This window comes from Zosterops lateralis, assembly GCF_965231275.1.
Source record: "Zosterops lateralis genome assembly, chromosome: Z".
NCBI classification, from domain to species: Eukaryota; Metazoa; Chordata; class Aves; order Passeriformes; family Zosteropidae; genus Zosterops; species Zosterops lateralis.
In genome coordinates, this window is record NC_139800.1 from 27,883,448 (window position 1) to 27,952,177 (window position 68,730).

General features: G+C 42.5%; 1 protein-coding gene across 3 annotated transcripts; it reads left to right on the forward strand.

Moving 5' to 3' along the window:
* Positions 1 to 361: 361 nt before the first annotated feature.
* SLC1A1 (solute carrier family 1 member 1) lies at positions 362 to 50,854 on the forward strand. 3 transcript variants are annotated; one of them, XM_083883325.1, is made up of 12 exons: positions 362 to 479; positions 13,984 to 14,124; positions 30,993 to 31,085; positions 32,682 to 32,796; positions 33,161 to 33,203; positions 34,928 to 35,035; positions 36,342 to 36,526; positions 38,520 to 38,627; positions 43,397 to 43,519; positions 44,064 to 44,258; positions 44,781 to 44,915; positions 48,435 to 50,854. In XM_083883325.1, the coding sequence occupies exons 1-12, from the start codon at positions 389 to 391 to the stop codon at positions 48,679 to 48,681; spliced, it is 1,584 nt and encodes a 527-aa protein (XP_083739451.1). In that variant the 5' UTR covers positions 362 to 388; the 3' UTR covers positions 48,682 to 50,854. The 3 variants fall into 3 exon arrangements, with proteins under 3 accessions (XP_083739451.1, XP_083739452.1, XP_083739453.1); XM_083883326.1 differs by lacking the exon at positions 362 to 479 and adding an exon at positions 1,003 to 1,110; XM_083883327.1 differs by lacking the exons at positions 362 to 479; positions 13,984 to 14,124 and adding an exon at positions 29,975 to 30,046.
* The last annotated feature ends 17,876 nt before the right edge of the window (positions 50,855 to 68,730 follow it).

The window sequence follows — 68,730 nt, forward strand, 5'->3', positions numbered from 1 at the left end:
AGAGAACTGGGTCCAAATATTATATATATACTTTAATCAAGCTTATGGTGGGGAGGGAGGAGGAGACCATTGCCAGTCAGTTGCGCAAGAAACAAACGCTTCTTCGCTATTTTGGTACTTAAGCCTCTCAGGGTCCAGTCCTGGGGGAAATGTGACAGGACATTGGTGTACCTGCAGCCCTGGGCGCCCGGGGCAGGGGCGGGGCGGGCGGGGCCGGGCTCTGCGGTTGCCAGGTGGAGCGCCACGGCCCCGCCTCCGCAGCGCGCAGCCCCGCCGAGCGCAGACCGCGGCCCGCACGGCCCGCACCGCACCGCACCGCACCGCACCGCACCGCCTCGGCCGGCTCCGCGCACCGCCCCGGCCCCGCCGATCCCCGCCGATCCCCGCCATGGCGAGGGCGATCAAGAAGGGACAGCTCTGCCCGAGCGTCGTGAGGAAGAACTGGCTGCTGCTGAGCACGGTGGCCGCCGTGCTGGCGGGTGAGCAGGGGGCAGGCAGAGGCAGGGAGCGCGGCGCCGCCGCCCCCCGCCCGGCCTCGGCGGCACGGTCCGGCCTTGCCGGGCGCCAGGGCGGTGCCGCGGGGCCGGGGGCGCTGCGCGGCCGCGGGGCCGGGCTGGGCGGCGCGGGGCCGTGCTGGCCACCCACCTGAGGGGCTGTCGCCCGGCGGGGCCGGTGTCGCGGCCGCGGAGGGCAGTCCCGCGGTGTGGCGGTGTGGCGGCGCTGGCAGCCCCGGGCGGCCGGGCCGGCCCCTGCGCGCGTCCCGCCGGCCCGTGTGGCAAAGGTCGGTGATCGGCGGGCCGAGACCGCCCTGTGGGCGCGGAGGGGGCCGTGAGCCCCCCGTGCTGCGGGTCCCCACGGCGCGCCCCGCCCCGGGCGGCCTCTGGCGCTCTGGGGGGCCCGGGCCCTGCCGTGGGCGCCGTGGCGGTGGCAGCCCCGCCGGGGGCCGGGGGCGCTGGGGGCGGCTCCGCGCGGCTCCCGCTGGCCCAGGAGCGCTGCGGCGGGAAGAGTCCGGCACTGCCGCCCGGCTCTCGGAGGGGCCTCAGGGGATGGAACGTCTGGCTGTGCCGCCCGGCTCTCGGAGGGGTTTTCAGGGCCATCCTTGTAAAGGTGGTACGTTTCCCCGTACGTCAACAAGTTTCTGAAGGGGAGAAGAGTTGATCGCCATCTTACTAAGGATAAATGGGCACAGAGGGCAAAGAAAGTGCAGGTGACTTAGATGAAGAGGCTTTTCCGTAGGGCATAATTTTGGCGCTATTTGCACACCTTGATTCATTTTCTCCTGCTTGCTATTTGGAGAGCCTTGTTTCATTGTTTCTCTTGTGGAGAAGCGGTGCTATAAACACTCCCTTAACCTGCTGTTCGGGTCGTTTTCAGATGACTTTTCTGCTAATTTGCACTTTGGCTGGACCATGCCTGTTTTGGTGCAGATTTATTCAGAAGAGAATTATTATTTTGGAATTCCACTCAGTTATTTACAAGCTGTAGTCAGAACTGGGCTTACATATACATGTGTGTTTTCCTCGATGCATTCAGTATTTGAATGATCTCTGGATTTTTCTCACCTCGTTCAATAGGGAAAGATTGTTGTGAATGTTCACACCAAGTGCTAGGGGCCTTGCTTTGAAAATCCGACTGTACAGCTGGAGGAGTGTGATTATGTGTCTGTGTTTGCATGTGTACAGTTGTTTTTTGCATACTTCTGTCAAGTACTCTTCCAGGATTTGACATACTTGCTTCCAATTTACAGAAGAAATATTAGTTACAATATTAGTTTTATATAGTTATATAATATTAATTATAATATATAATTAGTTATACTATAAGAAATATTAGTTAAATATTAGTAGTTAAGAAATATTCCCCTCTCATTGTCTTCAGTGACTGTCGTTAGAACTGAAGAGTGTGATGTGATTCTACAGCTGCAACATTCTGAAATTAAATTTCTCTGAGAGCCACAAAGTATGACAATGCTGGAGCTGTGGGGATAATTGACCCCAATTCCCCTAATTCCCAGTAGGAATTCCCAGTGAGAGAACAGGCTCCCAATACCTGCTGTGTTGTTCTTCCACTTCTCTGTCTGCTACACTGTAATTTAAGAGTCCCTAACTCAGGGGAGCTCTACAGTGCTGTCAAAGAGAGTCGTCATAGTAATTCTGTGAGCCTTGGACCAAATTACCTTTTGCAAGGAACTGTGTATCTGCAGCATTTCCAGTATTTCTCAAAGGTAAAGTAAGAAGGACAGTGATACTGTTGTAAAGATGAAGTTAAATGATAGATTATTGTTTTATTACAGCCTGAGGAAAGTTTGTAATATACCTAGAGTTGACAAGCCCTTCATAATTAAATTTAGATATTCATTATTTTTTAATATACCCTGGGAAACTGGTCTGAGGTTTGTTAATCTAGTTAGTTTGAAAGAAAAATCTAGCGTTTACGAGCGGAAGAGTGGCACATCATTTTGAAGGAAGAAAATAGGCTTTTCAGAAATGTGTGGAAGTAATAAATGCATCAAGCTGTGAAAATATGCTGTGAAAGCTGCCCAGCTGTCTTGCAGAGTACCTGATATTCCTGCGCTATCATACGGAATTGTGCTTTTTGCTCATCATTATGAGAGCCATCTTCAGCATCCATTTGAAATATGCTTTTCTTTGCTAGTACCCTTACTGAGCTGAAAAGTTTTCCTGATTATTTGTGTGCGTCTCTGAAAAGAGACAGAAACAGACAGAAACCTCTCAGAATTCCAAACACTTCTTCCTTCAAGAGTAATTATTTTATGCTGTATCTTAAGCATTCAACCTTTTGCCTGTCCTTTCTGTTTTCAAAAATACCAGGATTTCTTTCATAGCAGTGTGTATTAAAATCTGTACACAAAATATCTTGAGTGTCTTTTGGGTGAAAACACCTGAATGTATATTGAAAGAAAACAAAATTTGAGGCTCGAGTGGTCATTTTCCTTGTCTTAGGAAAGAGTCAACTTTAGGCCACCAAGTTGATGTGGAGAGATGTGTAACCAGTAGAGCAGCAGCCTCACACGAATACTTGCAAAAGGAAGCGTATCTTGCATCTTTTTGTTCTGCTGGCCTTTCTGAGCCCAGGGCAACTGAGCTAAAAAAAGCAGTTTAAAAGTGAACTGGCTTCAAGGGCTTCTTCAGCCCTTTGTATAGAAGGTTACATTGTTACCAGATTATACAATCAAGCAAAAGAAACAAGAAATATCCCTGAAAATTACTCGCCCTGAAACAAGTGTCCAAAGGGCAATTGCATACGGAGAGTTTAAGTCACACTTGACGGGTTTCTCATAGAGTATTTATTTTTTGTCATCACTTTGCTTCCAAAAGGTCACTTCTACAATGCAGACAAACCAGTCATGAAAGTAAAAGGCTCATTATGTGTAAATGCTTGCTCATTAGTCCATGTGTCATAGCCTGATAGCCTGTAATAATGTGCAGTTCTTCAGCAGAACCGTGGAAAGTTCTTTTTTCTTACCATGGAAATTAAAGTGTAGATGATTTGTGTACATATGGTCCAAGGCACCGAGTTGCAGTAGCATGCTATACTACAGTCAAGATCGTTTTACAGTATCAGAAATTATACACAAAGAAGTTGAATTTTTTTATATACTGTTAATTTTGAAATCTATCAGGCTTTTTTTTTTCTTTTCTTTTCTTTTTTTTCCCTAACTGTTGAATGGAGTGTCTCTCACTTCCTGAACAGACTCAAGAACTTCAGATACCTCTGAGCCTGTGTGTGACTTGGGATTGGGCTTTTCTCAAAAGCACATGTGTAGGATGCTGAAATTGTTCAGGTATTCGTGGGGAAGTGTGAGAAATGCAATATTGAGATTGCTAAAGAAGGAGGAAGCTAATGGCACGGGAGACTGAATGGCAGGTGTCCCTTCCTCAGCCCTTTGTTCATCAGGAGTGTGTTCACATTGGCATGTGCCAGTGCAGGCTCACTGTGAGGCAGCGATAAATACTTTTGTGCTCTGCCATTACCTTCCTCCATCGTTCTCCTCTTCACATATGTACATCTCTTAGCCTGTACATCTCAGACCCCACGGGAAGGGAGCCGTGGTGCCGTCCTGGGGGCCGGGCTGGGCGGCGCAGGGGCTGCGGGAGCTGTCCGAGGTGGCTCGGGGAGCGCCGGGACCGGCGGCGGGAGAAAAGGCGGAAAAACTCGAGCTGCGGCAGGCGGTGATGTAAGGCAGGGATAGAGTAACGGAGAGGGCGGGGTTCAGGTACTGAGCCTGGAGCATGCCTGAATACCTGACTTTTCCACCTCTGAAGTGAATTTATTTACTGACATCAGACCTCCTTTTCTCCCTGGGTTTCAGAGTGAGATCAAAGTATGCACAGTTCCTGCTGTAACACCAGCAGTGTAGAAACTCTGAGTGTTGTGACTATAATGATTAGCCAGGATTTGGTGAGTCCAGTAGCTGCTGAATCTTCTGTTGTGTGTTTTATTATATCCCTAGCATTTTATATGCCTTTATTCTCTATAATGTTAATGGAAGTTATTATTTTATATTATAACATTAAGTAGTAGTATTACAAGTAATTATAAGAATATTTCTTTATTTCTAGACAAGTCAGGTGTATTCACCCATGCTAATTGAAAGGTTATGCTCCCACTGTAATCAGACACAAGGGGATTTGACAGCTGGTTTTCATAGTAGTAGTTCTATATTACTGGAAGCCCACCAGTGCATTCTTACAAGAATCAATGTCTCATAGGGTGAAGACAACAACAGAACAATTAGTAACCTATCACTCTGTTGATGACTTTTCTCTTTGCAGAAGGCCACCTGAATCCAAGTAGCTCACCATATTCCTGAGTTTCTTTTGCAAATGCAGACTTCAACTTCTAAACCCCAAAGACTATAAGTCTTTCTGACAGTGAGTTTTTACTGTCTCTGGCAAGTGCAATTTAAATAACAAAAGCCCATTCTTGATATGAAGTAAGATTTCACCATTTTCTGTTTCTCCCTTCTCATACCTTTATCAAAAAGTGGCCCATTAGCTTAGTTTAGGCTGACTTCAGTACCATTTCTTACTTGCAAAATACAGTGGTAAGGTTCCAAGCAATGAAGCAGGTTTATAGTCTCTTGAAATACACTAGCAAAACCAGCAGGGAGGAAGTTAAGGGGAATATAATCAAACAAAAGAATTACTGCTTTGTTTCTGACAAGTATAGTAGTAAGCATTCAGTTCTTTTCTTGAATTCTGAAGCATAGCATTTCATTAATTTGGAATTTATAAAAAATGAAGACCAGATATCTTGAATCAACTGTGGTAACATGGAAATTTAAAAGAAGACTGTTTTCTTCTTGCTGTGCCTCAGAACAGCATACATGATACTTGTGACTTTTTATGCCTCTCTAGACAGTGATGATTCTTATACCTGTATTTCTCTCTTAACACTTTCCAACAGTTTGATACAGTCTCTTCAGAAATTCATGAAACAGCAGATTCTGAGAAAACATCTGAATTTAATTTTAACAATGGAAAGTAAAATGCAGAATGACAAATAATTTCATTTGAGAATTTCACATATCACTGAGGATCAAAAATGCTCTAAGCCAGGAAGTCAACCAATGAAAGAATTCAAAGGTAGTTGGAAGATAAGCACGATGCCTCTTTTGGTCTTGAACTGTTTTGAAGCAAAGAAAACCCATCTTTTATTTCTTCTTTTGGCATATAAAGTTTTCCCGTTTTATTATTTGTTTTACACAGTGTCTAGGTTTCACGTCATGTGAGTGAAGTGAAACTATCACTAGAGCTGAATTTTTAAATTTTTGGAAAGGGTGAGTGTAATGTCAATTTACACTCTGCAAAGTCTCCAAACTACCAAACTCTAGTAGTATTATTTTTACATTTGAAGCAAGAACATAAATACTAGTATCAGCAAAATATTTAATTTGCCCAATTTCACAATATTATTTAAGGGAAGATACAGCAATATAATTGCAAAACTTGTTATATATTTTAGAAATAAAGCATACAGACACTTTCGTCTTGTATAGCCCATTCAAAAAAGATAATGTCCAGGTTGACACTACTCAGAAACAAAAGCTGCGCTGTTTGGATTATTTTTTATTTTTATTTTTTTCCCAAAAATGCCCCATAGAATTCATGCAAGGCATTTGTACTTACAGTCCCACAACATTATCTTGTGCAGCGAGAACACATCTGTATCACATCTGAAGATTGGGGCTGTATTGGAGTTAGCGTTTCAAATTTTATGGTCCTTTCATGCTTTTGGAATGGCAAGCAACCAGCGTTGCTTAATCTGAGCTAATTTTCTGGGTCATATCTGATTTCTCAATCCTTTGATGTCTTCATTTGTTTTAGAATAACAATGTTTCTGCATGTTACTATCTGTCTATCTTTAGTGTCCACTAAATTGCCTTTCCAGCGCCTTATCTCAGTCACAATCATTCCATTGCCTTCCAGCAAGGGGAGCTGAGCTAGAGCAGACTGTGCTGTTTGCTGTCCTTTTCTCTCATCAAAGAAGCAATAACAAGGGTCAGAATCTGGGAGATATTTCCAGTTACTAGCCTTTCACCTTTCTTATACCATTGTCAACCATTTAGTTTCTTGTGTGTTTTAGGGGTCTTAAATGAAGATGCATTTTTCCTGATGTGCTTAGTATCTCTTGAGCTATCCATATACACAGCTTTGGGATAGCATGCAAGCACTGTGGAAAGAGAACAGAAGATCTGTGGGCTTTCACAAGGAAGAGTAAAATTCTTAGTTTTGTGTGTGGCATTGTAATGGTGCAATGGTGCTGTAGTGTGTTAGGCCAAATAAGCAAAACATTAAAAGCTACAACTGGAGGACATGAATTTCTGAAACGACTGAGAAAAAGGGTCTAAAGAAAAGCACTGCTTTATAAAATGTAGTGCGTTTGGAGACATTATGGAAGCAGTAAGACGTATACATGTATATGTGTCAGGATGATTGCATAATTAAAGAAGGCTCACACATCATAGATGAATGGGATGAAGGAGAAGTGATATTTTAGAAGTTTTAGAAGTGATATTTAAAAGGGCTCATAAAGAAGGTCTATAAAAGAAGTCAGACAAGTTACTGTTGTCAGCTAGCCTTTCAATTTTACTGTAAAATACAGGAATATGAGATAGAAGGATACCCCCTGGGTTATCATATCTTGCCTCTGCTGCTTCGGGTTACACCACTGTAGATAAATTTCTGTTACATATCATGCTCCATCTTAAAGCTGGATAGGCTATTTAATGCTGTATATCCTCCTAGGAAGCTATATTCTTCAATCTGGTGGTTAAAAGCCTTATAATTTTCACTATAAATGTATTCAGTTTCACTCTCCATCCAATAATTAAAATATCACTCCATCACTAATATTCAACCATTTTTTACATTTCTACCTGACTCATCCCTGGTGGACAAACTAAGTTCTTTCATCTCCTTTCAAAAGATAGGCTCTTCATTCTTTTAATTACCCTATCGTTCTCTTTTGTGTGTGTTCAACACTGAATTAGCTTTTCCTGAACCTTAATGAGTTTCAGACAGTATTTCCCAGTGGAACAGGTGCTTTCACCAGGACATATCCAAATTCACAAAGAAATGTAAGTTGCATATCTGCTGGGAAAGAATTGTCATTTTCTCCAGATTGTTTAATTTATGGCACAGCCTTGTTTATCAGATAGATAATTTTTTTTATCTTAAGGTTGTAAGCACAGTACTTCACAAACACAGTAAGTCAACAAGTTTGTTGAAAAACTGTGAAAGAAAAAAACTTTATCTCTGGTACAACTAACTTTATTTTTAGAGTGGTAGATTCTGTACAAGAGTTCTAGCTAGATGAAGAACAATTGTAAGGTTTTTCTTCTTCCTTCAGCTGTATATTTTTTTCTTGGCTTTCTCTGAAAGAAGTTGCATCTGCACAGGGAAAATATTTGGAAGACATATACAGGTGGAATTCATCTACAGTCTGTTTGGATAAAGGAGTGGAAAGCCAAAGTTCAGTAGGAGACATTGTTAAATAATCAAACCGGGTAGCCCTCTGCATGTTTGGAGGGAGTACTGGTTCACCTTCAGCAGAATTGTGGTCATAAAGTCACAGGAAAATAGCCACTGTTTCCCATTTCCTGGCTGTGTGAACTAACTGGCCTTAGTTTGACTGAGGGTTAGGTGTGCCTTGTGCAGGGCTGCATAGCAGAGAGGCTGCCTTATGTTAGTGGTGACTGCTACAGGCTGCCCCATGTTATTAGCCCTGTTCCAGGCTCCCACAGCACAGAAAAATAGCAGGAGTTACGTGGGTTTGCTGTTTGCAGTAGCCTTCAAACCTACTGTGAGTAAAGGGAGTACACCCACACTGGAGAAGCTGATTTTTGCCCCTCTGGCCAGCATTCCACCTTGCCTTCATAGCCTTCATTCCTGAAGGTCCATCACAGGGAGTCACTGTCTACCTGAACTTCCCTCACACTGCAGTCAGATGAAAATGTGTTATTTTGTGTGAAGGAATTTACAATCACTGCATCCTCAACAGGATAATCAGAGAGTATCAGGGATCTCACCACAGCAGAGAACAAGCACATATTCTCTTATATATTGCTACTAAATATTCCTTAGTAAACCAAGAGGTGATATGGGAACTTTCTTCTGGAAGATTTCTGAGAGAACTTTTCTTCACACGTCTTTGTAAGCAAGCTAGTAGTTTGGCTAACACAAGCAACCAGAGAATTAATATTAGTTGCCATGTAATTATACCCCTGAAACTATATACCTTAGTGATTGCCTGCAGGTTTCTAAGAATCCTCTTTTTTCAGTCAACATCAGTATGGTTATTGGAAGGTACATTGTCAAGAAGAGTGTAAAACAGTAAAATGTGTAACATTAGAAAATATTAAAAATAATGCAAAAAGAGCTGAAGTAATGCATTTATAAGCATTGGTAATATATTCTTCCACACCCTCTCTTTTAGTGTTCTATAGCTGGCACTGTATTTCTTTGCACTAACAGCTAGCCAGTAGTAATAGAAACTCTATGGAGAGATCAGACAAAATTTATTTATAAAATAATACTAAGGTACTGCAAATGTATCACACTGCAAAAATCTTTCCTGTCTGTGCTGCAATTTGACATGTTTATATTGAATATTTTGTATTGTGTTTGAAATCAAGTCAGTGAACTTTGTTTGCTAGCCTTTTCCATGAATCATCTGCTGTGAAGTTAATCCAGTTAAGACCCACCAAAATGGTAGAATTAGTCTGCCACATGTGTGCAGTATATAATGTGAAATTATGAACAGCTTAATCACTTTGTTAATAGCACAATGGATATTGCTACAGTACAATTAAATACCAGGTTTGAAGAATGTGACTTCTTTTTTTCTTCTTTCAGTGCTGTGTCAAAGCAAAATTTCTGTAATTCCCACACTGCTTATCAGCATCAGCCAGGGTCACTAACTCTGCTTCAGTGAAAAGGAGTTTCCATATTATTAAATTTTAAGAGAACAGGAAAAATAATTTTTTTTAGAGCACTACATGTACTACAGAACAGATCATTTTACAAAATAGATTATTAGTTCTATAAAAATATACGCTGGATTCCTTTTCTCATTGTCTTGATGGTTCATTTCTAGGGATCATTCACATAATAAAGTCAGTGGGAGTTGAAGGTGGTACGCTGTTTTTTCAGTGTCGTGCACCCTACCCTGATGGTGAACTTGCTGTCAATTAGAACGGCGTGTCCCAAACCACTGTTCTCATCTATGAGTGTAAATAACATGAGGGAGTCCTACCTGTTAGATCACATTTTTTTCTGCTTTATATTATCTTTCAGTAAGAAATAGAAGCAGGCATGTCTATGTGTGGACTTTGGTTATCTGTTTCTAAATTGTGAGTTGTTCTACCTGTGAAGGTAAAGAAAGTAAAGGGGCATACTATCATGCCATCTTCTTACCAGGGATGTAACCAGGTCCTGAAGTGCAACTGACCCACAATAGTAATGATGTAAAGCAAATAAGTACAGTAATGTCATACTGCGTGTCCTGAACAGATTCAGATACTCGGGGTTTATGAGTTTTTAAATTCAAAATCTGTGTTTTGTTGACCTCACATAATTATAAAAAAAGGCTTCAGGGTTTAGCTATCACTTCTTGAAAAACTGTAAATCATATCCACAGTGGGTTGTTTAGGGGGCTGCTAAATGGCCAGCACGTTTTTACAAGTTTACAACGGCTGTAGGACAATCTATGACACACACCATGTATGCTAGTATAATGAGCCCAGAGATAATGGGAATTTTTTGAACAGAGTGCGGCAAGGCTTTTTTACTCATTTCTAAATCTGTGTCATGAACTGCAGCAAGGTACTTGAAGAAAAATGTACTAGCCCTATAACTGTTCCCATACAAAGAATTTACCTTTTTCCTTAGACAACATTTCAGAAAGAATAACAAATAGCAAAAATAGAATAGCAAACTCCAGATGAAGATCAGATGGCAATAAATTACCATTTACCGGATACCCAGATGTCACTGAAGTCGTTTTGCTGATAGACAGAAACCTTAACATAACAGACTCCCAAGACACATTTTGCCTAATTTCTGTGGTGGACTCATTGAACATACATACACAGGCCAGACTGATTCTGCCACCTTATTACACATAGCCATCATCTCCTAGGTTCTGTAAAGCCTCAGGCTTGGTAGATGTGATGAATGTAGTGCTACATACAGTGGAGCCAGTTGCAGGTACTAGCTAAGCCCTTGCAGCACTTTCTGCTCCTCTTTTTCTAGGTAACACATTGAAAAATGGCTCATCCTATAGAGAGGAAACATATATTCCCTCTAGCTTTTTAAGCTGGGATTCCCTGAAATATGGGTGCCAATGGGTTTCACTTGGCGTGCTTACATTCAGTTATTTTCTTCTGCTCTATTTCTCTTCTCTTGTTTCTTCTCATCCTCATCTGTATTTATAGCCTTTCTTTGAAGGATTTTCTGTGTTTCCAAGCTTATAAAAAGCCTTATGTGCTACCTGGGAGAATAGTAACAAGGAGTTAGGGCATGTGTTGTTTCATATGGGTTCAGACAGGAGAATTGTGCATCACAATCCCAGGGACCCAGACTGCACCTTTGACTTGCTATCTTGGTGGCTGCTAGGAGAAGAGACATAGACACTGTTCTATACAGCATGGGCTGTACTATGCACAGTTATGAGGATATTTTCCTTAAAAAAATTAAAGATGGGGGATTGTACAGTTTATTCCACCATTGTTCTTCACATCTGCCCAGTATTGCAGAAATCTGGAGCCTAAGCAGTATGTATCATTGAGTTATAAGTAAGGGATTGCTCTTGTGCTAAAAATCATAACCTAATCATAACCTAATTTAGCTATATGGACAAGAAAGAAAAGCAAAGAGAAGAGATGGAAAAGAAATAAAACCAATTTAGCATGGACAGGAAGAAAGGTCCAGTGGTTGAAACAGGAAAGATGAAGAGGGCAAGTAGGAAAAGTGAAGTTTTGATGTTTTGCTCTTCAAAAATAGAAGAAAATTATTCCATTAAAAAAAGAAAAAAAAAAAAAAGAAAAAATAGAAAGAGGAATGCCAATATATAGGCTTTGCAGACTATACTGATTTTTAAGGTTGTTGAAAGTAATTGTCCACTTTAATTTCAGAAATAATGGAGTTATCAATACCATTCATCTAGAGAAACTGAGATTTTTATAAGACTTTGTCTCTGCTTAGGGCTGCTATAATCAATGTGATGTTGAAAGCAGTGATTCCCATGTGAAATATGTTTGTGCTGGACCACACCTCTTTTTGTGTGTTATAATTCCCAGAAGAAATTTCCAAGTTGAACTTGGTTATTGAGAGGATCAAAAGTTCTTATATATGTCTATTTCCAGTACAAAAGCAAGTTCATTCTGCTAAATTTCTAGTCTTCTCCCATTACTGTTACAAAATAAAAATTCTTGTATTCCTATGATATATTCAAGCAGCATATGCTAGATGCTAACTGCAGTTAAAAGGTAGGTGCATTTTACTGTAGTTTGGCATACTACACAAGTTAATGCAAATATTAACTTGTGGTATATTCAAATATTATCTTCTGGTAAAGAAATTACATGAGTAAGAAATTGAGAGAAATAATTAATTTCAAGTGATTGTTGGAGCTTTATTCTCAGCTATTGTCATTAGATAAATATTATCCTTAAAAAAAAAAAAAAAAAAAAAAAAAAAAAAAAAAAAAAAAAAGAGAGAGAGAGAACAGGTATAAGTATATAGATGGAAAATCTTAATGAAACTCTGCTATAATTTTGAGAGCATGTGGGAAGTTTTTGTAGTGAAATCTAAAGGAGAGGAAAATAGAACCCTCAAGAGTGAAAACAAGAGTGAATTTTCTACCAGCTAGCAATCCTGCTGAATATTCAATGGCAGAATTCCATCTGGTCAAATATGATAGTCACCATGTAGAATGAAAGGCAGATGGTTAGAACATGTCCTGGTCATAACTGCTGAAAGTAAAGTGGCATGACACAACTTGCCGTAAACATGCAGTTAAGTCTTGCTAGGCTGAGTTGTGTGAATTGTCTGAAGACATGGAGGTTATCTGTATGGTTAGATTCAGCTGTTTACTCTAGAGCTTTCAGGATCAAAGCCTTAGCAACTAACTTCAGTTCATGTAACCATTTTACAAATGGAATTTTATCTTGCTTGGGCTTATCTAGAAGTGCAGAGTAAATATTTTCAACCCATCTAATTCAGTCCCTAGATCAGCAATAGAGATCATTGTGTCTTATCATTCATTAATCAAGGTCATTTGCATAATATTGCAAATATCTTCAAGGCTGTTAAGATTCAAGATTGCTCCAAGGAATTTAAACTAACTGTATTCACTGGCAGATATTACACCTTGATCAGAAATCTTAATTGTTGACTGGAGCAGCCAATTTTCTTGGAAGGTTACCTGGTTCATTTTCCATCTCTATTAACAGGAACGACTTGTTTTTTAACCTGCCTTAATTTTCATTTAGCTTGATTTTGGTGATGAAGAGTTCTGACTTGTTCGTTCATTGGATCCAGTTAGAAACTGGATCTCTTCAGTTGTTCAGTTCATTCAGGACTGAAGCATTACAAAGCTCCTGTGTGAAAAAAAAGTTCTAATTCTTTTTAGACACTGATGAACACATTTCATATTACAGTAATTTTAATTTGAAAATCATGTTGGAATGGAAAATAAATGTATTGCCTGTCAAACTGAAGAATTTTGTCTTTTGGCCTATGATTTTTTCCCTTTTTGGTAGAACTCTTATCCTTGATTTGTCACAGAAGTGGGAATTATCTGATAATTCATGTAATCCAAAAACAAGAGGATGTATACAGGTGCCTTGTGCCATGGCACAATCACTGATTGAATTTATAGTCTGGTATTTATAGGACATTTGTGTTGTGAAATAAGTGTGAAATGAGCAGAGTGTATTTTTGTTGATCTGTTTCCTGAAAGTTATTAAATTAATTTAGTGATTACAGTCATGCTCTTTCCTAATTATGTAGAGCAGCAATTACTGAAAGTGTTGCTGCTGGGTATGCTTATTTTCTCCAGTAGAAATCATCTGAAGTATTTATGTCACCATCTCACTTTAGTGTTTGGTAGTGTTTATATAGTCTATTGATATTTTTAATGCCAGCTATGAGTCTTCTAGAACTAGTGAAGGTGGGTAAAAACTCAGTACTGAACTGGACTGATAATCAGAGCATCTAATCAGATTTTTCCAAAGACATACCTAAAGACATCCTGCAACTTCAGAATTATTTTGCTCATCATCAGAAAAGGAAATATCTCTCATCTGATTTGCTTTAGAAGTTCTTCCATAGCTGTGAAAATATGTTTATTGCTTGGTCTTTTTGTTCTTCTGCTATTTTTTTTTTCTTCTCTTTGTCTCACATGTCTCTATAAATTACATCTAATTTGTGTAACATATTTTTATGTCCTTTTTAGGTATTGGACTTGGCGTGCTGGTACGGGAATATGGCAAACTGTCTAACTTGGATAAGTTCTACTTTGCATTTCCCGGGGAACTGCTGATGAGAATGCTCAAACTTATCATTCTGCCATTAATCATATCAAGTATGATCACAGGTATGACTGAAAATGTACTGTTAGCTTACGGTATTATTGTGGGTTAGATTTCTTTTATAAAGTGTAGCCCTGGTTTGTGCCTGACATGTTTTGGTTTCTGAAATTCCTTTCCCAGGGAATTTTCTGTAAACAAGAGACATGTTTTGGTAATGGCAAAATTGTTTACATTCTTTCCCTAGGAGGGACTTCTGGATGTCCCTCTGGTTTGACCAATGTGATTGAAGAGGTTTATCTTCTTATCACCAATCAAATTGAACTATGTAAAATAGTATAAAAGGGGAAACACTTCCCAAGAATAAAGGAGTAATTTCCAGCCTTCTGAAGTTGGAGTCTTTGTGTTGTGGCGTAGTACAGCGTCACTAAAGGAAAGAAAAAACTTGATGGAACTCTATCCTGAGAAATACAGATTTCCTACCTTTATATTAAATTATTTCTTTATATTATGAGAAGGAGAAAGGATTTGCTAGGATTAATACTATTATCTGTGACATTATATAGAGCTGTGAGCTAATAACTTTGCAAATCTATAGATTCTTGTATCTTTCTCTCCCTATTTTTAGAAGTGGGTTAAGCAGTTGCAAATTGTAAGCCCAAAGCTGCAACTGCATATTCTGAATTACAGAATTAACTGTTATAAGTAGTCTCATGATGCCATTTCACAAGCAAGGGAGAGCTGATCTCATAGCCTACTGTCACACAAAGAGGACATTCCTGACCTGTACTTCTTGGTCTCAGCAAGCTTCCATGAGGTACCTTGCATGAGTTCTAGCATTCACTAAATCCTTTTATGAGTCCACTTGTACTTCCTCAAAACTGAAGACTCCTTTGAGCCAAGCAAGTGCTTGGGAGACCGTGTGGCCAAGAAGGTGTAATGGAAGGAAAAGCAAAGCTTCCATCTTCTGGGAAAAGCAAGCAAGCTGTTGGCTGGAACTCTGTGCTGAATGCTAGAATTTGCTAACAGTTCACCCACAGGGAAAACTTTAGAAAGATTTGGTGGAGAAAGCCCAAAGCAAAGAGACAGAACTGAACATCGAATAGCCTTTCCTTAGAAATAACTTTTTTCAAAAAAGGGAAAGCCAAACAAACTTCTCTTTATGCTTTAAGTCTTTACTGAGGATGCTAGGATTGTGACTATTTTATTTCAGCTTCTTGCAGTCAATCAAGACACATTGGTCACTATACTGTTCTTTTTCATCTTCACGAAACGTCTCTTTTGACAACATATTCATGTCCAGGTGTTTGTTGATTGGTTATATGTTAATGAAAATGCATCAGGCATTTGACTAAAGAAAAGGAGAGCATATTGTGATCAGTAAATGAAAGGGGAATTTCGATCATGTTATGAAAGTGCATTCAAGAATAGGACATTAAATACAAACTTTCAAGTTCCCCAGAAGTCATAGCCAAAAATATCACTAATTTCACAGCAGCATATCCTAAAATGAGTCTATGAATGAAAGTTCTTAAAGGAAGCTGTCAAGGCCTTTTGAGCATATCTTTAGTGTAGGGTGAGAGGAAGCTGATGTTAGAATTGAAAAAGAGAATATCAAGAGCTGCAAGATCCAGAATGGAAAGCTGCCAATGGAGAGTGAAAAATCATGACACAAAATAGTCAGGGGTTGTGTCCGAAGGAATGAAGGGACGTTGAATAATTGTTGGTGTGTAAAGGAGAGAAGAGGATATCCAGGAAAAGCTTCCAAGATAAAGACTAAGACATTTCTTTTTTTTGAACAAGCTTTTATTTGTGAGTGAAGTTGGGCCCATGTCTTCAGAAATAAATTAGATCATTAGAAAAATTATTAAATGAATTATTTATTAAATCAGTCCTTGTCTGATGTGCAGGGGAAGCAAGAATCATCCTGTTAAAAAATACTGTTCTTACTTAATGTATAATGTTCCAGTATGAGTAAACTGCATTTGTAACTAACACAAGCTTGGATTTTACAGATTGCAGATTACAGTCAAATACAGAAATGACTGTGTAATTGGATATGCCAAGGTCGGAATCAGAGCATCTTATGGTGAGAATGAGATGCTCTGATTCTGACCTTGGTATATCCAATTTCTGTAGAAAGTAAGGGTGTATTTTTTCTATGCTTCTATAATAGGGTTTTAGGCAAGGGAAAGGAAACAAGACAGATAAAAACAGAAGCTACTTTGATGGAGTTTGTAGGGCTTTGCAAATGAACCACAAATGTCTGTGCATGATGGTTTTCTCTATTTACCTGTATCTATCCTCAGGGTGTTGATGAGATATTGCCTTCTTTAAAATAGATATGTTAATCTTCCAAGCATCAGAAATGCACATTTGAATTGAATAAGTAAACCTGTGAATGATTATGAAGCATACTAGTAATTTTTCATCTTTTACACAGAATCATACAGAACGAGTGAGGTTGGAAGAGGTCTCTTGGAACTGTCTAATCCAATGCCTATGCAGGGTGTCATGGTTTGATACTGACAAAATACCAGGCAGCCATGAAAGTTGTTCACTCACCCTCTTCTATTATAGTTGGGCAAAGGAGAGGGGAAAAAGAAATTAACAAAGTTGAGATAAGGACTGGGAGAAAAATACTCTACGCACAAACCAGGTTCAAATTTAAAGGTATAGGATAAATTTGCCATTAACAGTCAGAGGAGGCTAATGAGAAGTAAAATAAACCTTTAAAACACCTTTTTCTCTGCCAGCCCCTTCCTCCTTCCCAACAACACAGGAAGACAGGGTGTGGGGTTTTGGTCAGTTCATCATTTGAGATCTTCCTTTGCTCAGGGAGCGGAATCTTTCCTCTGCCTTGCCATGGGGTCCCTCCCACAAACAGTCTTCCCAAAACTGCTGTGGCATGGGTCACTTGTCCACAGAGTGCGGTCCTCTAAGGATAGGCTGCTTTAGTTTGGGAGCAGGGGTCTTCTCTCTCTATTCAGGTCACTCAGTGGATCACAGCCCCCTCCAGCATCCACCTGCTCCAGCATGAGTCCTTTTCCCACAGGAAAAGAGTGGATCTCTGTGTCCCCCATGGACTTCATGCATTACCCAGGGAAAGTTTGTTTTACCATAATCCTCATCATGGCTCTGATGCTTGAAGCACCTCCTCCCACTCTTCCTTTTCCTCTGACCTTGGTGCTGCCATGCTGTTTTCTCTCACATGTCTTCACTACTTCTTCCTCTGACTAGAAGAAAAACTGCTCTTTGTAGGTATCATTGTCAACAGGTTCTACCAATTCAAAGGTTCCTGCAGGATCCCACAGTGCCAAGAGGTTGATCTTGTCTAGGTTCTGTGTTGGGGAATTGCTCATCATGTTTCCACTGCTGGCCAGGTGACCCCACAGCCATTGCACAGCCAGCGGCAGCCACTCTGGTGCTGGTGCTATTTAATGTCTCCCTTCACACGGGGTGCTGGGACGGAGGAGCCACCATCACCGCCACCTCTGTCCTTCTGCCCATGGCACAGCTGGCTGGGGGCAGCCAGGCAGGCAAGGCTCACTGCAGGCCCCATCCAGACGGCAGCAGCTATGGCTCATCACCACCCCAGAAAAAAACCTGTACTTGCGCTGTTTTGATTTTCTTCTTAAATATGTCATCACAGAGGCATTACTGACCTCTCTAATAGAGTCAGCAGCATGTCCATGCTCAGAGCTATCAGAGATTGGCTCTGTTGGACATGGTGGAAGTTTCTAGCAGCTTCTCACAGAAGCTACTTCTGTGGCCCTCCCCCACTACCAGAAAACCTAGGCTGTGTCAAATCAACACACAGGGTCAATTGAAACAGCTTCTCCATGTTCAGATTAAATCTCATGAGTTTTTTAATTTTTGACTATTGTCTCATATCTTGTTCATGGGCACCACTGCTAAGAGCCTGACTTTGTACTCATTCCCACCCATCAGCCATTTATACACATGACTGAGGTCACTCGGGGCATTCTCTCCTCCAGACTGTACAGTCCCTGCTCTCCCACCTGTCCTAACGTGAGAGATGCTCCAAAACCCTCATCAAAGTTGTGGCCCTTTGCTGGACTAAGTCCAGTAAAGTCCATCCCTTTCTTGTACTGGGGAACCCAGAACTAGACCCAGTACTCCAGGTGAGACCTCACAGGTGTTGAGTTTAGAGAGAGCATCTCCCCGCCACATCCTGACAGTACTTGTCATAGTGCCCAGGAGTCTATTGGCCGCCTTTGCTGTGAGATCTTACTGTCTCATGGTCAGCTTACTGTCTGCCAGGACTCTCAGATCCTTCTCTGCTGAGCTGTTGCAGCCAATCAACCTCCAGCACATACTGGTGGCCTGCATTATTCTTGCCCAAATGTAGAGCTCTGCGTTTCTTCTTGTTGTACTCCACAAGATTTCTCTCAGACTAATTCTCCAACCCATCCAGGTACCTTTGAGTGACCATATAACCATCTCATACATCAGCCACTCCTCCCAATTTTGTCTTGGTGATTCATGCACAAAACTGTTACCTGTAACCAAAATCTAGTATTTTGACATGACATAAATTTACAAAAGGTATCAAAACTTCCTAGACACCTTTGGACTCAACACCACAGTATGGTTACAGTTATGTACAAGTTGAGCCATTGCAGTTGTCTCTGGTGAACACACTTCACCTGCAGAAAAGGCACAATAACACAACAGTGTTTTTCTCTTCACAGTGAGCTAATTGCCATCCCCTTAATTTGTAAACTAAAAAGGCATTCATTCTGGACCAGCTGAAGTGTTGTTGCTACTTTTACTGCAGTGACTTTGAATGTATTGTGGCCCCAAGTGTCTGCCACTGAGCATGTGAACACATATGCAGGTTCAACAGCTGTGATCACCAGATACAGGCCCTGTAGGGGTCTGCATAATACATATATTCCAAGGAGGTGCACATCCTCAGAACATATCTGGTCCCACCAAAGACAAGCAGCCAGCATGCAGATTGTGGTTCTTTCCTTGCATGTTCTTCATTTAATCAAGAATGATGATGTTTCTTTGGAAGAAAATACTTTTGGGTCTCATTCTAGAAAAGATACTGCCAAATGCAGAAATACGTGGCCTTGCCACTATCAGTAAGGCAAACAGTGAGCTGTCTTGTTTACAGTCATACTGATCCTGGATCTTCCATAAATTTTGAATTCCCCAATTTGTTCACTTCTTTACAGTAATTTTGGAGAGTGTTAATTTTGCTTTTGATCTGAAAATTCAGAATTTTGAAGAGGTCATGTGGTCTAACTTGACTTTAGTAAGGTTTTGGACAGTCTCCCATAATGTCCCTACCAAACAACTGGTACAATACAGATTAGATAATGGTACAGTGAGGCAAACTGAAAGTTGTCTGAATGGGCAGACCCAGAAGGTTGCAATCACCAGCACAAGTCTGGTTGGAGACAAGTCAGCAGTGATTCAATAGGGGGACCAATCCTGTTTAATGTTTTATCAATGATTGATGGTGGAGCTGAGTGCTTCTTCAGCAAGTTCATAGGCTTGTTCAGTATGCAGAAGAGAAGGTTACGGAGAGACCTTGTTCCAGCTTTCCAGCACCTGAAGTGGCCTACAAGAGAGCTGGAGAGGGTCTTTTTAGATGGGCATCTAGGGCTGAGGCAAGGGATGATGGCTTTAAACTGCAAACAAGTAGGTTTAGGTTATATATTTACTGTGAGGTTTGTGAGGCACTGGAACAGGTTAACACATGAACCTGTGTTTGCCCCATCTCCAGAAATGTCCAAGGTCTTGTTGGATGGAGATCTGAGCAACCTCTCTTGTGAAAGGTATCCCTGCTGTTGGCAGATATGTTGGAACTGGAGAATCTTTAAGGTCCCTTCCAACCCAAACCATTCTATGATTCTATGATACAAAATATGTCACCAAGACATTTTCGAACATGCAGTCTGTGGTTTTCTTTTTTAGGATTATAATGTCTTAAAATTCTTTTAGAGCATTACTTTTTTTGAAGTAATGCTCTAAAAGAGGAAACATTAGACAAATACAAAAAATGTTATTTTTACATGCTCTGTAGGAGAATTGAGAGGAACCTCTTGTATACCTCATGGGAGTTTTGAGACTTAAATCTAGTAATTTTTTGGAGTACTTACAACATATAAAATCTTTGAAAGTCTTGGAAATTCACAACTCTAATTTCATTCTGAGAATGAAAATTCCCTGGACTTGTGCAGTGTATTTCATCAAGGGTGCATACTGAGCAGATTAGTCCCCTTTAATCACTTTTAGCTTTTTTTTCATGAAGTGAGATTCACACAGTATGCAACAGCAGGAAATGTTTGCAAATCTGTTTTCTGTCAGGATCACAGGAGAACTTAGGTTGGAGACAACTGTCAAGTTTCCTGAACAGTTGTTCCCTTGTGCTTGGTTACAAGCTGAGAAAACTTACATGCCCAGTTTGAAGCTTACCAATCCACATGAAGTGTCTAGCCTTATTTCCTCCATCTAAGTTCCTTGTTAGTAGCTAGTGTCAGGAGATCTGGATCTTAATGCAGCACCCCCCGACACTGAGATACTACGAGAATGCCGTGAGTCTTCTTCCCATCTCTCTTCAGTTGGTCCTCTCAGATGGGGTTATATCATGCTGCCTGCCACATTGATTTTCAAACTATAAGCCATGGATCTTGATATATTTCTTCTTCAGGGCTAGAATGTATTCTGTCAAAAAATTCACGTCACATATGTAATAAATGATCTTTCTTTGATGATGTTTCCAGAGTTACCCATAATTGCCAGAAATTTTGGCTTTGTGTTAAAAGATGCTACGCATAGCACAGCAGGTCCGTATCTCAGATCTCAATATTAATTATGTGATTTTATCAGCTATTCAACATCTGTTTCAAGTTCTGCAACAATCTCTCCCTCATTTCTTACCTTTCCTCCCTGACAAAATACTAATACAGCTTTTTCTTATGTTTCTGACCATTCCTGCACTTTCAGCCTTCACAGACAACTTCAAAGAAACTAGAAGAGCTACATAAGAGTTTCCTGCATTGTAAATTTGTGCAGACTCAGCTATGGGCAACACCAAATTTTCTTAAAGCAATTGATGAGGCATTTGCAGGTACTCATAGCATACTTCAGGAACAGTGGGAGAAAAAGACATTATCAATTACCTCTCTCAGGACAGCTTTATGTGAGCTATAAATACATCTCCTGAGCTTCTGGGTCTGGCAAAACTGTTAAGTTCTATGACTATAGAAATAAACTCTTGCTTTACTCCAGGGCCTGCTTTGACTACTGGTCCACTGCAGTCTGAAGCATCATGCCCATTCCAGTTTTCCCAGTGCCAAATATACACTCTTACTTGCACTTTCTACTAGTAGTACTAAAAGTAATGATTTCACCACAAATGTGGCTTCTTCTGACAACTGCTTGAGAGAGAAAAATACCCCAGTGAATTACCAAAGCCATGTGACTTTCTGCATTTGCAGGGTCTGATATTTTTCCTGTGTAAAGAGTACGTTAGATTGTGACTGATGAATGGATGTGTTGACCAGGTTATTTGTCCTTTTCAATTGTTCAAAATTAAAGGGTGAGTTTCCTGCCTTGGATCTGTGTTGGATCTGTGCCTGGAAGAATACTAGTTTGTTTTACCACAGTGCCAGAGGATTTGGAGAATGAAAACAAAGTATACAAAATGAGATACAAAAGAGCTAGAATGCAATAAAAAAATGTTTGAATTAATCAGTTTGTTCTTATTTCTTGTGTTTATTTTTGAAAATCAGAACAGTTCAGATTTTAAGCAACCATTTATTTATTTATTTTGCCCCCTCTATTGGTAATTTAAGTTAAAATATACTAAGACTGTGGTGATGCCCAGGAATAGACCTGCTAGTTCCATTTCATATATACATTGTATATATATATATATATATACACATATATGTACATATATTTACAGTCCTGTAAAGGAGTACAAATAAGGAAATGGCAGGAGAACAAATATTTTTTTTCCTACAAAAACAACATTTGTCCAACATTTGGGCATCCAAATCCATTTTTCTCAAGTGTCATCATTCTTGGGATGACAGCTGCCTCAGCAGTTTCCATTTCTGCAAGTCCAAGAAATCCAGCTATTGGGAGATGCTCCATTGCTGCAGCATCCTTAGTAGCCCATGTGCATCACCAGCACAGTCCTTGGGAAATTACTGGTCTAGCTTAACATACTCAGGGACTGTCTTCTGAAGTACCTGCATGTTCTTTGTATACCTTGCTGTTTCTTAAGCCAAAAGAACTTCCAAGAAAATCAGATCCATTATATAGTATTGGTAAAGTAGTTATCTGGGCTCAGACAGGAGATTCACCTCTTATCTCTGTATCATTAATTGTGTGAAGGTCAGAAAACATTACAGTACTGTTAATGAGTTCTGCCTTCAGTTGTACTTAGGGATGCTGGAAGTTCTGTCCCTGCTGTCCATGTGCATTCATTGAAGCAGGCAGGATGGCAGAGTCATGGGTTATTAATGGACAAGACTTTGTGCCCATCTTCTTCACATTACTTTTATCATAGTCATCTACTCCTTTCTCATCCATATCAGTTGACCTTATACAACTGAGACAGCTCCTACATTATTTAAGGTTTTGAATTATAGTAATAAGACTTTGAAGTGCACTTCTGGTTCATGGAGCATGACTACCACCAGCTCTCAAGGGCAAAGAGCTCCAACACAACAGCCATTTTGTGGTACCAGCTGTTTCTGCCTCCTGTCCTAGCCATAGCACTGTGGGTACTGCTGGTGGTACCACTGTAGATGGGTCTGAAGACACTTAGTGTCTTCTGCTGTTCTCTTATAGAGTTCAGGACATAAACAACTGTTCCACTAGATAAACCAGATTTCATTCACCTTTTTCACTCCATCTCCCTGTGAGTAGATATCACAATCAATTAGAAATGCAGTGCCATGTTGAAGGGCTTTTCTTAATAGCTTGGAAGTTAAACCTTGTCCATCTATACATTTTGCCACCAATAATTTCAAAGGAATTCAAGTACTTTCAATGCTACAGGTTTTCTGTGTACATTCCATACATGTACCAGCAACAGTGGAGGGGCTGTATTTCTGCCACATCCTTGAACTGAGTCTGATTTCTGTAGTGAATCTTGTTTGCCTGTCCACCTTGGCAGATAGATATGTCATCTTCCTTCCCTTTAAGTTTTTCTTATATTCCAACCAAGGAACATTATCTCTTCTGAAAAGGCATTAAGATTATATAACCTCTAAGAGCTTTCTAGAGAAAATTGTTCCTAGGAGTGATGAATAGAAGGCAGTAGTAATACCCTCTTTCTTTGCGGGTCTCCAATAAGCTTTGCAGGAAAAGATCATAATACAATGATTGTGCCAACTGCCAAGAATACAGCACAACAGCACCTTAGCAAACTGATATCCAGGGTCATAAATTTTTCTTTAAATTTTATCTGAAATTCCCTCTGTTTTATAATGATCTTAACCCTTTCATTGCTATAAATGGTTCATCTCCCATTCCACCTTATCTAGCGTTTAGAAAGGTTCATTACAACTACTTTTCCAACCCCATCCTAAATGATGCTAGACATCTCATTATTTGGACTGTTGTGACTATGGTTGCATTCCACACTTTAGTGTGTTTGTTCGGTTTTTTCCAAATATTTTTTTTTCAATGCCTCTCCAAAGTTAAAAGACCAATATTTAACATGCTAATCCAAATCTCATTAGATCAAGTAATTAGAAACAGAATTTTCTGACTTGAATTTTTGGTGATATTTAAATAGCACAAACAGATGCTTAGGCATTGCCTGCATACATCTATCTCTCTTTTCCATTCTTTCTCTCACATTGTCCTCCTGTCATGTGGTCGTTTTTTTCATTTCATTTATAAACCATTCTTCTGTTGCATTTACACAATATACTAGTGGAATAACAATCATTGGTTCCAAAGAAGAGCAATTGATGAAATTTTTATCAAGTCTATTGAAAAGGTAATTGCTACAAGCTGCCATAGAAATCCTTTTCCTTTACAGTAAGTAACAATGACATTTGAAAAGACAGGATAACTGCTGTTATAGAAGAACTGACAGAATAGGAACAGAAGACTTCTGGTAAAAACATTAAAGACAGTAGATAATGAAAAATCTCATTTGAGAGACTGGATATTACTGTGCATTTGGAGCTTCCATTTGCCATAGCTTTTTCATTACCTGATCTTCTCAGCCAACATCTGACTTGGAACTGACCTCCTAATGAGAGGCTAAAGAGGTCATCCAGTTAGCTGGGGAAAGCCTAGTTGCAAAAAATCATTCCAAGCCTCATGATACAGTAAACACGAGGAAAAAATAAAATCATGAGATGCATATCAAGTGAAAGAGTTTGAGAATGATCTACAGGCAATAGTAATGAGTCCTTTGTCTCAGATGAGCAGTGGACTTGTACATGACATCATGCTGTCTGAAGTCCTGCATGTGAGTGGTATTTCAGTAGACAGTTGTGAATTACTTATTTGGTCCTGATAGTCTTGTTCACGCACAAGGAACATGGTATTGCATTTCCCAGAGAATTCACAGAGCACCAGAAAAAAAAAAAGATTGACCATTCAGTTTTTGAAAGAAGCAACACAAATTGCTGTTGGACCTAGTTTGGAAACTGAAATTTCAGGGAAAATATGAAGAAACGTACCTTTCAGGAGATTAATGACAATCAGGGCAAACTTGTGCTACTAAATGATGAAAATAAAAGGGCAAAATGGGAGAGAAAGGGCTCAGATTCTGAAACAGGAAGAGGAGAAAGATGACTCAAAAATGTCTTCAGTAAAGCATAGGCTCTGAATTCACCACAGTGATTCACTCATTGCACTTATTTTCTGAATTGTATACAGAAGGATTTTCCCTTCAAAAAGTGAGCATAGATGAAGGACAAAAGGAAATATTGGACCAAAAACAAAAAGACAGAGGACAACTGGCTTTGGAATCTTTTCAGAAGCCCTGAGAAAAACATTCTTCTGAACTTATGCTTGAACTATCCCAAGTCACAGAACAGCAGAAAGGGCCTTTCCCTGGAGTGTAAAGGAAATTTTCTTGTTTGTGTCTACAACCCAACTATTAAATAATGACAAAATTTACATGGAAATATGGTGAACTCTAGTCTTACATGTGTGAGATGCCTTCCTTTCCTAGCAGTAACTGATTAGAGTTGGTATAGCTCATGGAACAAGAATACAGATTTGGATTCTCTTAGATACATAGAGGAATAAGAAAATAAGCAATAAGCTTGCTACACACTGCTTGTGCAAGCAGTAAGCTTGCTCAGCACTGGAACTAGAATTTGGTGTTCACTCCTCAGATAAAAAGCATGTCTGTCTTCTGAAGGTACAGGCCAAACACCGTTTTAGTATTGGTAGTGTTTCCTTTTGCAAGTAGAAGAAAGGTATGGCAACTAATTCAAAACTTTCACTTGCATCTAAGAAAGATTGTTCTTATGGCTTGACCACCAGCTCTGTGATGACCAGTGCATTAATGAGAACTCTCAGTACTAGGTAAATGACATTTCAAAACCACTTTGGAACAGAGAGGTCATACCACAGTCAGATGCAGCTGAAATTTTAATACTGCTCGTTTCTTAAATTAGAAACAATCCTAGCTCCATCTTTTAAAGCCAGGAAACTTCATGCATTTCAGGCCACCATTTATCAAAGGCAGAGTGTCAGCACTGTTTCGGGGAGCTTTTTCTTAGTATTTTTTAAAGAATAAATACTACCTTTTTGCAACAACACATAATATAGTTCACCCCAGACATAAAATAACATTACTTCTTTCATCTAAGATGTTGTGGTCCCATTAGAAGGACTGCCTACTGAAATCTTCTGTATGCATCTTAAGAGCCAGCTATGGTTTCTATTTTTATGTCTTGCACAACATTCTGTAAAAAAATTTTCTTCTCCTAGATGTTCACCAATCATATAATTTCTACGGTGTAGTGACTGCATATTGCAGCCAGAAGAGCCAAAATGGACATGAAGAAATAAAGTGCGAACATCTGAGAGAAGCTGAGAATTATTTTGTGATTTGCCTAGTGACCACAGAAATTCCTCAACTAAATCAATAAGGCTGCTGACAGTTTGCGGCAGTTTCAGAACTGCGTTTTGCCTTTGAATCAGCATTGTGGTAATAGCTGAGAAGATCTAAAAGCCATACAGTTCTATTCTTTAGGAACTTTTCTTGTTATATTTTTGTTAAAATTGGGAATTAGATAGGGAATTAGATATCAGAATGCTGAGAGAATTGTGTACAGTTGATGTGCACCATACTTGAGTTGTTTTTCATCAGAATTTAATTAGCTTCTAAAACTAATAGAGAAATATACCATGTAGCTGGCAGTAGTGTGAACTTGGAAGGACCTTGAGCCAGACTCTTTCTTTGGACCCTGGGTCACTTAAGGAGAACGACTGTCAGTGCTAGGAGCCAGCTAAGCGGCATCAAGAAAACTCACATCTTCATCCTCAAGTGTAGCTGTGTTGGAAAAGGAGTTAAACATCCTGGTCTTTCATGGATTATACATAATGATCAATGTGTCATGCAGATAAAGTGGTGATCCTCTCAGCTCCCACCAGTCTTCGGGAGTTTGAGAACAACTAAGAAGTACTGGAGGAGATGGAGTTGATGATGACACTGGAATTTGTAAAGCAGCAATAAAAAATTCCATGGGGTCTGGGTGTGATCGTTGCTGTTGAACAGAGTCAACCACTGGACCAAACTGTAGATTAAGTCTCTGATAATGTAGTGAAAAAGAGTGCCTGGAAGCTTAGATCTGAGTGCACAGTTGCATGTATTCCAATCTGTAGAACGGTGTAACAAATTCTAAGGATGTAGGTGTTACCCCTAGGGAACTAAGAAGATGATAAGTACTGGAAGTCAGAAGATCTCTGAGATTGTTTCCAGTCTTTCATGCAACCCTTTTAACTCCCAGATCTCACAGGAACATAGCACTAGTCTCACAAGAGCATAGTGAACAACTCTGGAATTACACTACTATACCTCAAGCCAAAGCCATTTGGCCATTTGTACATACGCATTTTTACAGGCCTCTAAAGTGAACAAATTTTATGTTCAGTGGCTGCTAGTAAAAAGTTCTGGAACACAAGGTTTCATTTTTAAGGTTAGTTTTGTTTAATTCAGACTATTCCCTTAGGTAGCTTTATCCAGTAGTATTTCAGGGAAGTAGTTTTAAATTTGAACAATAAAAAAAAAAAATTGCTGCAGTGCAGCATTTCACTTTGGTAGAGTTTTGAGGTCTTTGTGCAAAAAAAGAGTAGAAGAGAGAGACTTGATTTCACTGATTGTTTCGGGTTTTATTCTTCTGCAAGTGTATGTGACACAAAATAGAGAAAACTGGGCAAAAAAAAGAGAAGAGTACAAAGAGCTTCAAAATGGAGACTTATATAGAAAACATAGAAGGTGAATTGCAGATGACTAGACAATTGATTCCAAAATTTGACTTCAGTTATTAAAACCTTAACTCTATTCTGCTAAAATGATTTGGGCAGAGAGGTAGATAAATTAACAGATTTTAACATCAGTTGGTGTCTTTCATGATGATGTCACTTAAGCCTTTTTGTATCATAGCCACAGAATTGCATTTTATGCTACAGCTGAATTAGGAAATATTTCATAGGAAAATTTAAGGGACTAATCAGAAATACTGCAGTTTTTAAATGCCCAGGGATGGAGGAGAATCCATCATGGCTGTTCAAACTCTATACAGTAAATTGTATTGCCAGTTTATCTGTTCAAACATTTTTAAACTTGGGGATAGATTGAGGGAAGAAAGAACAAATAAATTACTTGTAAAAGTTTAGTGGTAATCTCAAGTAGATAACCAAACCTAATTACACTGCTTTTGTGATCTAATTTTGGATGACACTGCAGGTTTTCCTTTTGGAGCAGCATGTGAGCCATCTTAGTTTGAGAAATTAGTTTTCTTCTCAACTGAAATCGGTGTTGTGTAGTAGTTTAGTACTACTAACTTTGTAGTTAGTAGTTGTGTTAGTGCTTTGTTCAATACGTCTTTCATTAACTCTTTCAGTTATGTCCAAAAATCTGTAAAGCCATGACGTAACTACAAAGGGAATCTTAATTTTCAGTTATCTTGAGAAAAAGGCTAGTAGCTATCAATTATGTTATCAATTGCTCAGTCATGACAGTAGGACATATCTGGATAGAAGTCTATTATTATATATCATATTTTCCTGTGTGTAACAAAATAACATGGAATACTTAGCAGTATACATCACCCAGTGCAAACCTGTGTCTGTGGCCCTAGTAGTGAATGCTATTTCAATCTCTAAATTCAAGCGTCATTCTGAATGCAAGTTTCAAAGTACAGCAGCTTTCCAAAAAATGCCAACCCCACGTCAATCATTCTCAGACCATACTTGTACTTGTTCAGCCGTGTCTGTCTGAATGATTTGTGTGGTTTTATGGTTACCAGCAAAGCAGCACTAACATGACAATGGAAGGATAGGCTGGTTCCTAGCACATCTTTCTCACTAACAGGATCATTATCCAGTTTAAAAAGGCAGGGGCAAAGTTTATAACTCTACTGAGCATAACAGTTTGCAAAGGGATTTCATTTGGAGCCAGAACAATGCCTGTCACAGGAATCTCATTTCATATGAACTGTAGGATCTTTATAACTGACTATTCCAGGGAAATAACTTTGCATGATTATTAGACTCTTGACTAAGTCAACAAGACTGTCAGGCAAAAAAAAAAAAAAAAAAAAAAAAAAAAAAAAAGGCACAAGTTTTAGAATAAAATTCCAATTATTTCCAGGTTTTATGAACTTTTCATTAAAAGATATAGAATAGTGACAATACCTGTTTGCTCTCTTTCAAAAAAATTATGTGAATCCTTCCAAGTTAATTTATCAGGTGTAGAAGTTTCAACATTGACAGCCTTTGAAAACAGGCCTGTCTATAGAAAGCATTATTTATTACTATCAGTGTGAATTGACACAATCAGGAACCAAGGGAATTGCCGAGTGATAGCTGAAATGCAAAGAGTAGATTTATTTCATTACCTCACCAACAATGCCAGGTGGCAGAGACACATGGACACAGGCTCCATTAGGCTTAGCTCATCCTAGCAGCCAGCAGGCCAGCACGGGGGAAGTGCTTGCAGCCTGCCTCGCTGTAACAGAAGGCTTCCTGCATGTCTGGGAGAGTGTGTTGTCTCTCCATAGGAATTCCACTTCTCAAAACAGGTACTGGGTGAACCACACTAGGTATTTATTATAAATGGAGTTTTCCCACACTGACATTTTTAGCATTCCCAGCCGAAAGGTCATTTTGGTCTAAACTATTCCCTCCGCCTCCCCAGATCTTTCAGTTTTAACCATTTCCTCCCAAAACTATCCATTCTCAGGAGTTCTTGCTGCCCTGATTTCCACAGCTGAGCCCAAAGCAATGGAAAAGTCCTTCTTTCTACCTTTTTTTTTCCTCAGATCCCAAGGTGAGAAATAGAAATCATGTCCCAGACTCTGTGTCCATTCTGTTATTCATGCCTCAAACAATATCCTTACTGCTGACAGCTTCCTGTAATAGCTGGGGCATTGTTTTTCTCACCATTAATCTGTATTCTCTTGCCATATGAATAGTTCATTAATCATCCTTATTTGCTCTACAAGTGAGATCATCTTTGTGTTACAATTTCTGTATATGTGCGTAGTTCTTCTGTACTCAATCTGATGATACACTATCCCATGGAAGACCCCAAGATAATCAGATTATGAAATAAAATAACCTTCATTCTTCCCTCTGAGTATTGTTTGCATTTTGAATAACAATTAACAGAACTAGTAAGACATTATATGAGTACTCCAGGCACAAATTGTCAGTGCTGTTAATATACCTTCTGAAAGAGACATCAACACATGGTTAAACTGTGCTTGCTCAGATTCTTCTCGAGCTCAAAGATCAGTAAGTTACATGTATGTCAGATCTCTTGGTTTTTCTTTCTTTACTTTTGAAACTATTTTTTCCCTACAAAATCACACTTCTCTGAGGTTAAATATCCTCCTGGTGTTTTTGCTTTTGTGTACAAAGGAATCTAGCCAGTCTTTGATAAACTGACTCAATAAACATATAAATATAAATGGAACACAAATGTATAATAAAGAGATAGCAGTGAATTATTAACTAATGTTGTTATAAACAGACAAGTTTTGAAGTCACGATGCTCATTTTTCCCTGGTTACTGATTTTACACATACTTTTATAAATCTTTTAAACAATTAAGAAATACTTCACGAGAAAATTCATCTAATATTGTTGCCAGAAGCTAAGTTGACCCTCAGTATAATACCTGTCTCAGCACTTTCCCTACCTTCATTAGTAAATCTACCCTCTGTTCTTGACAATGACATACACAGGTGGAAAAATGTGAACCAGCCAAACTTCAGAAAAAGCTTTAGTCAAAAGTTTAAAAAACAGTAAACCTGTTAATGAAGACAAACTGACCGGAAATGATCCTTACTTGTCTGCTGTGCCTTTGAGCAACCTGAGGTAACAGACCTGAGCAACTCCCTCCGCATGGGTTTTAGCTTTAAAGCCAAAATGTTGCAGATTTGGAAAAAGTGAAGCTATTAGTTAAGTGAATTAGGAAATAAATTATGACAATTTTGTCCTAGAAAAAAGGAAAAAAAAAAAACCAACAGATTTTTGCAAAGAAGCAGAAGCAAATATGCTGGTCAGCTGCAGGTATTTTTCAGAACTGCAAATATCAATTAAGTATTTAGAAACATCTTGAATGAGGAAAAAATTCCTGCATTGAAATAAGAGACACTAGTTACTTCTCTCTACAAAAATGACAACGTTCTTGTAAGACTAGGTTTTATTGTTTTGTTTTTGTGGCTGTTTTTTGCAGGTGTTGCTGCTTTGGATTCCAGCATTTCTGGGAAGATTGGTTTGCGAGCAGTGGTATATTATGTCTCCACTACAATCATTGCTGTAATACTAGGTACTCTGTGATTCTGTAACTTTTTAAGTCATCAGCATTGCCTAATTACAAATGTACTGCACTGTGACATTACTAATTTCCCAAGATAGGATGTGGAGACGAGGTGGGGGAATCATACCAGGTACATGAAACCTGACATTACCTATAGTCAGATATAGAGAGAAATTAGTTCTGCTGTCCACAGTTGGGCTGTATTCATATCCAGTGTGAAGCCACAGGCAATTTCACCGTGTATTTCAGCTCAGGGAAGATTAGGAGCTGTCTGCCAAGGTGAAAAGTGACCAGCAGTGAGAAAGCCAAATGAATGTCAAAGACTAGCCTTAAATACAAAGTGAACTTCCTCAACAGCAAAACTGACAGTTTGTTCCTGATTCTCAGACTGGAAAATATGTAGTGTATCACACCTGAAAGAATGATGGATCCCTTGTTATCTTGTTCCTTTCCTTAAAGTTTTTTTCCCCTCTGTCACTGCCAGGCTCCAATCCTACATCTCTGAAATTCACATCTCCTCTTACAGGAAGTTCATTCCTGACAAGCAACATTGACATGTTCCATATTTGCTTAAAGAAACATCCTCAGCCAGCCTTCTTAAATAACAAACAAAATAAAACAATCTATCTCATGTGTCTGGGAAATTTCCGTCAATACATAAGAAGGAATATCTTTAAGGTCTAACATTAGTATGTATCTAACCTTGAAATTGTCCCAGCTCTGGGTGACATGTTAAACCAGACAATCTCCCAAGGTCATTGCCAACCTAAGTTGTTCCATAGCACTATGACATCACTTGTTTCATAATGCAGAGCTAGGCAAATGCAGTACTGCTTTTATTCATTAGAAAGACTTGTTCCTGCTTGGTTGAAGGGTCATTCAAATGCCTCTTTCTTCCTTCACTGAAATTTAGTCGTTTCATTTGCTTTGGCTTTCTTTGGACTTGTATAAGGAAAAAAAAAAAAAAGAGAAAAAATAGTATGCATTTGGACAATAACAATTGTAAAAATGCTTAAAATTAGGCCACTAAAGTAAATGAAAAATTTGTCATTGGTTTCAGTATTTACAAGGTCAAATCTAGTATTTTTTAACCTACAATTTTTTATTTCTTTCTTTTTTCTGAAGCCTTTCTCTTGCATAACTTTATTGCTACCTAACTTCAATAAAATACTCTGTGACTTTGGGGTCACAGGACAGTGCACACTTATATTCCTATCTGAAAGCTAGTAACAAGAAGAGCTACACAAAGGAAAAGAGCAATTAAATGTATTCACTCTGCAAAAGTTGCAGCACAGTAATCTGAAGCCCAGCTAATGTAATTTACCCTCTTGGTGAGCAGTAGTGATGTAGTACAATACATACGAAAACAAAGCTAAAGTGATGAAGTCATGGGGCAAGCCTGCAAGTACCTCATATACTAGGGGAACCCACACATTTAAGGACATCACCTGCAGACTTTTCTTTTATGCACATACCAGCAGAAGTACCCAGGGAAAGTGTTTATTTAGTTGAACTCACAAAGAGTTTGGCTACACAGGATATACTGAGGAAGAATGCACCAATACCTCTGCTTGCACTGTGAGCTCTCTGCTTCTCCTTCTGCAGGGATTATCCTTGTTGTGACCATTAAACCTGGAGTGACTCAAAGAGCAAGTGAGATTCACAGAGTGGGCAGTACCCCAGAGGTCAATACTGTTGATGCCATGCTGGATCTGCTCAGGTGAGATTTTAATTTTTAGTTTCCATATCCCCTTTACAAGTCCAAACAAATACAAACAAAGTTGTGATATGTAATACAATAAAATGCCTTCTAATAATGTTTGGATGAATAAGAGGAGAATAACTTGTATTTCAACAAATTAGACATTTTGGAATATACTCAAAGCAATTGGGACTCTTAAACCCTTAAATTTCTTTGGAAGAAAGAAATACATCTGTATCTTCTGATGCTAAATATACTCCTTTCTGCTAAAAGAAGCACAACATGATCTGTTTATAAGCATAAAATTTTATCGCTTTGTTTATAGCAAACAACTTTTCCTTAGTATGCTGTAGTATTGAAATGCTTCTATGCTTGTTAACAGGAATATGTTCCCAGAGAACCTTGTTCAGGCCTGTTTCCAACAGGTAAGTTTGAACATTCCTCTTCTGTAGTTTTCACTGTTAACCACAAATTATTTTCTTCTGTCACAAAAAAGTTGTCAGGCAAGACTTATTTCTGAGAAGTCCAGGAATATCTTCATCTCTATAAAAAGGTGGGGGGGTTAAGGCATCTTGGTTCCCTTTCCATTATGATTAACACTGCTATCAGCTGTTAAGTGTCAGAAAGACACTGTTTAGGAGCTGGATGCAGAAACCAAGCAGTGTGTAAGACAAGATTTTTCCTTTTGAGGCAGCAAGAGTTAGAAGAACCATCTTATGAGGATCTGTTTCCTTGTTCTTAAGGTCCCTCGATGTCTCATGAAGTCTGTGTAAGTTAGCCCTCACCCTGAAGTGTCTCACATCTAATGTCAATTGCCAGACCAAATCCTTTGAAGAAAAAGACTGATAACTAGTAGTCTATTCAAGACATCTTACAGGAAAAGTGAGTGTTGCAAGATAAAAGAGAAAAATTCTGTCTATATATTAGACTTACCAGTCAATCTTCCCCAGAAATTGATATCAGATATGCTGTTATGCACAACTCAATTTATAAAACTTCTCCATGTAGTTTTTTTCATCATTACTGGCCACCCAACACTTAAGAGGAGCAAGGCAGGCTCTTTTAGGGATCCTTGATAGAATGACGATGGCACTGAACTGTAGTTACTATTAAAGTCTTATTTTCTTAATGTAATATTATGATTAGTATAGCGCAGAACTTAGAATCAGAATAGCACAGGATTTCTGTGAGCAGAATCAGTGTAGTACAGTTTTATAATAGCACCATTTAACTTATGTTTTCTAATCACATGGAGCCAGTGCGTATTTGGTCAAATTTTAATACTTGGTTTGCTGTATCAACTATCATCTAGGCTTGAAAAACATATAAAAGAATACAGATTGGTCACTCAGTCCTCAGAGGACACAGACAATGATGGAGGCATCCCTGACCACCAAGTCCCACTGTCCTGCAGCAGTTTTGGTCCAAGTTACTCATTAGGACTTGTACCTGTTTAGTTTTATGGACAGTGTACTTGCTGCTGTTGCACTTCCCTGTTCTGTGACTGTGTCATCAACACCACTTGCCTGGCTGACTGCCTGGAATATTTAAGACAAATAAGGAGAGGCATAGTCAGCCTAGTGCCAGGAATCTGGAGGCTAGTAGTGAGAGGAAGAGTAAGTCTGTTCGATTTGTCTGCTTGGTGCACAGGCAATGTGGGGAAAGGGAAATATGTTACTCGTTTGACCACAAAGAATGGCTGTTTGCGTAGCATAATGGCATTAGTTACACTGAGCATGTCACCAAGGGCCTGGTTGCATCAGGTGCCTCTGCCCTACAGACCTCTCCTGGCATGGCTGTCAGCAATTCTCTCTAGACTGTTCCAGCAAAAATTCTTGCCGTTGTCAGGAGCTCTAGCTCATGCCCCAAAAGACTGCAGCACATCCATGGGGTCTCCAAGATTGTGGGAAGCAGAATTCATAGCATATGATTTGTGAATCTCTTGTTTGATCTACAGCTTCTTAGGTACAGAGCCCTGATGGCTTGCAGGAATTGGGAAATAAAATCTTTGTCTATGTTTGCTACCTTCAAGTCAGATTGGTTAATTTTTCTCTTATTTTTACTGGGCAGAGGCTATGCCTTTGTCTGTTCTTCAGTTTTCTCATGTTTTTAAATAATTTCTTCTGGCTTTTTTAAAAAACTTTTCCAGTATAAAACCAAGCGTGAAAAAGTTAAAGCTACAATTGCTGTGGATAAAAATAGCTCTCTATTTCGAGAAGAACCCACTACAATGGCTACAGCGGCAAAGGCTTCAGAGGTGCGACCTTTATCCTTTTATTCCTTCATAGTATATGAAGTAGAGAGAAAGAATATAGACTAAATTTGGTTTAGTTCATGTGGTTAGTGAGGAAGAAATGAATGGAAATAGCACATAGATAGATTTTGGCAAGAGCACAAAAGTTAATAACTAAATGCTTACAGGTCATTGGAAGTATCTTCCAATAAGTTTAATAACATCAAGGAGCCCACGGGTAATTGACTACTGCAAAGATAATAGATGAAGATTGATTAAATTTATCTGTTTATGAATTGTCAATTTTCTGAGAAATTCAACACTCACTGTGGAAAGACTAGATGTATATCACCATGAGATGTTTGAGTAGCAATGACTAACTATAAGCGCTAAAGAAGAAAATGCATTGAAAATAATAATGGATTTTTTTAATGGAAAAAACAATATAAACCATTTGTTAATTAATAGTCTGTTACTCTGAAAAACAAATGTACAGAAACAAAAGTTAAGAAGAGATTTAACAACCCTTTAACTAGAGGTGTGGAAAGCTTAAGAGTGGTAATGGTGTATGAAGTCTAGACTTACTCTGGAGAAGAGGGAGAAAGGAATTCAATAGAATGTGAACACAGAACTACAAACAATACCAAATCGATACACATTTTGTTATACTCCTTCCAAATTTCATCTCAAAGTAATGATAGCATGGGAAGATGAGCTACACAAAAAGACATTAATTAAATCCTGAATCAGAATGTCGTGAAGAATTGCACCCTTTCCTTCATATGTTCATGCTGCACAGAAGAATGTATTAATACCTCTTTAGTAGGATTTTTATGTTATAGGCATACAATTTTCCTATAAATTATGCAGTTACACTGATGTCCCAGTAGTTAGGCACTGGTGAATTTATCTTAAATCCAGATACAAACCCTTGAATTGCTCAGAAACAAACACAAGGATTCTACATCTGTGTTTTGCTTTCCAGTGAGGAGTAAATCTTGAGTGTAGGGGAGTAAATCTTGAAAGCATGACTGTGGATACTTGCCATACCTTATGTTGGAAGTGTATAGAAAGGACAACACAAATTTAGGAGTGCTTTACTCCCTGCTAAGGCCTCGTCAGATCCTTGCTTTAAAATACAAAGTGTTCAAATTCAGTTTAATGTATTCCTGAATTTGCCCACTTGGCACTTTCAGAAAGCCAATAGAGTGGCTGGGAAAGAGCTTTATGTCTTTCAAAAAAAATCTACATGTGTTTTTGTTTTAGAACTTTTTAAAGTAAATTCATTATTTTGAGATAGTATTTTTTTTCTCTTGCTTCCAATTTATAGAACAAAACTCAAGAATATAAAATCGTGGGGACATATTCCAATGGCATCAATGCACTGGGATTGATTGTCTTTTGTCTTGTTTTTGGAATGGTTATTGGGAAAATGGGAGAGAAAGGACAAGTGCTGTTGGATTTCTTCAACGCGCTAAATGAAGCTACAATGAGAATAGTTCAGATAATTATGTGGTAAGTCTAAGGATAATAATGGCATTTTCCAACAATTTCTTTAAGTGGATTTTGTCACTGAAAAGGTAGGAGCAGACTCAGACTTCGTGTTTGCTTTTGCATAGTGCTTTACAGAAAGCAACCTTCAAAGAAAGATAGGTAAAATTTTTCCTTTCTACAGAATTTGATTCTTTTGAGGAAACTGGAGACAGAGCTTCCACTTAATATATACTAAAGAAACAGTCTATTGGTTCCCAAGAAACATGAGTTTTTTAAAACATTCTTGCTAGATGTTTATAAAAAACTAGTGCACTAGTCGTTTGAAGACTCTTTTGAGGATAAGCATTACCACCCATATGCCCTTCTGAGTTTTGAGCATTATTTCCTGACAGACATTATGTTCACAGGATGGCTGACCTTGGATGTGTGTTCCTTTAGAAATCTGAATTAATACGCAAGCTACGGCACAGAGCAAAATTCAAAATGGTGTGCAAAATACAACTTAGCATCATTTACCTCCTGCTAATACATTTTGTAAGACTACATTCTCATAATATTCTCAGACAAGAAAAACAAATTTAAAGTCTAGAAACTTGTCTGATAATGTTTGGTTGGACTTCAAAGTTATTAATAGAATTTTGTCTGTGCAAATCACAATTACAGGATCAGGGTTATAAATACACACAGTTCCTTTCAGGGTTTGATGCTGCGTGTGGAGTGCCTTGCTCCACTTGCTACAATATTTATGCACGTGTCATACCAGTACCTTGTCAGATCTGTCCCTTCCATGGGTTTTTCTTACATCCCAGCGCACTGAGATGTCTGTAAAACAGCAAAGCTGTCCAGAGTTTAGTTGCACACTTCTTGTTTCCTTAAAGAAAGATAAATTAATTTCTGCAACTGGTCCTGTGCTAAGCAGCTGGTTTAGTCCCAGGCTAAATTAAACTCCTGTGAGATAGGCTGCCTCTCTCTGCAGAAAATTACCAACAAGACTCCAGACTTAGCATATGCCATAAAGGAATTTACTTATAAATTGATTATCCATTTTTCTTGCACGTGCCAGAAACTGTGGCTACAGGCTCCTGGGTTTCTACAGATGTGGGAGCTGTTGTTTGAAACAAGGTGGAGATTTGTGCTGAAAGTATGAGGAATTAGTTCTATTTTCATCAAGTTCAGCACTTAGACAAACTAGGTATCCCTGCTTTCTATAAGATACAATTTTGTTTATGAAATAGCATACATGCACCTTATAAATTTATAATTTCTATTTTAAAATTAATACATTTTACATATTCACAAATTTCTAGATTAATTTATACTGCTCAAAGCTCTGAAGTAGTAACTTGTCTCTGTAACAGCTGCTCTCTGGAGTTCCTGGAACCAAAAATAATTGCAGTGGAGCTGGTGCTAACATAATTGCTTGTATTTCCCTTTAATTTTCTGTAAGCAGTAGCCTATGCAGCTGTTCAGATCCATAAAGCATGGCTTTGTGCACATTTACTTTATTCTGTGCAGGTGACACAGATATAGCCCCCAGTGCTGCAGGGCAGCTTCTGTAACTACAGGACACCTCTCCCGTTTCTGTGTCGTTACAGACTAGACAGACACTGGTCTCAACTCTGCAGACTTCCACCCCTAGGGGAGCCTGTGGCTACACATAAACATTTGCTGTAACAGGGTATATGCCCATACCCCTTCCCGTCTTCCGTGTATTCTGTGTATTCTGCGACACACAATGCTAGCTAGACTATATATAATACTAGCTATACTATATGTAGAGTTACATTTACTTTTATTGTCCAGTCTTTTTTTATCACCTCTGTTGTAACCTTGCTACAAATGTATAAAGTCCAATGTATAACATAAGAAAAAAAAAATCTGTTGTTGTGAAATAGGCTATCAAAACACATTTTCTGTCTGTTTTAAAAAATTACTGTGGGAAAGAAATTATTTCATGGTGACCATGCAGTATTTCTGAGAATGCTTTTTTGATAGCTTTATTTTTGCTTTCTAGGTATATGCCAATTGGTATCCTTTTTTTAATTGCTGGGAAGATAATAGAAGTTGAGGACTGGGAAATCTTTCGTAAATTGGGTCTTTATATGGCTACAGTAATAAGTGGGTATGTCATTTCTTAAAGATGGAATTGTATGTATGCAGTTTTGGAGCTCAGTTTATACCACTCAATTATCCACCACATCCAGTCTTCTAGGTCAGAGACAAAAATTCTCATCAGTGAAAATTATGTGAGGATGGTTTGAATCCACGTTCTGCCACATGCATGTTTTGGTTTAAAAAGTTACGGCCTTGCATTCTTAAAAAAACAAAGCCTAAATGCAAATTCTTTTCTTGTATTCATTGTTTCATCTTCAACTTGGGCTGAAGCAGCAAATATTGTTGTATTAAAGGTGAGGTTATGAATTATGTCTTAGTAGGGCTTGCCAGCCTATAAAACATACACAAGTAAGTGGATTATGTTGGGAACCTGCATGGAATTTTTGGGCCCAAGGTGTAGCAACACAGACCAAACTTTCCCTGCTGAATACAGATGTATAGTAAGAGCAGTGCACAATAAAGGATGATAGACTGATCCCTTCCCTCTCCAGTGCTGAGCAGACAGCTGACATCAAGAGAAGTTCTGAGGATTGCACTGTTTGCTAATTCCTCCTTCAGAGTTAGGATAGATGGTGAGGCTGCAAAAAGAGAAGTTGCAACCTGAATAACATAGCCAAGCATCAGAACTTTTTTCTACTTTTTTTTTCTTAGCCATTGTCTGTGTAGAACAGTCTTGGTGGAGGAGGTTACACCTGCATTGTGGAGCCTTTCAGCAGTGGAACTTTAGAATAACTTAACTGCTCCAAATGATAGATTATAATACCAGATTATTGTATATCTCTAAATGGGCTCTTTTGTCAGATAAATGGATATTACAGTCCCAATAAGATAAATGTGCTTAAATTTCTATTTCCAGTTCGGTGAAGCACAGCCTTCTAGGCAGTCTTGGTCCATTACCTTAGCATTCACTCCTATAATTCATTCAGTATACTAAGGATTTATATATAATTTGTCTAGAGGCTAGGCCCAAAGTTGTTCAAGAGTTTCTTTCCCCACACTTTATGCATTTGCATGGTATTTTTCGAATGTCATTCACACACTTTTTAACAGCCAAGCAAAGAGAATGGTAATATATTAGTCTTAAATGCAAACTGCTTCATAAATAATCAAGAAGAATCTCTGGGGTTTTTGCATTAATCTATGCTAGATAAGCACATTTATTTCAAGGCTGTTGTTTTGTTTTATTCATAAGCCATGTTTTGACTAGCTGCTTGAAAATCAAAGATAAAATTCCTTTCTAAATAAGAATTACTGCTCCAGAAATAGCACTGATTCATTACTTTTTCAAAATGTTACAGAGCCGAGTGCAAGTTATGTTCATCTAATGCATTATGCAGTTTTTTGTGAGTATTTGTTTGCACTTGGAAAATAAGTCAGATTTTTACAGGTTTCAAAAGCTGATATTTACTAAGAGATGGTAAGTCAAGACTCTAATATTTTCTATACAAATTATAAATGACACCCCAGTCACAAGCTAGATAGAAATCATTGACAGAATGATAGTGTATCACTTCTGCAGGTTTTCTGTGTTATTAACGCCAGTTAATTCAGAGGAGGAATATGTTGAATGGATTACTACTGCGTTTTGTCTTCAGTTTTACATCAGATAGCAAGTTTTAGTTTTAGATATGATAGCAAGTTTTATGACTTATTTACCTATAAAGTTTTATGACTTTATTTACCTATCGGTTACTGGATACAGATTCCTATTTGTACTGTAACCAGGCAAGTCTTCTTAAGATGTTTGTGAAGACTCAGTGCCTTCTCCAAAGTACTCTGATTGCAAAGTAAACTGCCATTGTATAGCCTCCTGTTTAGCTGGTAACCATTGGCTTGACAGGCACAACGATTTTAAGTAGAACCCCAGGTGCCATCAAAAACATTGTATGTAGTGAGCACTTTTGCATCCCTGGAGAGAAAAAGGTTTTTCTCTCTGTTCCTCCAAACATGACACCATTTTCTCTGACGGGTGCTCAGGTAGATCTCTGCAGCATTTCTGTCTCCTGCAGAGTAGGCTCCCATGAGTGTGGCTCAAGGCACTGTGGATAAGGGCTAATGGCAGTGCATTCTCTGAAAAACTGACCGTCAGGGAGAGCATGTTGTTATCAGATCACAGGAGCAGATATGGACATGTACACAGGCTATAGGCTGCAGGGGAAAGGTGCTTGTTCTACATTCTTCAGCCTACATAAATATCCTTTTCTCTTACTTCTCAGGAAAAAGGAGAAATGTTGCTCTTTGTTTGGTTTCTTAACAACTGATGTTTCTTAAAAATTGGTGTTCCCACCATCATTTTGGTTTTCACTGTTATGCTTAATCCTGTCTGTTTGCAGTGTATTCTGTTCATTGATGTCTTCTGTAGCTGCTTATCATCCTCTCTTTAAGCTTGAACCTGAAAATAGTAGGTTATCATAAACATTTCTTGTATTCCTTATCAAGATAATTGTCTTATCCTCTGCTTTCTTTCTTTTAACCTCTCTAACCAGCTCACCTTCTTCCCAATTTAATTATTTGTGACCTTTCATAGCCTCAGCCTTCCTACCAGCACTCATCCACCATTGTCTGCAACTCATCTCAGTCTCTATGTCTCATTCAGGTCACCATGAAGGAACAGACTTCTCTGAGTGTCTTTGGTGCAATTTGCCACTAAGTATCTTAAGTCTCTCAGGATTAATTGTTGCAGAGTCAGGATGAGGACATATTAGAAGTTACAGCAGAGGAAACTCAGTAGAGATATAATTTAAGTGCCAGAGGAGCTCAGGCTGAAGTAGGAGGGGGAATTTTTAAAAAAATAAACAACAAAACAAAACAAAAACAAACAAACAAAAACCCAAACAACAACAACAAAAAAAATCACTTGCAGCAAGTAGACTCTCCTTGCCTGGCTCTTTACTCTTCTGAAAGCAGCAAGGCAGCTACATCCCTGTAAGAAATACTCCTATATCAAACGGCAGCTTGGGATTCTGAGGGACAAGATTCTTCCTAACTTAAAAATGAATGCTATTAGAATTTCTGTGTTCAATTACTGATTATGATTTTTAGTATAAAAATTTCTGCTGCTTGCTGAGAATTGCATTTTAGGAAGAAAAATAAATATTACTTCAAAGTTGTTTCAGGAAAACCAGTAGTAGCAAAGCAGATACACAAAAATACTTTATTTTGAATAATGTCATGTTCATGCTGTTGCTAAAAAGGGGCAGATCTAAACTTTTCAAATAACTAAGTCAATATGCTTTTAGATTCAGACATACTTGAAATGCTTAGTCTCATTAACATTTTATTAAGACAGCAAATTACACCCATGCCACTTCTTATTTTTTTTTTCCCCTATATATTCTGCAGCATTCTGTTTGTTCTTAGGTGTGTCACAAACCTAGCAATTTATACAATGGTACCTTGTGGTGGTGCATGTATAAATTGCTAGATTTCTTTCTAGGTATTTACAAAATTTTATCAAAACATGTTGCATGCTACTATTTACATTCCACTAAATATGTTATATGTTCCCATACAGAATGAAAACTTTATTGCTTGTTCCTTTTAAAAAGATAATTTTTCCAAGGAAACACATGTGTAGGTTTTGTGGATGTTTTTTGATGCCATTGTGGATTTCTGTACTGTAGCTACTGGTCTCTTAAATGTCTGTTTTTGGCAGAACAAATGGTAGCATGATTTATTGCTATCTTTATCAACTGCTCTGAAACCATAAAGCACTATTACAACACAGGAATGTGCACATGAACATTTTGTGAAGGCAGAATAAAAATTCCAAGGTGATGGCAGTTTTTGGGTTTATATTTCCAGGCTATGTGATAATTTCTTTCCACAAAAAACTGATATTGCTGTAATTGCAACCTTCAAACATAGAGAATATTCATTTCAAATGTACTTACAGCAGTCAGTTTACCTCTTATCTCAGTGCCCACAAGCTCTGCATTCATGTGTGTTCAGGATTATTGCACCGTGTTCAAAATTAATGCATAAGGTGAAGGATGATTTTGTCCCTGAGATCTATACAAATACCCAGGCAAATACATCTGAGCTGCTAAATTCAAGAGAGCAAGTTGATCTTCTGTGAGTCAATCCACATAATTTTAAAAATTAATAGTTTCAAAATACAGTATTTCAGCATCTTACAATATTAAAAATGCTTAGACTACATATATCTTATTTAAACCTCACCACATTTTAATTGTAGACCTGAGCTTACACAGTTTTCCCCAGAGCAGGTGTGAATTATTCTGAAGGTCCATATTTTGAAGTTTCTCCAGAAAGATGTGCATTTCAGCTGTCCCTAACTAGAAAACATGTTCAGCTTTATTTCCAAAAACATGTTCTGTAATAAGGGCAGACAAACTGAGAATAATAAATTGATTTGGTTTCTTGATTTGTCTCTGGTTTGCATTGTAAGGATTTGTTAAAAGAGTGAAGTGTTTTAGTGTTACTGCAAATCATTTTCTGCACATCAGTTAAAGTATTATGTATTACTTTGGGCTTCTCATTTTTATCAGTCTAAAATTATTTCCAAGTCAATTCTTGTTCAGCTTATCATATATGGTCTCACTCTCCTTTCCAAAAGGAAGTGTAAAACAGAATTAGTCTGCTTTTCATTAACGTGGCATTCTCTCTAAATTTTGCACCAAGGTGTCACTAAAGTCACCTTTAGTGTTTCATAAGTATACTTGAGTATAGAGCTGGGTACCTATTATCACCATCTTAGTAAAGAAAGACAGTGAGATGGATTTCTTTGCTTAACTAGTCAATTTTATTTTGCAGACTTGCAATCCATTCCAGTATAATTCTGCCACTTATCTACTTAATAATAGTAAGGAAAAATCCTTTACGGTTTGCCATGGGGATGGCTCAGGCACTTCTGACAGCCCTCATGATCTCTTCCAGGTAAACAAAAGAAAGATCTTTCTTTCTGTAATGTACCTAGTAGTAATTACATAGTCTGTGCTCTGGTTCTGTTGCTGCTTTTTTAAAAGGCCTGGTATGAACTGAACAGTTCTCAGTTCCCTGGAGGCTGAAATACTTTTCATCATTATTTCTGTCGTACCCAAAGGGCACTACAGGGTGCGTTAGCCTTAAACTAACGAGAGTCTGCCTCTCCCAGAAGGAGGCAGTTCTTTGCCATTCAGTTCATTAGCTGCAGACTTGACAGCATTTAAGCTGTTGCACATTTTTTGTGACTACATAAACCATGGCAATTCACCGTGTAATTTTGAGAACAACTAAGACTTAGTTATTTCTTCCTTTCTATTTCTTAGCTATATTAGAAGGTATAACAAAAGTTGCTTTGGTTTTTCATGGTACAGCCTTCCTTCCTATGACTCAATCTCTGTTTGAGTCATAAAGCAGATCATGCTCTGAGGAAAAGGAAACATAATGGAAATGGTGTGTTGTTGCCTGCGCTTACTTTATGTGTTTCATTATGTCCCAGTTCAGCAACTTTGCCTGTCACCTTCCGCTGTGCAGAAGAAAATAACTTGATTGACAAAAGAATCACAAGGTTCGTTCTTCCAGTTGGAGCTACCATCAACATGGATGGCACAGCTCTTTATGAAGCAGTAGCAGCGGTATTTATTGCACAGCTGAATGACTTAGAACTGGATATTGGCCAAATAATTACAATTAGGTAAGACTAAAGCCATCACATGCATTTTGTGGGAAGTGAGCTTTTGTGTGAATGGTACATTAACTTTGGATACTCCATGAGAAAGTTTAAACTATCATTCACAGCACAAGAAACAACAAACATTCTCCCTTCTTGATCCAAGGCCTAGCCAGCACAACCTGATGAGGAGGTAGGATGGGCCAGGATATGCAGCTAGTATACAGCACAGTTACGAAAATTGCCATTATTCTTTCCTGCAAACACTCACAAACCTAACTCAGACCCAGCCTCTACCTTTGATCTGTCCAGTTTGCTTGCTAGACATGTGCTGCCTCTTATACTCCAGTGTAACCATAACAGTGCATCAGAACATGGCTTGTCCTATAAGCTTGGCACCCAACTTTGAGTAAATACTATTCAAGAGGAAGACTGAAACATTTAGGCATCTTTCTTGCGGTGAAATAAAACTATTTGTGCCATAAAACAGAGTTTCTGTGATTAACATATTCTGAATGCCTTTTCTGGGTTTTATTTGGGATTTAGTGTAACAGCTACAGCAGCCAGCATTGGGGCTGCAGGCGTGCCCCAAGCCGGACTTGTCACCATGGTGATTGTGCTGAGTGCTGTTGGCCTGCCTGCCGAGGATGTAACTCTGATCATTGCAGTTGATTGGCTTCTGTAAGTTAAAGACACCTTTTATTTAATGATTTTTCCTTTTTCTTTTTTTAATGCTTGCATAAGTTGCCTGGAAATGTGTGAGTCTGAGAAAGAAAACAATAAAATCATTTAGGACTGTTGCAGAAAATGGACAAAGATTATTCTAATGGTCAGGCTTGTTCAGAGTTGAATGCAGTAATGGCTTTGATTTTGAGAGAAGTCCTACTGCATGGGATGGCAGTGAATAACTTCACATTCAGAGATGCTTTCTGCCTTAAAGTAGTGGTCACAGCACTAATATATCATGGGCATCATCCTCAAAACAGACAAATTTGACTGTACCAAGAAATGTCTCTAAAGTGTCAGAGATGTCACCACATTATGCTAAACATATGCATCATTCATAAAAATCAAATGTAGCTACAAGTTGCAAGGTACATAATATCCATACACTGGCAGTGGAGCACGACATGAAAAAAGCAAAACTGAACCAGGATTCCACATGCAGACAATATAGCCAGCTGTACACGTCTGTGCTGCCAGCACTGCTTTGCTAGTTCTTCAATGAGGGCACTGGCCCAGCCGTCGATCAACAAGCACACATGTAAATTCAGAAAGTGACCTGTCGCCCCTGCATTTCTTGCTTTCAAGTGTTTGAGTCTTTGCAGCAGCTTTCTCACGCTGCTTCATGTAAACAATATTGTGTTCTTAGAATTTATCTGTATGTTTTGCATTCTTGTTCTCTGAGAAAGAACTTAACTAATGGTCATATTGACCAGCGAAGTCAGGAGGTTGTAACCTCTTTGGGCCAATCTGGGCCCTCTGTACAAAATGTATATAAGTTATTGGAGTCAGATAATAAAGAGCCTTCCATGTTTGACCCTGCTGCTGCTGCTGCTGTCCTCTGTGAGGGTCCACACCACGTCGCAACGTGTTGCCCCTCTAAGGGCAGGGGTAACAGTTACCCTTATGCCTAATCCCAACCATATCAGAGCACTTCAAAATCTCTCAGTCCCATTCATCTGCTCTTTCTGGGGAGAAGCTTTTTCACCAAAAATCTTTTCTGTTTAAGTTACATCAGTGTGTATCTCTGCTACTTTTGCAAAAGCCCAAAGAATCACAGTGTATTCTGGAGGTCAGAAGGACATCAATACTCAGTTTTGTCCCATGATACATAGGGTATCAGGGATTCACAAGGATTCACAAGTTAAATTCAACAGGATTCACAAGAATATAATTTTATAATTAAAGAATATAATTTTAGTTCTTTTGTATCCTAAACTGTATGAGCTTTAGTGGTTAGCCCAAGGTCTTTTTCACCTGCAGTTTGCATGGATGATATTTCACTGGTATCAATCCAGTGATCTTAATAATTTCATAATATTTGCATGTCTTCTTCAGATTTATTTACACTCAAGATAAATGCCTTGCTGTTCTTCCTCCACCCTTTTCAATCATTTTCTTGAAGGATTTCTGGCAGCAACCTATGTATTTCACAAATATATTTAATTTATTTGATTACATAACTCAGTTTTGCAAATAGAGAGAAATGCCAATCTCCAGAAAATCAGGGCTGTTGTATCAATCCAGGGATCAATTCAATTTATGTATAAGCATAATTCCTCCAAATTAACCAGTTCCATCCACAAGTACATTCTTACAATCAGCTGTTGGCAACTGTGTCTAATGGTTTTGTTTGCTGTGCTCCACAGTCACTTTGTTTTCTCCAGCTCTCTTCTATTCCTAGTGGGCATTTAGTGTTTTTAAAGATAGTGCAGATCAGTACAAACCACTAGCTCAGAGCAGGTACCTAAAGAGTCTAAGAATAGAAAGAATGTATATTGGTTCTTTTTCCAAAGTATTTGCCCAGCCTCCTGCAAATTGCAACACAGGGAGTTCCCGAGTTAGAGGTGATTTTTCTCTTCTATGAATGCCTCATTGCTTTGGGACCCATGTTTCCACAAGTCCTATGGAGATGAATTCCACACCCTAATGATGTGTTGTGCCAGGACATAATTGAATTTTGTTTGGTTTTGTCTATATCCTAATAATTTCATTTGATGCCCTTTACTTATCTTATGGGTGTGAGAGAGAACAGTACCCTATTTCCTAGAGCAATCACGACTTTATGGATCTGATCTTTACTCCACTTTAAAAGTCCATAGCTTTTGTGGGTTTTAGGCACAGTATTAGTACATGGAAGGTACTTGTTCCACCATGAAACATACAAATAATGTTTCTGCTTCTAATTGGGGCATTTTTCAGACTAAGATGTGCTTGCTATGTAAATCAAATTAAAGATTAATTCAATATACCAGAGGTCATTGCTAGTGCATTTTGCACCTCAGGAGATGGAATGCACATTTTGATGCCACATAGATTATTAACTTTCACCTTTTGTACTTATTGCCTAAAATGTATCATTTTGCAAAGTAGTTGCTAGTAGTGGCTCATTAACAACCCACTATTAATTCTGAACTTGCCAAAGGTTGCATTACATAGGCTTGAATAGTACTTCCACATGTTAAATGACAAATAGAAAAAATAATAGAATAGTCCTGTTATAGCAGATGAGTATCCAGTAGTGTTGATTTCTTCACCTGTCACACTGATCCTAGAATCTTTACTGTTCTCTCTTCATTTCCCTACCATATATTTTTGTTGCACATGGAAAACTTTTTAGCACTGGAATTCAGCAGTTGTAGAAGTATTGCAGAATATTGTGAATATATCCACCTCAATGTCTCTGCACAAAAGGAGAAACTTGTTCTGCCACAGAGCCTTTGTAGTGCTCTGTAGCTGAAAACAGGTAATCATGGCCTTCCACTGTCCATACTGAACTTCCATGTCGATTTTCAAACTTTGTTATAAGTTTGTTATTATCAAGGTTGTTAGCAAGGGTTTGTTGTTCCTCTGCCAAGTAGCAGAGGTCTGCATGTCTCATTTCTGTCTGGAGAAAAATTAATAGTGCAGGAGTATCATATTCTTTTAAGTGACTTGTTTAGTACAAGTTTTTACTTCAGCCCTTTGACAAGAAGAAGTCAGCAGAAGACAGGCCTTTCCTTTTTCCAGATTTGGGCCAGAATACTGAAGATGCTGGGCTAGGTGCTCTTCTGGCTGAGGACATGACTGTTAGAATGACAAAAGGCACAATGCAGACTCTGCTGCTGCACCCTACAGTCTATCATTACAAACGGAACCAAATGTGTAGCATACTTCAGGAGCCTGAGAAGTGGTCCTTCCAACATTCTGTAAGACTGTGCTGCAGCAGTGGAATTACTGCTCTAACAGACAAGTGATATGACTTGCAGTTTTGCACGTCCTGTACCAAGTTATTTCCCATGAAAATTACTCCAGGCTTCTTCAAATACGTGTGGGTAAAATTCTGTTTCTTGTTTTACAAGACTATTTTCTTTTAATTGAATAATTACCCAAATCTGCACTGGGAAGAAAACAGCACTGCATGAGTTAAAGTACCTTTTACTAAAAGGATTTTCTAAACAACTGAATGGTTTGTCTGACAAGATTTTTGTTCCATAGGGATCGATTCAGAACAATGGTGAATGTCTTGGGAGACGCCTTTGGTACAGGAGTAGTGGAGAAGCTCTCAAAAAGGGAGCTGGAACAGATGGATGTCACCTCTGAAGTCAACATAGTCAATCCTTTTGCCTTGGAAACAGAAATACTTGATAATGATGAAGCACAGGCCAAGAAATCTTACATCAATGGAGGCTTTGCTATAGATAAATCTGACACCATATCCTTCACACAGACATCCCAGTTTTAAAGCCAGTAGCTTTCAGATAAAACAGGAGCACTAAGGGACGTGGCCATATGCAATATCTCAAAAAGCTTAAAGGAAAATGAGAATGAATTACATCTCACTTACATTTGATTTACCACACAGACTGATTCTCCTTGCCAGTTCTGCCCCTTCTCATCATCTCCTTCAACAGTTTGAATTCACCATTGTTAGTCCTTACTGATAGGTTGAAGAAAAAGACAGTTGTAAAATACTTTTTTTTTTTTCTTTGAATATATACTATTCCTGAGGCTGTGAAATGCCTCTCTGGAACCAGCATGCTCATAAATGGGTTATTAGCTGGGAGAGCCAAATGTGTTTTACTCAGGAGTAGCCCAGCATTTTACACATTACCACATCACAAAGCACCTGTATGAAATCCCTTTTTACATCCTTGCCTTCTAAAATGGTTTCACGGTACTTGACAACTCCTGTAACTTGATCATTTGCCAAAATGCTAATTTCTGCAGCTGAGGGGATATTACTTGCATGATTCAGGATAAAACAGACCAGAAGGGCCTTGTAATAAGTACATTTTACTGTGAATAGAGTTTTGTTTTACTTCAATTGTGAAATAATTAGTCACTGAAAGATGTCCAGTATTTATGTAGCTAAGTTTCCCCATATCTTTAATGTGAATGCCAGCTGCTGGTATTGGCCTTCAGATGTGAAATAAATTGCTCTGAGCTTGCTTTTCTGGCATTTGAAGAGCTTTTGTAAAATGATACTTTACCTATTTATGTTAACTTTGATGGCCTCCTCATCCATTTCCATCAGAAACAGAAATAAGTCCGTTTTCTGTTGTCCACCTTTGATTTTAACAAAATATTGGCCCCAAAGTAAGCAGAGGTCATAAAGACAAAACTGCAGAGTGCAAATTCTAAATGCTTCTTCCTTGCAATAAAAGCAGATAGATATATATACACACATATATCAAGAATATAGGAAGAGACTGTAACCCTAATTCATACCTGAGATGTTTGCTTTTCTGAAATTCCTTTCCCAATTTTTTTTTCTGTTAACAAGAAGCCTGTTTTAGTAACAGCAAATTTGCTTACATATTTTCCTTAGGAGGCACTTCTGTTTGATGTCCCTCTAGTCTAACCAGTGTAATTAAAGAGGTTTGTCCTCTTGTCACCAATCAAATTAGTCTGTGTAAAATAATATAAAAAGGAAAGACACTTCCCAAAAATAAAAAAGTAATTTTCAGAAAACCAAACATCTCAGGCACGAACTAGAGTTTCATGAGACCTTTCTCATAGAAAGAAGCCAGTCTCACTAAATTTCTTACACAGACTGGTTGTTTTTTTGGCTCCTTGGTTTAGTTTGTCAGTGGAACGTGCAAGTTTATAGCTGCAACACCACTACAGTGCCAACCTGTCAGCTAAACTGTATCTTATAAACCATTTCTGGGCCTAGAAAATCATGTCCTCAGGTGGCTTGCTGTAAGATATGAAGCACCAAGAACTTCCTCATTAAAAATCTCCATTTTCTATAACATTTTATACAAGATTTCCATGGTGCAAAAATCACTCTCTCAAGGGAGGAGTTGCTGTAACAATTTTTTTTTCTGCCTTGCACATTGAAGTAGTTAGCCATTTTATATATAAATTAAACTGAAATTCATATAGAGTTATTTCTTTGTGAATAAGCTTGTGGTAACTATAAAATCACATTCATATGCTAACAAAAACCCCCTCCAAATACCTGCAGTGTTATATACTCGATTCAATCCTACACTTTTGTATTTACCAGAAGTGTGCCAAAGAGAACTGATTAAGAAGAAAATATTTACTGTAGATTTTGATAAATTGCACCTTAAATTAATGAGACATAATACTGTATTTAAATTTAACATCATAAACTATATGAAAGTGTTAATCTAAGTATCAGTAAATTTATACAATATAAAGAAAATATATGGATTGAGTAAATCAATCTTTTACCTTTGCAGAAATGAGACAGTCTTTATTTGTGCAGCTTTGCTTATGGGAGAAAAAAGCCTACCAGTTTCCATGACTAGCCTATAATGTATGCCTTGTCTTTAACTAGCTTTTTAGATATCCTTTTATGATCACCTTATTATGTAGTCACCCTGTTAATGATGTACTTTGAACTGTGTTCCCAATATGTTATAAATAAATAATTTCTCTCTTTACTCTTCTTCTAGCCTGCTATCTTCTCCTTAAGAGTTCCTTTAGCTATCTACAGCAAGAAAACCAAACCCCATTAAATTCAGGATTTATGTTATTGTCTCTAGTGATTTAGCTGTAGTTTTGGCAAAAATTACACTCTTTCTCCAATAAAATAGATGCCTAAGAGCAGAGTGCTGAGATTGCAAGAAACCCCTCTAAGTACAGATTATCTGGATTCGGAGTATGCTATTATTAAACACATGCTAGCAGGGGATTGTTTACCTATAACTTACTTATCTGGATCAGATTCAACTGAGCAGGTGTTGATGGTATTGTTTTGCCATCTACTCACAACCAAGAGACCAAACCATATGCTGAAGATCCTCTTAAAGCCAAGGATGATTTTCTTGACACAGTATTGCAAATATGTATCTTCTATATATGTGGAAATGCTCTGCTTGAGCCATGTCTCCTCTTTTCCATAGTCTTCTGGTCTGGAAGGTTTGGAGAGTGGTGGAGAATCCCTGTTAGAAAGGCATCTGCATATTTTGGTCCTTCACACATGTTGTTATGTTCTTGTAGGGCATTTGGGAGTTGCAGAAGCTATCACAGCATTAGACTCTGAATTTTGAATAGTGTTTGTGACTTTAAATTAATTTGACCAGGAGGACCAGGTTACCCACACACCCATTCCTGCTGAAATACTCAGGGGCTTTTAGTTGACTCTTAAGTCTGAACAAAGAAAGCACTTGCACATAAACATACACAAGTCTGTCAACATGTGCAGGTCAGCTATGTCAGCGCCACAAGATCTAAAATTGCATTAAAACCATCGTGACACATGCTACTTGCTTGTTCTTTAACATTCCCTGATACAAACAGAAACTGACCAGTGGTGCATGGGCAGGGAGTAGGCAGCCAGTGGATCTCCATGCTGGGACACCACGGGATCTGTGCCCTCATCCTGCCATCACCATGCAAACCCCTTCTGTATCACCTGCCCCTCACAGGGTCAAGGCCCTCAAAGTGCCTGGTGACCCATATGACCTGCTCTACACCCATGAGGACCCTTAGCCCCACCTCAGGGTGCTGCTCCTAGCTGGAGACCTCCAGTGAAGATGAGGGCTTCCTGGAGACAAGGACCTCTGGGTGCTGGTATAGGATCCTGTGAGGTCAGGGACGTTCAGACTCTCAGAGGAATGCCATTCAGGGCCATGGGTGGGTGACATCTGCACACTGAGGTGGCCCTGTTCCCAACTCCATGACCCTCTGCTCACCCAAATGCACCAGGGCCAGGGTGAGGGTGTTAGAATCACTCACAGGTTTCTCACCAGAAGAGAGGAGATTTATTTAAAATTTGAGCTGTAAATCCTGGTTACATCAAAGCAGATCCTAGGCACAGCTGCCTTCCCACTGCATGTCACCAATGGCACAGGGACTACTGGAAGCACTAGGATGGGTGAGCTGGGCTGGCCATGCTTGGTAGGGCATGCTTACTGGCAGCCTGGGAGAGCATTTCTCATGGCATGTTGTCAGTGGGCACTAGTAGCACTGAGATGGGCTATACTGGGAGTCCTAGTGTAGGAGTACTGGCAGCACTAGGCTGAGGGTACCGGGACCACTGGGCATACTGGGATGGGAGGCACTGGGGGCAATAGGAGCAGCATGTTTTGGGGGATGGGTTAGGGGTTGGATGTGCTAGGGCAGGCATTTTTGGGGGAGTATTTGGGATCCATGGTAGACGTTTGTGGGCCATGGACTTCTTTGGGGGTTTAAGGGTCATGGAGTAAAGGCAAAGCCACAGAGTGGCTGCCCCCCTTTGTGTTAGAGCAGTGGAGGTGAAGAAGGTTTGGGAGTTCAACGTGCTGCTGGAGTGGGAGTCTCCTCAGGATGACAGCAACTCCAAAGGCACCGGCTCCGCTGTGTAGAAGATGATGGTGAATCCCTCATCCACTGTCCCACCCACTACCTCACCTCAGAATCCCCAAATGATGCCTGGGTCCTCTCCTGGTTGTGAGGGAACAGCCTGGATGCTGCTATTCCACTCCTGGCCTTGGGGGGAGCCCCAGACACATGGGTCTCCTGGTTGCGAGGGGCCATCCAGACATCTGCATCCCATCTTGCTCTTGGAAGGGCCATCTGGGCATCTGGGTCCCCTCCGGAGTCCCCTCAGGGAGGGCACACCAAAATCTGGATCCCTTTGGGGAGCTGCCTAGATACATGTCCCCTCCTGGTTGTCGTAGGCACCCCAAATACCTGGGGGTTTTGTGTTTTGGGTTGCACCTGAGAATCCCGAAGAGGGGAGCAGGTGTGGACACCACCAACTCTCTTTGCCGCCCCCGCATCCAGCTGCCTGGGTCTTTCCAGGATTTTCAGTCTGTCCAGAGGGTCCCTAATTCAGGCCATGTGTGTGTCCAGACCTGCCACTGAAGCCACTCGAGTTGCAGCACGACCCTTCCCAGCCCCGTGGCTCAAAGCCCCGTGGCAGCAGCTGTATCCCCGCCCTCGCTGCTGTGCTGTACCGGGGTGGCCCGAGCGGGGGCGACACGAGGGCACGGAGCCGTTGGGACGTCCCGGATGCTGTCCCCCCGCCCCAGCGCAAGGTGCAATGTGAAAGAAGATCAAGGGGAGCAAGGGAGTTTTGGGGGTCCTAACCAAATGTTCTCCCAATCCAAGGTGAGGTGGCTGAAGAACAAGGAGGCCATCAAGGAGCACCCCTTCAGCCAGGGGTCCCTGGCCCACCGCAGCTGCAAACATGGGATTCGATGAGTGAAAAGTCCCTTTCAATCCGGCCTCTTCCAGGACTCCGCGACAACCGGCTGCCAGGGCCAGGTGTTACCTGGCAACCAGACACCACAAACACAGGCATCTGCCACCGGGGCTCAGGAGGCAGAGGAAGAGGAGGAAGGAGGCTGCGGGCTACCCAATTCCTAGCTGCAGCTTCCTTCCGAGCACGAAGGCTCCCATCCCTCAGGACAGTGCTGTGTTTTCGGGCAGAGCAGCAGCCATGACCTCAGTCAGCTTGTTGCAGCTGCTGGATGACGCCATCGGGACGCCCGAGGTCAATCTCAACTTAGAGGCGCTCCGCAAACTGCTGAAGATCATACTGGGACACCTTAACCTGCTGGGCCCGGAGGACGCGATCCCCCAGGATGGGGCCCAGGAGGCGGGAGCACGCCCCGGCACGCAGGGGGGGGAAGGCGGGTCGGGCACCCAGGCACGGGGCACGGGGCAGCCGGGGGAGCCGCCCGGGAGGGACGAGCTGCGGGCTCCCAGCACCTCCGTGGGTGCCGACATGGGACACATGGAGAAGGCTGAAGCCGAAGAAAGTGGCATCTCCAAGGTAGAGGCTTTTCCCACCTCCCCGTGTGCCCCCCCCCAAGACACCCCCTCCTCTGGGATCTGTGCCCTTATACCAAGATTTGATTGTAGCCCAAGCTCTGAGCAGCATGTTGACTTTCATTGGAGGAGAGGGAGGGGGATTTGGAGAGAAAATCTGGAGCTGAAAGACTGCTCTGGGTGCTTTGGGTCCTTCCCATGTTGGGTCTTTTCCTGCTGACCCAGGGTGTGCCATAGGCTTTGCAGGATAGGGGGTGGGAATCTCTGGGGAGCTGCTTGTCTGGAGTTCACCCCTGCCACCCATCTCTCCTGGGCCATGGCTCTCTCCCAGGAGCCCCACAAGGAGATGGCTGGGACTAAGGCCATGCAGTCCAACATGGGAGAGGAAATCCAGAGGATCAAGGAGGTACTTGGCCAGGTGAGCTGCCACCATCAGCATGTTGCAGGTCTGAGACAGCAGCCAGTGACCTCCCTGTGTGCTGGAGGTTCAGCTGCATCCGGCCATGCCAGATGAATGGAGAGTGCTCAGCTATCTGGCTGTGCCTCACAGACCATGGTGCAGGCAAAGGTCCTGCAGGTCCCCAGGAACCGTCCCCTGAGGTGCATCTCCCCCACCCCCCTCTCCTAGACCACACATCTCTGCAGGGATCTCCATAAGGAGATCAGTGAGATGAAGGCCACACAGTTCCACATTGGAGAAGACATCCAGATGATCCAGGAAGCACTTGGCAAGGTGAGCTGCTACCTTTGGGGGGGAATTGGGCCCTCCCCACCTCCCTGCCTCTCAAGACCTTGCCCTGCCACCCCTGCCTTGTGACCATGGGTTTCACCCAGAGTGAAGGGCACTGGGAGGGAAGAGTGGGAAGGATGACCTGTGAGGGAAGCATGGGAATGCAGCCCTGCCCACTAGGAGGCCCCCACCTGCAGATCAACCTAGTAGTAGAAGTCACTGCCTGCCTCAGCCAAAGGAGTCCTGAGGCACTTTGAACTAAACAGTCCTGGAAAAAGGGAACATGGGTACTGGGAAGGAAAGAAGGTAAAGATCTACCTGTGCTTGGCAGCCACAGCCCACCCAGGGTCTCTCTGGCTTGCACCCAAGCTCGGTTATGAATGTTCCTGGGTCCTGACTGCAGTCCCTCTTCTCATCCCACTCCAGGGGAACCTTCAGGATGCTGCTGGCCAGCCACTTGTCCTTCGTGACCAGCCCCACACTTCGGACATGGACAAGCTGGGACAGAGCCCTGGTACCCAGAGCACCACCCCAGAGATACAGACAGGGACTCCTAGTGCCCAAAGTGGCATCACTGGGATACAGCCTTGTTCCCAAGCAGGCCATCCAGCTATGGAGAGCATCACCAGAGACCCATCTGAGCTCCAGGGCCAGATGTCCTCCCTGCAGAGCCTGGCCAGAGAGCTGCAGGGTGAAAAGGAGAAGGTAAGCCCATAGCAGTCCCTAAGGGGGCTACAAGGATGCCAGGTGGAGTTGGCAAGGGAGGAGGCAGGCAAAGGAAAGCATGGGGTCCACGCCCTGACTCTGCCTCTACCACCCTTCCCAGATCAGACAGCTGGAGGATGCCCTTGGAAAGCTGGGTGTGACTGTAGCCACATGTGAAGTGGATGGCACCAGCCAGATGCCCCTACAGCTGGAGTAAGAGGATGGGGAGAGGATTTTGTATTCTACAGCACTGCAGGGGAGTTGGGAGGTATGGGGGGGATAGAAGTCCAGGAGCATTGGGTTTGGGGAGCAAAGCTGACCTTCCAAGTGGCCTTGTGGAGGCTCAGCTTGCCTCATCTTGTTGGCTAGGTCTGCACTGCAGGAGGTTAAGCAAGAGCAGAAGGAGCTGAGAGAGGAGCAGAAGATTACCAATGCCACACTGGAGCAGCTGGTCACAGCTGACCAACTTCAGGAGCGGGTGAGGTTTGGAGGCAGCACTCCAACTGTTGTCCCAATGGCAGGCTGCTCCTTGTGGGGTTCCTGGAAACATTCTCTGCCTGGTCAGGGCCATCTGGGCACCAGGTTCTGTTGGATGCATCCATTTTATCTCAAAATGGATTCCTTCTCCCCTCTCTGCAGCTGAATGAGCTGAGAGCAATGATGGGGAGTGTAGGGCAACAGGCAGTGTGCCCTGAGCCCAGCTCGAACACCAAGCTTGTGAGGAAGCTCATACACCACTGTGAAAGGCTCCAGGAGCAGCTGGACTCCCTGGTGCCACAGCTGATGCAGAGGCCACAGAAAACCCAGGTGGGCAGCTGGCAACATGGGAGGCTTGAGAGACTGTGTCAGGACCCTAGGTCTGGTGGTGCTCACTGTAATGCAGAGCAGCCCCTTGCTACCCCCCCAGTTTGGTTTGGATGGCTTGGCAGTATGGCAGGAAATTAAAGCCTTGATACAATGCCAGCTGGCATTGAGGCCTCATGGCTGATGGCCACGTAACTGTCCCTGAGAGCAGCCAGACACCCCTTGCATGACCCTATTTGCTGTCTTTCTCCCTGGAGCAGGATGAGGAGCTGTTAAAGAGCATCCAGGCTACCATTGTGCGGGTGGAAGGGGACTGTGAGCAGCTCAGCTATGTCACAGGGAGCCTCCGGGATGACCATCACCAGCATCAGAAAGATATTGAGGTTGGTGTCTGAACCCCCACAGGCCCAGAACCCCCAGGCACACCAGGGCTGGAGACTGCCAGAGGTCTGATCCCCTGCCCACCTGCTCATAGCCCTTTGTTGGTTCAAAGGGCCTTACCCAAAGAGAGGGAGCATTGGCTAGCCAGAACACAGTTCTGACCCTGCTGTGGTGTCATGAGATGTTTTCTGTATTGGAAGGCTCTGTTCCGGTCCCTGGAGGGTCTTGAGAAGAAAGCAGACAAGGAGGACCTGCTGCTGCTGGTATGGTCTTGAAAGGCTCATCTTCAGCCCAAGGGATCTTGGGGATCTTGGGCAGGGTGACAAATGCCTTTTGGGTGCTCAGTGACAAAATTGGCCTGGATGTGGAAGGGGGAGGGTGTGAGTACTTCCAGACTGGCTGCAGATCCCTTGCCAGGTCCCTCTGTCTCCCTCTCTAAGTCCCTTTGACCCCAGGGGGTGATATGGCGTAAGCAGGCCACACAGCCCTGAAAAGGGCACGATGGCTCCACAGGAACATTTCTACCTCTGTCCCCAACACGTGCTGGCCCTGCCTCTTGTACCTCTGCCCTGTCCCCACTGCTCTCCTGCCTTTCCTCCCTGCTAGAAAGTGGACAAGGCTGCCCTGGGCAGCAAAGTCAGTTGCGCCCATTTTGATGCGAGCATGGAGCGTCTGGAGGACAGGCTGCGGGAGTTGCTGAGACGGGTGTTGGGCCAGGAGCAGCGCTGGCAGGAGGCCCAGCAGTGGTTCAGTGAAGCCCTGGACACCAAGGTGAGGGGTGCCTTATCCTCACAGTACAAAACAGGCTCCTTGGGGGCTTTGCAGCCTGAGGTAGCATCCCTCTGAGGTTTCTCCCTCCACTGGCTTTTCCCTGGGGATTACCATGTTCTATCCTGGAGCAGCTTGTTGAGAGTGTGCATCTGTCCACAGCTGGATCGCCTGGAGCTGGGACCTTTCCAGAAGAAGCTGGAGGAAACCTGGGCAAGGATCATCAAGGACCTCAAGGATGAGCTGTCGGTAGAGATTGACAACGCTGCTGGAATTAAGCAGTGAGTGCAATGGGATGGTATTGACTTCGGCAACAGCACTGGCCTCATTCCTTCCTGGCATCAGAACAATGTAGCATAACAAACCGCAGGCAAAGCAGCTACACCTTCTTCACCCATCAGTATCAGGTTCCCTACATCAAAGGAGGCACAAGAATGGGCATCTGCTGAATGGAGCTGTCCAAACCAGAACTGGGGTGTGGGTGCACAAGTTCAAAGATGGAGGACAGAGGGTCATTCCCCTGGGCAGGGGTGCAACACATGGTGCTACAAGCCTCAGTCAGGACCTGCCCTCCTTGGCAAGGCACAGGGAGTTGTGGGCATGGACAAGGCGATGACACCAGGGAAAGGGCTGGATGTGTGGGTGCCTGCGCCCTTCCCCTCAACTCCCTGCCTGCTCTGGGCAGCCTTGGGCCACAGCCACAGTCCAGTGGTGCCAGTGCTGCCAAGGCAAGCTTGTTCCCTAGTCCCCTTGGGTGGGAGGAAAACCAGGCTCAACATGCCACAGTTCCCCTTGCAAACATTGAGGCTCTCTGCAGCAACATGCATGGCACCTGTTGCTGCCTGTGAGCTGCTGGCTGTGTGCACTGCAGCCTGTCAGGAGCTCACCCGGCCCTTTCTCCCTTAGGCAGCTCCTGGTGCCTTACAAATGCCTGTCCTGTGACCGGCACCTCAACATGCAGGTTCCTGGCGCGTGAGTAGCACCCGGCACTGGTGTACTGGAGGCTGTGTGAGTGGGGCAGGGAGATGGGTGCTGGTGATGCCCTGCTGTCTCAGGCACTGGGGTTAGAGTGTTTGTCTAGAGGGTCTGACTCTATTGAGCCCCCTCTGAAGTCATGTCTTTCAGATGTGGAGTGGGAACCCCTCGAGGAACACCTCCCTGAGGGCAGCAGGAAGAGGGTTGCTATGGGGTACAAGCCTATGGGTTTTGGTGCTCTGCCCCAAGCTGAGGTGGCTCGTTTGGCCCTCCTCACCCACCCACAGCTCCTGCTCTCCCCAGGCACATTGACATACTGCCGTTTTTCCCACCGCTGCCCAGCAGCCATGCTGCACACTCCTGTGCCATCACCACAGAGGAGCAAGCACAACAGCACAGTCACAGGTAGGGGACATGGGGACCCATCACTGGCCTCTGGGATGCTGGACAGTCCTGATTTGGAAGGGGAGATCTCTTCCCTGAATGGGACAGAGGGGGCCAGGCGGTCTGGGCAGGGCAGGGGAGTAGAGGGCCAGCTGTGCTTGCCCCGGGTCTCTGGGCTTTTAAAAACCCTACTCCACTGCTCTGGTCAAGCCCTGGTCTCAGCAGCACTGAAGCCACGTGTTGTCAGTTGTATCTGGTCTCAGCCTGACCTCAGGCTTGGTGAGGATTCAACAGAGTGAGACAGACATGGGTTTCCTGCAACAGTTGTAAGGGAGTCAGCAGGTACATGTGTCAGTGGAGAGCAGTCTGCCCCGCTCCCTGGCACAGTGGGATGAAGCCCAGGGTACCACAGTGCTGGACAACGAGCATCTCTGTGCCCCATCCCTCAGGAACCTGGCCAAAAGCAAGTTCCACAAGTCACAGAGCTGCAGGGGTCAGGACACATCCAGTGCACTGCTCAAGGGTGTCCTACACCTCTCCAAAAAGGTAGGGATGGTGAAAGGAAGAATGTGAGGAAGGAACAAGGCTGGGAGAGAAATGCTGAGCATCTGGAGGGAACCCTGCCTCAGTTTCCTCAAGGAGAGATGGCTGGGGATGGTTGCTTGGGGATGCTGAATTGGGCCCCACATTCAGCCAGCCATTCTCTCCTTCCCAGCCTGGCATGACTGAGTTGCTGAGCACAGATGATCACATGGACTCGGGCCAGGAGCACAGGCCTAAGGTGGCAAAGGGAGCACAGGATAAGCAAGGTATGGCCTGTCAGGACACCAGTGGTGGGGGGAGAGAGCACCAGCTGTTTGCTGGTGGTGGGGGAGCAGGGCTCTGCACACTTGGGCAGGTGCAGGGAGGGTCTGGGGTCTGGGCCAGGCTGAGGAGGAGTGGAAGCAGGATGGAGGGCGGTGACTGGTGGATGGGACAACTGGTCCTTGGATATGTTCAAGATGGAGTGCAGTGTGGAGATGGCCCTGGCCAGTGTGGGAAAACAGCCCATATGTTGGAGGGCTGGGTCCAGTACCCTGTCCTTGAGGGTCTCTGGCCATGTAGATGCCCCTGGGCTTCAGGGCACTTAGCTCTGTCCTTCACCCCCAGGCCCCACCACCTTAGAAGGGCACCAGCCAGATTCAGACCTCAACCACTGATTCCGGGCATTGCAGCATTTGCTGCAAATCCAGTCCCCCTGGACAGAATCAGCAGCCAGGCAGCTGGCTGGGGCTGGATGCTCAGAGCCTTGCAGGAAGAAAAGACTGGGACAGCTGCCCAAAGGGATTTCTTTTCAAGTTAATAAAATAATTATAGCCTGCTGTGTTTGAGATATTCTAAGCAAGACTGATTTCAAAACTAACCCCCCGCTTCAGAGCTGCCACCCTAGAGCTGGACAGGTGCCACAGGGAAGGGCGAAGATTTGGTGGGAAGAGGTACAAGAGAGCTTGGGGTGAGCCCCCAGACTGGATCATGTGGGTATGCAACTGAGCCAGGTGGAGGGGCTGGGGTTGCCCCCAACCCATAGGCTGTGGAGGTGCAAGAGGTGTAGTCCCTGGGTTGCCCCCAGCCATGCTGCTGGTGCTCCTGAACTGAACTGCTCTTTGGCGAGGCTGCAGCAGCACCACTCATCTTGGGGGAACTCAAGGTGAGCCAGGGCAGCACTGCTCCCTCTCCCACATCCGGCTCAGGGTGGGGTTTAATATCACCATCATCAGGCCCTGGGAACATAGCAAACTTGTGGGAGTCTTGCACAGGATGCTCAGCTCCCTGTGGAATGTGCAGCAGTGACGCCACTGTCACTGCTGTCCTCACCATCCATGCCATTCACCATTCTTCCTGGTGTCAATGCATTAGGTGACAGTGGTGTCCTATAGGTCCCTGGTGTCCCATAAGTGACAGTGACCATGCAGCAGGTGCAGTTCCTACACCACCTGTCTCTCCCAAGGGTGAGGCCCTCAAGGTGTCCAGTGACATCAGCCTCTCCTGATGGAGCTTCACATTCCCCAGCCCTGTGTGGAGGCTCCAACCTCACCTGGGGGTGCTGCTCCCAGGTGGGACCCTCCTAGGGGGACAGGGACTGCCAGAGGTGGGGACATAAGAGTGACAAAGAACAGGGAACAGGGATGTCAGGGGCATTGGGGATTTTAGAAGGTTGGGGACAACCATATGGGTTTGGAGACAACTTACGGGGATAGGGACCTCTGAGGCTAGTTTAAGAGTCTAGGAAACACCAGGGCATCAAGGGTACATGCAGGGATGCAGGTCAGGGGTGGGCGTTTGGGAGCACGGGATCCTGACTGTCCCCCAAGCCCGTGGTGCTCAGCACCCACCAGTCTCAGCTGTGGGCACCCACAGGGGACAGGGGCCATGCCTGTCTCCTCACAGCCTGGTGAGCACCGGGTGCTGGTGGATAGGTGAGGGGTCTTCAGGAACAAAAATGTGCCCTGCAGGGCGTCTTTTTTCATGTGGTGCTGGTCCAGTATCCTTGGACTTTGATCCGGGCAATGATTACTGCAGGAACCATACACCTCAACATCAGGACAGCATGCTGGGAGGCCATGGTGAAGAGGGGCAGGATGAGGGGTCCTAGGGAGATGAAAGCGCTGGAGAAGGTTGGGGACATCTCACCCTGGCTGCAGGGTGTTGGAATGTTGAGGGGTGAGGATAGCTTGGCATTTGAGATGCCTGAGAGCCCATGGCTGGATGCCTCGTGCCAGCCGCTGGGGCTGGGTCCAAGACAATCCAGCAGGTCTAGTCTTGCTTTTTTACTCCAGAACTTCACCTTGTCACTGGAGGGACATTTGCAGACAGCAGCATTTCTAGCATCATTCTGGTTCTTTCTCTGTCTGGCTCCTTGTGTATCAGATGCAGCTGGGTTTGCAGCAATGTTCTTTTCCCCCCAGTTTCATTTAATCCCATTGCCTCTGCAACTCCTCTGAAAACTTCATTAACATCATTTACCAAATTTTCATCAGCCAAAATATTAGTCATCAAAACCTCTTCTCTTTGACACTTAGCAGTTCTCCTTTCCATGGATGAGCCTGAGCCAGGGGCTCTGGATGGGATGACATTTCCACTCCATATAGTGCTGGCTATGGGGCACCTCCAGGAGGGAGGTGCCAGAACTCATCCACTAGGTCTGTCCTGTGTGAAGGCTACTGCAGCATCTGTAAGCATGGCAACATGGCAACCTGGCCTTTGCTGGGCCCCTGGCAGGATCATAGATCCCTGGGAGTGTTGCATTGGTGGATGTGAGGCTGTCTGGAAACCTGTAGGCAGAGAGTTACTGAGGTGGGGGGCCACAGCAGGAGGTGGAGAGATGTGGGAACAGAATAAGACATGGTCCTATGGGCCCCCATGATTTACACTCTGGGTGAGGAGTGAGCTGGAGCACCTCCCTGTGGCCTGGTAACCAGAGTGCTCCTTCCTGACCTCCCAGGACACTGCATTTACAGCATCAATCTGGTCTTTACAGTGGGCTTGGACCTGCTTTAAACTGTCAGTGTCCTCCTGCTTCTTGGCACCATTATTTAGTGGCTAGTCACATCAATCACTGCTGGTCAAACAAAAGTGCCAGCATAAAGAAGTTCCTTCTTCCCTGGGGCTGGCTGTTGAGGACAGAGACACCAGAGTGGTGAACTCTGGCCCTGACCCAGCAAACATGTACAGGGGGAGCAGAGGGTCATGTACACCTCAACATGTGTATGTCACTCACCCCGACCTGCAACACTGCATGTCATTTGCGTGCCCTAGAAGTCCCTGACCTCCCTGGGGCCCCAACAGCCCCTTTCCCCCTAAGTCCTCAACCCTAGATGTCTTTGTTCTCACAGATCAATTTCTCCCTGAATATCCTCACCTCTGGCTGTCCCCATCCTCTGGAGGGTCCCACCTGGGGCAGCACTGCAGTGTGGCTCAAAAACACCTTGTTTAAGACACCAGTCCCAGGTTATGAGTGACGCAATAAATCACTGAGCTCAACCAGTTTATTTAAAGACAAAGTTCAGTTCATAATTTTCCTGGAGTTTGGTGAGTTTTTGTGCGGAGGATTTGGGTGAGCAGCAAAGTACAGCTGGTTCACTGTAGCTCCAGGGGGAAATTCCTCCATGTGGGAAATTCAGGTCTAAAGCATGAGTGACTATTTTACAGAATAAAAGGCAAAAACCTAAAAATTACCCCAAATTCAGATCTCTTTTGCTCAACCTATCAGCTCTGTTCATGCCACTAAGGCCCTGTAATGCACTATAGTGTTTCATCCTATGTTTTAAAAGGCCCCTTTTTGCCTTTTAAAAAGATGCCTTTTAAAAGCCACTCAGATGTGGCTTTTTGGAGGGGGTTTTGGATAATGAAGGGGCTTGGAGGGAGAAATGTCCTGCTTGGCTTCATTTTGTGGAGAAAAGGCCCCTTCTCAGAGCAGAAGAAATTATAAAATTGAGAAAATTAAATGAAAATTTGAGATTTTTATCCCAATAAACTGGGTTAGAAGAGAGGAAAAGGCCCCTGGATGGGGGAACTGGGCAAACTGGTGACACCTGAAGAACTTAAGCCTCCCCCTCCTCCCCAAGCAGGATATGGGTTAATTCTGGGAGGATTTAGGGATATTTTTGGAGCTGTTTCTTCCCCACATCTGCTGCTAGTGCTGAAAACAAAAAATCTTATTTTCACTTAAAAGGGGACAGTCTTCTTAAAAACAAAGGGGTTGGGGAGTGTATCAGCACCTTCTCCTCAAGGCAGCACTGCAGAGACCATCATTTCTTTAAGAAGTTTCTCCCTAATTTGGGATTTCTTCCCTGTGGGCACTGTTTATAGGTGGAAAACCCCCATTTCCCACTGTGCTAGCTGCTCCCTTGGGGAGAAGGCCCAAAATGGAGCAAACATACCCAAACCCAGAGGACTAAGAACACAGACACCGCCCTGGTTTGCACTGGTGCTGTATTTTCAGTCTTCCGGATGTAACAAGCTATTGATTTTAAAACGAATTCTGAGCTCCATTTTTATAAGCACCCACCAACACCAACAAATTATTAACATGAATAGTTGTAAACCCATCCCCAAAACCTACCTCTTTTCACTTACAATGGACCTCAATGAGGAGCAGGAGTGGTTTAACACACCCACCACTGCGGAGGGCCTGCAGTCCTCACTCAGGCTTGCCCCTCCATGCCTGCTGCACTTCCCTTGGATGCACAACTATGTCTGATCCTGAGGTGTTAGTGGAAGAGGAGCAGCATGGGGAGAAGCAGGAGGCAATGGCTAGAACTCTCCCCATGACAATGCTCATCCTCAAGCTGCAAAGCCCCGAGAAAATGCACCCTGGGCTCCAAGGTTTTTGTGGAAAAAACTTAGACTCTTGTGGAATAAAACCCCCTTCAGCCTACTCCCCAAGCCTCTTTCATGGTTGGTATGAGGTGTGCCTGTCACTCAGGAGGGCTTCAGGGTCCTGAAAACCTGTGGGAGGGCTGCAAGGTGCATCTGCTGGCTCAGCTCAAGAAGTGCGGGCTGTGCACCCTCCATGCCCAAACATGTGCCCTCACAGCTGCTGATAAGATGCTGCTGAGCTGCCCTTGAGCAAAAAGAGGCTGATTTCCTCCTCACCCCAATGCTGGAGAGCCAGCTGTGGGGCTACTGAGTTACACAAAAAGGCAGGGGTTTGTGTTGTTTATTTTTTGTATGGACTTGCAAATTAAATATCCATAAAGCTTTTCAGATGGAAAGTGGAGGGACTGTTGGAAGCTCATGTGTTGGAGCAGGATGCTGCAAAGTGCTTTGCTTTACACATCACTGGACCTTGTCTTTCAAGGAAAAACCAACCTCAACATGAGCCAAACAGGGAAACAACTAATTATACAAATAAGCAGGGCTGTAATGTGGGTTTAGCTGTGCCCTGTATTTTGTCAGGGCCCTTGTCTAAAATTAGGGTCCCGAAGATAAAGGTTGCTGCCTTTCCTGGAAGCTCCTCCTCTGTGAAAAGTGCATGTGGGAGGCAAGTCTGGCAGCAAAGGAGTGACTGGGACTGCAAGAGGCGGAGACCTGCCCAGTCCTGCCTGTGCTTGCTGATAACAGCCCTTTATTACATGGCTGAACCCTAATAACAATTTTCTGTTGCTTCAAGATATTGGTTCATTTAATTTTTTCCCCGTTGTATTCACTTGTAGTCAGTGAAATGGGGGATGAAATCCTGTCTGTGACCTCTTTCCCTGCTTACATCCTGGCAGTGAATACAAAACCCTGAAAAGGCCCCAGCCTGAGTGATCCTGGGACACATGAAACATGGTTTTAGCTCACTTCCCTAAACTCTCTATAAATCTTAAGCAGAAAAGTTTCCGCTTGCAAAACCTTACTGTGAGACATCTAGCAGCAGCAGCAAAGCCCCTTTTCTTCCTCAAGGTGAGTTTTCAAAAAATTTTTAGGGACATTCTCCCTGTTTTTCTGGTCCATGCTTCCACTGACAAAAGGCTGAGGAACTAAAAATACCTCTGTTCTCCCACTAGAAGCAAAAGAGTGAAATGTGATTGTTAAATTAGATGTTATAAAGAAAATTACATGGCGCTGGTGGGGGGACTGGGGCTGTTTGTTGTTGAGTGGAGTGTTTGTTGGAGTGATGGAAGCGTCTGAACTTGGGAGGTTCATAGTGGATTTTTTGGGGACTCAGGGGCAGAGGGTGAGCGGAATCATTCACCTGTGAAAGTGGCTGGGGAAAAGCAAAGATTTCAGTCTGGCTATCAGCATCATGGAAAGCCACCTGCCTGCCAGTGTAATCCAGAGCCACTTCAATGTGTCAGAGTTGGTTGTGGGGCAGAGACATGGGGCTGGCCCAGGTGAGAGCCTGCAGCTGCCCCAGCCACTACCCCACAGCCCAAACCCCACTTCAGGGCTGAGACCAAAGCAGCCCTTACGGGACACAAATTCCTGAACCACCCCCAGTGCCCAGTCAGGAGCGGGATGAACCTTCACAGCCCAGGAATGCCAGCCCCCTACAAAGCCTGGCCAACCCAAAACACAGCAGAGATGCTCCATTCCTGAAGGCAGAGGCGCTGGGGGCAATTCCTGGCAGCCTGCAGCCCAGCCATCTGGTGACATCAGGATTTGGGGTTGAGCTGTGGCTGGATCCAGGGTCACAGCTGCTGGCACGGAGAGGGAAGTTCATGGGGTTCTACGCACTGGAATATCACCTCCAAAATTGCATCGGAGCATCAGCTGCAGGCACTGAACCCAAATGATGGTTCAGTATGTCCCTGAAGCCGGACTCACCTCTCCAGTATCCCTCTGAGTCTTCCTCCAGAGAGCACTCCAAGATGTCTGGAAATAGAAGATGGCCCCAGAGATTTTTACCTCTGGATCTGACCCTGGGCCTTCCCCATATCCACCCAATCCCTGTTGTATGGAGAAGGCAAGACCAGTTGAGGTGGGAGACACCTTTCATCACCTCCTTCCAACAAAATTACTGTCCTAATTTGAGTTCTAATTAACCATCAACAGCATTCTGCACCTCCCACCTTCAGTTTTCTATCCCTTAAGGCTAATTAGGAACAAATCCCTGATCTTCTTTTAATTAGATGAGCATTTGTGATGCTTTCATTTTCCAGCCAAATCTGCCAACCCTGGAGTTCTGTGCCCTCCCAGAACTACTCCAATTTCCCATTTCTGCTTAATAAATTCCCTAGTTCTGCCATTTTTTACCCTCCAAGCACCTTTGTGTCACTGCCTGTGCCAGCATGTTGGTTTTTCACATAAAGTCCTCAAGCTCTGTTTCCAGCTCCGACATCAACAGCACCTATGGACGCACCTTCTTCTCTGTGCACCTCAAGGGGTGCAAATTGGGGTGTTAAATGCCAAGAAATTCCCAAATTTCCTTTCCCCATTCCTAGAAAACCACTGGGACATCTTTACTTCCCTGGACATGACTCTCACTCCTGCAAGATACGATGGAAGATTCCTCCATCATCATCAAGTTTTGGATTAACCATCAACCCCCTCCAGCTCCAAAGCAAAAATCCCAGAGGAAAAGAACACAGGATGAGAAGAACATCCGAAAAACAGAGGACGAGGGGCCAAAACTGGTGTTCCTGGTGATGCTTTTTGGCTCCAATACCTGCTTGAGGTGGTTTGGGCATCCTGGAGAGGAAGGGAGAAAGATGCTTAGGGCTGCCTTCCTGTGAATAAAAGCCAAAAGGAGGGAAACAGATTGTGGGGCAAAGTTTTGACTCACTCGTAGCAGGTCACCATCTGGTTGCTGGCACTTGGCCTGGAGCTTTGCACGGCATGGCTGAATCCATGACATCTTGGCAGCTTGGCCACGTTGCTGTTCTCCAACATCCAGCATAGGCGACAGAACCAGGAAAGAAACTGTGATTCCTGGTCATTCAGCACCGGGCAAAGCCCTTTCAGCATCACCCACAGCTTCTGCTTCTCAGCACTGACTCAAGTCTGAGTGATGAAGGAGGAGGAGGGGGATGCTGGAGGGGGAAAGAAGCAGTTTGGCCCCCATGGTGCACCCCACCACCACTCACCAGCATCTCCTGTATTGTCTCCTGTGCTGTCTTGGTCAGCCCAACACATCGCTCGTCCTCCTCTTGCAGGGTTTTTAGGGAAGCTTCAAACTGCTTCTGCAGGTAAAAGGAGTTTATACTCCTGGAGAAGGGAAGAAAAGGAGGAGAAGGAGCTGGGAGCAGTAAAGAACCAGGGATATGGCCTGCACAGATGGCCCCATCTTCACCCTCCACTGCGGCTGCACTGAAGCAGGTATGTACATGCATATCCATATTATAATTAACTTCACAGTTACGCTGTATGCATACCCTCACCTTATGCATACAGTAATGTAATCACACAGTGATAAGTGGCCACTACAAGTCTCCTGGATAGGTTGTGATAGCCCATCTCTCCAAGGTCTCCTGTAAAAAAGCTGCAACCAGACCTTAAAAAGTTCCCACCACCCTTCCTGTTTCCATCCTCTTTTCCCCACTCCTTGCACTCTCAGCCAGGTTCGAATCCCCTTTGGGGACCCTCATTTCTCCTCCACACCGGAAGAAGAATAGGAACTCTCCACAGCAGAAGCTCTGGGTGAGAGCAGCAGATTGAAATCCCCAGTATTTAGTTTTGGTCCCAAAACAACCAGCCGCTATTCTGTTTCACACTTAATCCTCACGAAATTGCAGCACTTCAGCTCAGTTTTCTAGATGCTTGCCTTCTTTTTTTTTTTTCCCCTAGAAAGACGAGGAAAAGCTTTGCCTCTGCTGAAAATACGTATTCTGGAGGCTGGGTTTTAAGGGAAACTAGCGTCCTCAGGCAGGGGGAGAGTGTCCAAAACGGAGATGCGCTCGCCCGGCACCAGCGAGCGGCCTCTTGGAGCGGCACGGCGGGATCAGCGCGGTGCCCAGCGCAGGCCAGGGCTCCACGGCGGGGGCAGGACAGAGCGAGGGCGGCACGGCGGCTCCTGCACGGCGCCACCACCTCGGGCAGCCGCGGGCCGGGCCCCTCCTGCGGGAACGGCACCGGCACTGCGGGCAGAAACTGTGGCCGCAGCTCAGGATCGTGACAGGATCCTGCAACAAATCCAAGCAGACGGCACAGGCGGTTCCCTGTTGGAGGTGTGCGGCGGCGTTTCCCGCGGCCAAGGGCGCTCACAGCGCTCGGGGATGCAGCGGACGGGCTCGGCCGGGGAACGCCCGCCGAGAGGCGGCGGTGGGGCGGGATGCTGCTGTTGGCGTGCGGGAGCTGCCGAGCAAAACCGCCCCGCGCGGGTGCGACATTCCCGCCGCCCAGTCATGGAAC

Coding starts and splice junctions, on each gene's coding strand:
- SLC1A1 (XM_083883325.1), top strand. CDS start 389: ATGGCGAGGGCGATCAAGAAGGGACAGCTCTGCCCGAGCGTCGTGAGG. Junction 31,086..32,681: donor AATCATTGCTGTAATACTAG/GTACTCTGTGAT, acceptor CTCCTTCTGCAG/GGATTATCCTTGTTGTGACC. Junction 38,628..43,396: donor ATGGCTACAGTAATAAGTGG/GTATGTCATTTC, acceptor TTTATTTTGCAG/ACTTGCAATCCATTCCAGTA.